The 72,089-nt window shown below is 33.1% G+C and overlaps 2 protein-coding genes across 2 annotated transcripts in view; one reads left to right on the top strand and one right to left on the bottom strand.

The window, feature by feature from the left end:
• LOC140442851 (uncharacterized) overlaps window positions 1–13,164 on the top strand; it is a 22,802-nt gene extending 9,638 nt beyond the window's left edge. The window contains exons 2-3 of the mRNA XM_072533815.1: window positions 10,554–10,802; window positions 12,746–13,164. Coding sequence (XP_072389916.1) covers window positions 10,554–10,802; window positions 12,746–13,002 — 506 coding nt within the window. The 3' untranslated portion in view covers window positions 13,003–13,164. The remainder of the gene's footprint in view (window positions 1–10,553; window positions 10,803–12,745) is intronic.
• Window positions 13,165–21,418: 8,254 nt separating this feature from the next.
• Window positions 21,419–71,539, bottom strand: LOC140443974 (uncharacterized). Its single transcript, XM_072535521.1, has 4 exons — window positions 71,321–71,539; window positions 49,801–50,103; window positions 39,870–40,106; window positions 21,419–21,784 (listed from the first exon to the last, which is right to left on the bottom strand). Exons 1-4 carry the CDS (start codon window positions 71,423–71,425, stop codon window positions 21,554–21,556), a joined length of 876 nt encoding a protein of 291 aa, XP_072391622.1. The 5' UTR covers window positions 71,426–71,539; the 3' UTR covers window positions 21,419–21,553.
• Between the last annotated feature and the right edge of the window lie 550 nt (window positions 71,540–72,089).

Raw genomic sequence — 72,089 nt, 5'->3', positions numbered from 1 at the left:
ATCCTCTTTGAACATAATAAGATCTTGAAGCAGCAGCAAAAGGTAAAATAGGAACAGAAACTTGTGCTCGTATATATCATTTGTTTCCCGACGAATGAAAGAATTCAACAAAAGAAAAATGAATCCTACAGAAAAATGCTTACCTGAGGATCTAGAACAGCCCTAGAGAATTACCCAACAAAGAGAAGAGAAAAAAAGATAGCATACAAAAAAAAACGATACCACTAAGGATCTTAAATATATTAAAAACAATAAAACAGAGAAATAATTCAGATCATTCTAGATCTGAATGATCCGATATTGAATCTATGGGTGAACCAACTTACAAGACTATCCCAAGACTTTATATAGAGGAAGAAGAAGAAAACGTGTATGACGAAAATGATGAGGTAACCGGAACAGATAAGAGGGAAGAAAAACCTAAGACAAACATACTCATAACACATTTATATCCTACCAGGCAGCCTATCTGAACCGTTTAACACAAAAAACGGGCTACGCCAGGAAGGCCATCCCTTCTGTATACTGTTAAATATGATTCTAGGAAAAGTAATACGTATGTCACAAATCACAACCATCGGCTCATTATAAATATAACAAATTAGTGCAAATCCTTGCCTATGCTAATGATATCAATATTGTTAGGAAACCGGAAAACTCTGTACGAGCGGCGTATTTAGTATTTAGCAAAAAATTGGCTTCAAAAATGGTTTTAGTTGGCCCTTGAAATTAGATCGGCAACCACAAATCCTACGGCCACTTGTTATAGACAACGACGTCATCTAAGCAGTAAACGATGTCACTGGTGCATTTTTAGTTCAATTTTCTTCTTAAATCCTCAATTAAATCGAGGAATACAACGGTAAAACTGTACAAAATAATAATACAACATATTGTTCAGAAAATTGAACTCTAACAAAAAGTAAAGAGAACATGTTGGAATGTTTGAAAAGAAAAGTACTGAGGCGAATCAATGAAGAGGATGAATGATAATGAGGTGCGGGGAAGAAGAGGATATAACTTTTAACTTTCTAGAATATACCAGAAATCAGATATCACAAAATATTTCAGGATAGGACATCTGAGATGGAGCATGTAATCCGAATGAAACAAAATGACATGTAAACGCTCGTTGACAGACCCATTGAAAGAAGAGAAAGACCCAGACTTTCTTAAAATTATAAAATTTTGGGATACTAAATGGCATGATATTCTAATTGTTTTACAGATAATTCAAGTCATTCATTCTTTCCAGTATCGTAGCCATCTTGAATTTTTTAAATAGCAACGTAGGTTGAATAATACGTCACAGAAGAGCTTATATAATCCACTTATCAAAAATGATAGTTATTTGACACAATAATAAATAAATTCCCAAATATAATTTTTGAAACTTTGTTAAAAATAAATAATAAAAATAATAATAAAAAACAAATAATTTTATACACATGGTATTTTACAATAATTAAACTAAATTACATTTTTTTCTTTACAGTAAGTGCTCAAAGTGTTGTTTATTTATTTGTTGACAATGATACAATGTATCGTGAAAGCTACGAGTAGAATTGTTCATAATTAATTTTACAGTAATTCACTGCATTTCACGACGTATGCGCTCTTTTAAACATTTGAGGTTAGTTAATTTGTTAATATAAACGCGATGTTTCCAGTAACTTCGCAGAATAAAATCAAATGGTGTCAAATCGGGTGATCCCGCCGGCCTCTCTATCATACCTCTTCGGCCAATCTATCTCTGAGGTAAAATTGTATTTAAATATTGCCTAACTTTGCCTAAACTTTCTTCTAATAAACGAAACCAACGTCAAACAAGTGGACAAATATGCATACCTGGGAACAATGATTAACTCCACAAATGATTACAATCAGGAGATAAAAATAAGAATAGAAAAGGCTAGAGCAAATTTCAACAAAATGAGAAGAGTTCTATGTACCAGGGATTTAAAACTGGAACTAAGAGTTAGGTTGGCGAGGTGCTATGTTTTTTCGACCTTATTTTATGGAATGGAATCTTGGACCTTGAATGCTACATCAACGAAAAAACTGGAATCATTTGAGCTGGGGGTGTACAGAAGAATTCTGAAAATATCATGGACAGAACACGTCACAAACAAAGAGGTTCTGAGAAGGATGAACAAAGAAATGGAAATTTTAAATTCAATAAAAACAAAAAAATTGGAATATCTCGGACATATTACACGTGGAGAGAAATACACCTTGCTCCAACTGATCATGCAGGGAAAGATCCAAGGAAAGAGAAGCATAGGGAGGCGTAGAATGTCATGGCTGCGCAACCTGAGAGAGTGGTACGGATGTACATCAAATGAACTTTTCAGAGCAGCCGTCTCAAAAGTTCGAATAGCTATGATGATTGCCGACCTCCGCCGCGGAGATGGCACTTGAAGAAGAAGAAGAACTTTGCCTAATATTGCATTTTATATTAAGCTCATGTTAAAATTATTGAAATCGAACCAGAGTGAAATTAAAATTGTTTGTATCTTTATGTCTGTGCTATTAACAGAGGCAATGTCAACTATAGGAGGCTCCATGAAGTTATTGCATTTTCGATACCGTAGGAATTTGACCCGGTAGTCCCCCTCATCATCTTTCACCTTGGTGATTTGACCAACGTAGAATTTGGATTAGCTCCTAGTTTTAAATTCAACTAAGACATCGTCATCTAAAGCAGAAAAAAAGGAACAGTTCTGCAAAGTGACAAGGACCAACAGCAAACAAATGGTCATGGACATGGTTGACCATATCGTCGTCCTTTTCTACATATTGAACAACTTTATTGTCATCCTCTGATGAATCAACGTCTCTTGTTTTTGGATTAAAACAACCTCCTTTTTGCTTCCTTCAACATTGAAAGTAAAACCGATTTCTTCTTTTCTGCAATGGCTTTAATTTCTGCAGTGCACATAGCTATCATACTTTTGTTTTTCTTTCTTGACTTTTAATCAGTTTTTCGTTCTCCTGCCTTTGGATAATGACTAAAATCTTCAGGAGACAGGAAAGCTTGACCAGCTTTTGAATCCAGGGCACTCATTTCTACGTGATTTGGAGCGGCCATTTCTTCTACTTGTTGAATAGAACTATTGAGCGACTCACTTGGTAAAGTATGACCGTATGTTTTGGACGGGTAATGATAGACAGTACCACCAGGCTGTCGATTGGTCACATAAATGCATAGGAAGTCTGCTTCGGTAAAAACATGATCATCAAATGGATGTTGGCCACTTTTTTTAATCCTAAAATTATAATGGATGGCTTTATGCTTTTCTAATGAGCTTTATTATAAATTAATATTGTTTTCAGATGGTTTTGCACTATTAAAGAGTCAAGAGCTGCACTATTATAACTCTTAAATGGCCAAAAGATAGCAATAAAGAGGGGGGTTCTCTCTGGAGCTGCAGGTGTAGCAAATGAAATGATTAATAACTTTCAGAAGTAGTTCCTATGTCATCCAACCAGAAAAAATGACTAAGCCTAGTGTGCATGGAAATGGTCCTTGAGTAATATGCTTCTTAAAGTGATTACGTGAAAAAATACCTTACTGATATAATAACGCTACTAGATGCAAAAATCATGGATACCTACTGTGCTAATGTTAGTGCTTTTTCTCCACTTGTGGCCTTGCACATTTGCTTGATATTTTTTTCTGCCACTATTTGTTGGACTTTTGTACAGTTAATGTGGCTGTTTCTTTTAAATTGAACACCCTTCTCCCATCAAAACTTCTGGATGCAGATTGTACAACATTTTCAAATCATTGAAAAACAGATCTGCATTCCCTTTGGTGAAAGAGGTAGCGCGAGATACGCTGCAAGCTTCAGGGGATTATTGGAAGCGCTTGGGGTGCCTCTAAAAAAATTATAAAATCAGTCAATGCCTGCAACTTTCTTTTTTCCCGTGATAAAGGACATGGTATTTGTTTAATACTGCTATTTTATATGCAACTCGTCGGAAATCGTCTATTGGTAGACAGTGGTATATTTTATAGCACATAATTAGAAAGTTTTTTAGTTTCTACTCTTGCTCTGTTGTAACAACCATCCTAACTGAATAATTACGTGCATGTCTTATATTCTCTTCACAACATGCTTTCCTTTTTATTACATATCTTGATAACTTGACATTATTAACGTTCTTTAAAAGAGCACCATCCACCGATGACTATTTCCACTGCTGACTTTATGCTATTTTCAACAAACAGTCCCTTGCTGGTTTTCCGCTGTCGATTGCGCAAAATTCTGAAAAATAACGAAAAAACTGCTTACTGTATAATAAAAAACAAATGTAGCGCAGTGAAACACTCGTGCAGCTACATGTAATGTTTCATTGCGCCCCGAATGCCTCTATTTTAAGAAACCTCATACAAGCCTTTTTGATTTCATTTACTCCCTATGATTAAACTGAAGAGGTAGAACAGCCGTAAGGCAAAATCTTAAGAGATACATGTACAATGAAATGTTATAAGATCCGATTAAATCAAATAATCTGTTACCATTTAACTGTAAAATTTGAATAACAACTTTTGTTTCACCACACGCAACCGCACTTAACCTCGTGGAGTCTGTCATGGAAATAGTGGGTGGAAAGGATGTGATTGCTGGCTGTGTTTAGGGTCGCCCTCAGCGTTATCTATCAGAATTCCATTGCACTAGATCTTTTAGTTCGCTCGGTGCATTGACTGTTTCATTATTCCCCGTGTTTTGTTGTGCCCCTACCTCCCATTTTGCATTTTATGATATGTGGTCGGGTTGAAAAATGGTTACAAGAAAAATGTCAAGAGATAGAAGAGCTAGAACGAAGATACGATAGTTTTAATATGCATAAAAAAATCTAGGAGTTTACTTATACCGTAAATTGAATAACATCAACACTTATACTTACAAGAAAAAATAGTTTGGTAGGCGAGAACAACAAACTTATTGTAAATAAAGAAGAACAGTTGCAGACTTGGGCAAATTACATCAAAGATTTGTTTACGGATTATCGTTATATTTCTACGAACACTCTTGATCTGAATGGACCAAAAATATTGAAAAGTTAGGTGATAAAAGCTATAGATCAAACGAAAGATGGGAAAGCAACAGGATGCGATGAAATACCAGTCAAATTTTTTTTAAAAGTTTTTAACGAGAACAAACTGAATGTAGTATTGGAACTGTTTAATAAGATATACGATACTGGTCAAATTCCATCCGACTGGTTGAAATCTACATTTGTGCCTCTTCCCAAGAAATCGAATTCTAAGACGTGTAGTGAATATCGCCTTATAAGTTTAATGAGTCACACCCTTAAAGTATTCTTGCGTATTATCCATTCCAGAATACGAGCAAAATTAGCGGAGAGCCGCTCTTTGCAATACAAGTCTTGATTCAAAAATGTCTGGATCAACAGAAAGATGTTTACGCCTGTTTTATCGACTATGAGAAAGCATTTGATACTATCAAGCATGACAAACTCATAGAACTATTACATCTTACAGGACTTGACACTAAGGACATCCAGATTATAAAAAATCTATATTGGAATCAAACAGCCCATATGAAGAATGGACATATGGTGAGTGAAAACGTTACCATTTCGAGAGGGATTAGACAGGGCTGTATTCTTTCGCCACTGCTTTTCAACCTGTACACGGAACAAATATTTCTAGAAGCACTGGAAGGGTACAACGAGGGCATCAAGATTAATGGCGTACCAATAAGTAATTTTCGATATGCAGATGATACGTTATACTGGCCGATAACATCGACGATTTTCAGATGAAGCTAAGTAGAGTAAATACAACTGGCAACCAATTTGGACTGAAGATCAATAGAAAGAAAACTAAATTTATGGTGATCAGTAAAAAGAACATTCAACATATCGACCTGAATATTGAAGCCGAACGTATTGAAAGAGTACACCGATTTAAATATCTGGGATATACAGTAAATGATAAGTGGGACCCAAACGTAGAGATTAAGATCTGAATTGAAATAGCAACATCCAAATTCATCAAAATGAGAAAGCTCTTAAGCAACCGCCACCTAAGCGTTAACCTCCGATGGCGCGCCACGAAATGCTACGTACTCTCTACGCTACTTTACGGAGTTGAAGGGTGGACGTTAACAGCAGCAACTATAAAGAAGTTAGCGGCTCTAGAAATGTGGCTGTATCGACGCATACTGAGAATACCTTGGACAGACAGAGTGACCAACACAGAGGTATTAAGACGAATGGGTAAAGAGGTGGAATTGTTAACAACTGTTAAAAGTCTGCTACAGCTTATCGTGGAAGGCAAGATTAAAGGTAGAAGAGGTTTGGTCAGAAAAAAGAAAACCTGGCTGAGAAACTTGAGAGAATTGTTTCAAATACCAGAAGCTGCGAACATAATACATGCGGCACAAAACAGAGAAACCTATCGTTTGATGGTCGCCAACCTTCGGTAGAAGACGGTACATAAAGAAGAAGAAGGTCGGGTTGAACGTTTGTAGAGGAATAATTTGTATGAACAAGAATGTTTTTTATAAATATATTACTAGAAATCACCCAAAATCGAATTATTGTTTGTCACACTATTACACGTATTGGTACTTTTTTTATCTCCCAAGACCGATTCCTTCAAAAATAACTTTATATATATATATATATATATATATATATATATATATATATATATATATATATATATATATATATATATATATATATTTATATATATATTTTTTTATTTAGAAATTACAGCAATATTTTTTTTATATTCCAAATATTATACTACAAATATAGGTTTTTTTAAACTGTAATTATAACTAATATATTACTGCCATAATGTTAATAAAATTCATAAAAATATTTATTATATCTTTAATATCATAAAATTCGGAAAATGTGACTGCAAAATAAAATGTTAAATTCTGCAATATTACAAATCTAAAAGGAATTCTTCTTTTTAAATCATTCACTTTTATCAGTATTTCGCAGAAAAAACATACAGACGTATTGACATCGACGTGAAATCAATTTTAAAAGAAATTCTATAACTGACGGGTGATGCATAAAAAATATCATTTTTCCTCTCACAATAATTTGTAACGTAGAATATCAACGTCCGGAATTTCAATGGCATCATGTTATTTATGATGTTAGTATGTATTTGAAAATAAGCAGTATTAACCTATAGTTTTATCGTTTTTTAGTATGTAAATTATTTGTTGTTTACTTTTCTTTAAAAGTAATACCATAGGACTATATCGGAACATTAGGTAAAGTTTAACTTATGCAATATAGACGTTTTACCACATCCACACTTTTAGTAGATAATAATTCGTATGGTCTCTCGGGCTGTTATCATACTCAAATTTGTAAATTACCTTATATACCTTTTTTAAGCCTGTCAAAGCATTCTCAAATCTTGGATGTAAGAGCACTAACATCAGTTGGAATAGGAAGCGATCATAAATTGGTATTGTGCAAAATCCGAATGAAAACACATATATGTGATAACAAAACACCAGAATACACCACAAAGATAAAAGTCAAAAGCTTGCAGGATGACTCCACAAAATACCTATTCCAAAAAAGAAAAACCGAAAAAATCAGAAATACGTATATCACAGAAAGTGATGTAGTCGAAGGAAGCTGGGCAAAAATTTAGTCTAATATCTTAGCCTCGGCCAAGGAACTTCTTGGTGAAAGAAATATAAAAAAAAATAAAATGTTCCTAAGGCGAAGAACTTAATGGTTTTATACAGAAGTGAAGGAAAAATGTAAAGAAAAGGAAAAATTTTACCTGAAATACATGTCAACCAAAACACAAGAGGCATACCATAATTACAAGACTGTAATTGCAAAAGGAAATAGGACCGAAAACACCAGAAACTACCAAAAATGAAGAACTTAATATAAATGTACAGGAAGTTCGGAAAATACTTTAAAACCTGAAGAACAGAAAAGCAGCAGGTAAAGCCGGGATACCAAACGAGTTATTGAAATATCGTGGAGCAGTAATGATAGAACAACTAACAAGATTAATTAATACAATTATAAAACACAATAAAGTACCGGAAGAATGGAGGACGAGCGAACTAATTATATTATCCAACAGAAGAAGATAAAAACAGCCAAAAAACTACAGAGGTATAAAACTGTTAAATACTACGCTAAAACTTACAACTAAAATTTTACAAGTGCTACTAAATCAGAGGATAAGTTTAGCAAATGAATAACAGGGTTTTCGTAGTGGAAGATCATGTACAGATGCAATATTCGTTATAAAAGCAAATTGCTGAGAAATCACTAGAGTATAATAGACCAGCATTTCTGTGTCTGATTGACCTAAAGAACGCGTTTGGCAGAGTAAGACTTAAAGATGTAGTCCATCTTCTGTATAATAGAGAAGCTCCCCTGCTTCTTCTTCTTCGTCTAGCCATTCACGTCCACATCTGAACATAAGCCTCCTTAAGTCTTCCTTTCCATTGTTTTTTATTGTACGCTACTTGTAGCCAATTTTTCCCGGCAGTCCTTTTCAGATCATCTGTCCATCTAATAGGAGGTCTGCCTCTTGGTCTTTTGTGTTGGTATGGTCTCCAGGTTAAAATTGATCTGTGCCATTTGTTTAGATCGCTCCTAGCTACATGTCCAGCGTATTCCCATTTCAACTTTAATGATTTTTGCACCACATCGGTGACTTTGGTTTTCTGTCTTATCCATGTGTTTGTTTTCTTGTCCTTAAGTGATATACCTAGCATTGCTCTTTTCATCGCGCTCCCCTAAATATTATAAAAACTATCGAAAACACCTACCGAAACAACAAAATAGAAGTCAGAATAGATGGAGAACTTACAGAACCTATAGAAATAGGCAGCGGAATAAGACAAGCGGATTCATTGAGCCCCATGCTCTTTAATTTGATCATGGATAAAATCATCAAAAACATTAACAAAGTAAGAGGATTTAAAATAAGAAACAAAGAAATCAAAGTTACGCAGACGACGCAATATTGATAGCCCAAGGTGAAGATAGTCTGCAAGTTTTTATCCTTCTTAATTTTAAAGCTCGGTGGTATGTCAGCTTTATTCACTTTCGTAGTACCTACAATTGTTAACTAATGTTCTATTAATAACTTTTGGGCCATAGAAATAGAATAAAACCGATTATTAAATGTAGAGCTTCTGTTTGTGCTGTGGATGGGCTTGGTCATTTTAACTGAAGAATATTCGGCAAGGAGTATACCTCTAGGAGTTGAACTTTTTCTGGAGATTTATAATCTTGGCATTTTTTCATATAAAATGTTTCTGCATTACACAACATTACGATTTTAATGCTATATTTATTAGGCTTTGACGGAATGTACATCTTAAAGGACATTTTGCTCTAAATGGAAGTAGCTGCTCGTTTACATTGCAATATTCGGATGGTACATATAAATTATAGCTTCATTAAACTATACGATCAAACAGCTTTAATCGGGGCTCAGCGATCTAATTTCTATCTTTCTTCCCTGATATTGCGCACAGATACTCAAATCGTGCATGAGGCATGGTACAGCTAAAATAGCTTACACCTGAATACTCATTAAATAATTGTTTTACTGTGGCATGATTCATGTTCGGAACTTCTGCCAATATATAAAGCCCAAATAGTGCCTTCAATTCGATTTTGGTAGTATGTTTGGTAAAATTGGGTCTTACGGCATCATTCGTAAACTCTGTTTGGTCTTCGACCCTTTCACTGTTACTTTTATTTATACCCTAACTTGACATATTTTTATTCCTCTGTAAGTGAACTAAAATTATTTTGCAGCAGATCAAGTACAATTGATGGGTCTCACTCTACTTAATTTAAACATGTTTTTACACTTTCGTATCTTACACACTTTCTGAATTATCTTCTAGCTCTTGGTCACTATTTGTTCCAACTCATGTTGTTCTGTTCTATTCGGTCAATTGTTGAAAATTCCTTATTAAAGAAAAAAGTATTTGAAATAACATGAGTTTTATAAATTTTATAAAACTCATGTTATTTCAAATACTTTCGTGGCCACTTCTATTCTTGGCTGCTACGAGTAATGGGCTTTGAAGCGTCCATAATTTGGTCTAAGTAAGTACCTATGTACAATTTTTATTAACATGTAACTATTATTATGAAATAATATAAGTTATCGGAAACACTTATTCAAACGTCCAAATAATAATCACAATTTGTTACATAGCGTATCGGGAGCATCTGAACGAAACATACACTATGCCGAGGATAATAGCATTTTAGGAGGATAGATAGAGGGCCGTCGCTTTAATCTTTAAAATTCCAAGATTATAAGAAATTTAATTTGGCTTGGGGTACTCCAGTACCCCAAGTAAGGTTTAATGGTTAATAGAGGTTTAATTAAATATGCCAAGGACGAACCTGGACTGTGAAATCTCGGAAGGTCCTCTTCTGATGGGTACTAGAAAAAATATTTTGTTATATATTTCTACTTATAATTTCTTCATATACATTATTTACATTCACATATTTTTACTCTAAAATACTTATATTTTTAGGTAGAAGTAAGAAAAATATGGGCACTATGATGATTCCATTTCTCATTGGGGTTGCTAAAGGTACGGCAGTAACTATGGTATTATCGGCTTTAAAATTGTTTGCAATAAAGGCATTACTTCTTGCTAAAACAGCTTTAATACTGTCAGTGATAATAATCGCTTCTAAATATATTAAAAAATCAGAGCCGCAGTACATGGAAGTTGAGCAGCATGCAGCATCTGAAAATGTTCCTGTATTCGAGTATCCAGGTAAGCATTGTATCCAGCTAAGCAAGTATTGATTTGCACTTTTAAAATTAAAAGTTATAATATATATTTAAAATATATATATAGGTACATATATATATATATATATATATATATATATATATATATATATATATATATAAATATATATATATATATATATATATACATATATATATATATATATATATATATATATATATATATACATATATATATAAAATAAATACATATATTCTTGATCATTAGAACGTGTAGTAATTAAAGATATTTGTAAATTCAGAAGATGTGTACTTTATTGAAGAATTCAAAGGGAGTTTCATTATTTTGCTGTAATTCTGACGTTTCTATACTCAGAGTATAAATATCTCTTTTATCAGCGTATGTATTTAGCAAGGCATCTTTAAGATCTTGCCAGATCCTAACTACACATGCTGAAATGTTAATAGCAGCTTCACCTTTTACTTTTGCTAATATTCTAGACATTAGGTATTCATTCTGAACATCATCTGAATCAACTGTACATATTATAAAATGTATTAATCAATTTTTCACAGATTTTCACGAATCTAGGAAGTAATGTATTTTCTCGGTGGAAATCTTGAATCATATCAAGATATTCCTTTTTTAACTGTAAAATTGCCATTATTCTTTTATTTTTTAAGTAAAAATTTAAATTAGAAGTACGATTATTTATTAAGGAGGAACTAGAACAAAAATTATCTTTAATTGGGAGTTTTGAGTCAGAATCTGAGTCTGATGAATCAGAGTTTATTAGACTTTTAGGCTCTCTATACGACATAAGCACTTACCAGAGAAGAATTGTCCACTCCATGTAAGCTGGTTTACTCAGAAGGTTTGGCTAGGCAGGTATCTTCGATATTCACTCGAAAAGTCCATTTAACACGATTTCTTTTATAAAGGGCTGCTTAATCCACCCACAGGAATATAATACTTCCGAATTAAGGTCAATCAATCGTTGAAACGAACCGGAATTTATATTCGTTAAACCGTTTGATCTAGCTACTCACTGTGCCGCTCAGATTTGGGAATGCCGAAAAGTACTTTTTAAAAAAGAATTTATTAGAGCTAAAACAAGTAATTACAATTAGGTCAGGTTCTAAACTGAATAAAATATTAATTAAAATAAGACATATACAATAGCAATTAAACAATTCACAATATTACGAAAATATAGCGTCAGCACTCCTGAGTTCAACGTCTTTGACCATGTCAGCACTCCTAAGTCCAAGGCCTGAATAAACCCATAGGCGTCGCTCTATAACGTGACATTAGAGTTAGAAGACCCTGATAGTTTCCAGAGAAACAAATAACAATAACAATGAAGGAAGCTACAGCTACCTGGGGAAAGGAATGCCAAACTTTGAAATGTTTAAAACAAATGAAAAAGAATAATGCGTGAATAATAAAAGTAAAATGTAATGGCATGTCTCGCAAAACAGAAAACCAAAAAATGTATATCAATGGAAGGCAACCATATATAACTACGTATTTCTGACTATTGGTCGTCTTCAGTACGGTGCACCCAAGTTAGAAATGGTTTCTTTGGAAACCCTCAGGGTCTTCTAACTCTAATGTCACAAAATGGTCTCATTACTCCTGTAGTGATCCTTTCTCATGTTAACATGCTCCTTTTTTAATTTGGCTGCACCGTACTGAAGACGACCAATAGTCAGAAATACGGCTGCCTTCCATCGATATACCTTTTTTGGTTTTCTGTTTTGCGAGACATGCCATTACATTCATTTTACTTCTTTTATTCACTCACATTATCCTTTTCCATTTTCTATATATATATATATATATATATATATATATATATATATATATATATATATATATATATATATATGTAATATTATAAAAAATCTCTAAAAACTGTTGATAAAATATTGAATCTGTTTCACTTTCTCCTACTGTTTTAGCTCCTAGTGCCAGTGACCAAATACCAGCTGTTGCAATCTCCCCGTACCATGCTTATGAGCCATACGCTGCAGCTGAAAGTGCCTTGAACTACGCTACGGTGGTAGAGGCACCTGTCGACAATAAGACTGCACCAGTCAAGCAGTTCTACGTTCAAGCTGCAACTAAGAGGCGTGACCTAGAGAGACGGAAGGTCATACCTGCTCCTGCGGTACTAACTATTCGGCAGTATTCACGGCCAGAAAGTGGACTTCTATAGGGGAGAGAAGAGTCAGAAATATTTATTATTATTTATTTTATTAATTTATTTTTGCGTGCTCTAGTTAAACGATAAATAAATTTTGTACAAAATGTATTACCTTAATTTATTTTTAAATACTATAAAATCCTTTGTGATATTAAAGTTGTGTGTAATTGTAAATTTGTATTTTTTAACAAATAATAATGTCTTTGGAGTCGATGTTTAACCAGCAAGCGAGAAAGATCTGTTTTAGGCACTCATTTATCGTACTAGTTAAATAGTAATTATTGAAGTAAATTTAAAAGTAATTAAGTAAAAAACTAAGTGAAAGTGATTTGTTTACTGATAATTGGAATCGTAAATGAATAAAATATACTTTTTTCATCTATTTGGATTTAGATATTTAAGTAAATCACTGCAATTAGTTATAAGTATTATCCAATTTCCATGAACTGGTATCACAGCGAAATCTGTAAAACAGCACCGGTTTTTGGTCGGATTTTAAATCCATTTAAAAGATCATCTTCCAGTCAGTTACCACAAAATGTATCATACTAAAAGCAGTTAGTCAACAACATAGTATAATAATCCCAAACAGAGATCAAGCTATTCTATTTAACACTAACACTATTTCAATTCATAACTATCTTGATGGATTAAGTCAGCATATAGAACCAAAAATATAATTTTCGCATCTCGTATACCAAACGGTAGAATATTCATATATCTATCATCTAAAAACTTAGTAGATAAATTCATAGCAGAAACAAAGAAGATAATAATGTAATGTAATAATAAGTAAATGGAAATTCTGTCCAATGCATGTCCAAGCATACCTTCTAACTTAATAATGGACGAATAAATAAAACTAGGTTTAAATTTTCTCTCAGACATATCATACCTACGGATAGGAGCAACCAATCCTGCCTCCAGTCATACTCTAAGCTTCCGAAGACAAATTTTCGTTTTATCTTTTCCAAACAACTTTGTACTCCCTGAATATTTTATCATCGAATTGGAGCAAATATCATACCGCATATTTATAGCCTAAAACGAAACATGTTTCAAGCGCAAATTAACTGGACACCAGGCAGCTAATTGTCCAAATATTTCACCTTCTAACCATACTCACAATGACAGTGCAATGCAAACAGAAATGGGACAAAATTCATTAATAAATCATACTCTACAAGCTCAACCTCACTTGAAACAAATCAACACTTACCTTTAAATAAAAATACACATATCAATTCTCACGAACCCCAGATAACTTCGAACAAAGCAACCGAAAAAAGAACCCTAGAAGATGCAATCAAGCCACCCGCCGAAGAAAACTTTTCAAAACCTAAGCTTCAATTAAAGAAAGAACCCAAACCTGATGACAAAAACTTAAGAAATGAGATATCAAATCTCCAAACATTACTAGAACCAGTTAGAGAATATGTAGAAAGGGAAAAGCAATTGTTAAGATTCGATCAAGTAGTGGATCTATTCGAAAATATACAAGGATCAAAAGACATAATCAGCATAACAAAATTGTACTCGTATCAGCGTAACAAAAAATTGGTTTTCATTCTTTTGTAATCGACAAAAGAATGAAAACCAAAAGCCTCAAATTAATACGAAAACTTGGCTAACACATTGGTTTACTCTCTGCAGTGAAAACCTAATTGTCGGAAGAAGATTCCGACTCATCGGTAAATAATTCCTCTAAAGAATAATAATATCACTGTCGACTTCATGTTTGTTCTATTACATTCAGGTATACAAGAAAATGAAGAGGCAGATGAACTAGCCCGCTTAACATCCTTTAGCCAGGACTCCAATCTTATTAATGAGGTTTCTTCTGGTAACTTCAAGTCAGAAATAAAATATAAAGTAATGAGTGCGTTGCAGAATAAGTGGAGTGCATCACAAGGTAAACTCAAGGAAATCGAACAGATAGTGAAACCGTGGCTCCAACCAACAGTGAATAGACACGATCAAGTGAGAATAGCGCGTTTGCGGCTGGGACACAGTGATTTGACACATAAACGCCTCTGCGCGGACTGTGCCGCCAATGTGTGAAAATTGTCAAGTAACACTCTCCGTGGAATATATATTAACTCGTTGCAAAACATATGAAGCAGCAAGAGAAAAGCACACTATTCGAAATAATATAAAGAAAGCCTTAGGAAAAAACATGAATATTAAAAAACAAAATAAGTTATCAAGCTATGAAGACTCAGGACTGTATCAATTATTGTAATTTTTTCTAACTTTATCTGTATTATATTTTTAAAGTCGCTAATATTCCTTGTGGTTGCAGCGTAAATAAATAAAAAAAAATAATATCTTTATCTACATGAATATTCTTTAAAGAATATATCCGAAAGAATGATTTAAGACCGGATTTATACTGGCTGAAATTTTTGAGTTCTACTAAAGCTTAGCACACTAAGTACTAAGTACTAAATATGTATATTGTTTTTAAAGTGGGTTTCTTTATTTATATCCTATTAATGTCTGGATGAAGTATAAATTCCACGTTCTTAAATAGAAGATACTTATATAAGATACCAACTGCTTCATCATTTTATTGAAGACGTTTTGTATATTAATTCATACAGATCATCAGTTTATCTACAAATTAGTAAAATAAGTAAAGATATGCAGCTTATTGAGATGGAAGTAAAGAAATAGCTTAATTTATGAACCATACAAATTACAATACAAAACGGTCAGTTTTATGTAAGAAAAAAAGAACTAAGTCAGTTTTGTAAAAAATATAAAATGTTAAAAAACACTGCGTTTTAAAAACTTTAGTTTTTAAAGAACTAGTAGGAAAACGGAAGAGGAAAATGCATTTCTTTAATACAACAGCAGTGACACAGTTACAAACAATAACCGTCTTTTTGTATTTTTTACAATTAATCATAACACAAAGTAGCTTCTGGACTAGCTCCTTAAGACACCTATCCCTTTTTCAGGTCGATGTATATTGTAACGTAATATTTTGCCTACCACATAGGGTATTGCTATGGGGGTTGAAATATTGGGACAGAAATTATTGGGGGTGGAAATAGGTCAAGCAAAATATACGATACTTATGCGAACGGCACTTAGGGTTTGTTTGGAGAGCTGGGGTAGTAGAAAAGTTGAGTGGCAAGGGGATTGGATTGAGGTAACTACAAAAATGAAACAAAGGGGTACTTAAATGAATCTTCTGGGACAAATGGATAAAAAAACAACAGAAAGGACCTCTAGCTATTTTAAATGGACGCCGCTTCAAGGTGTCAAATTATATCGATTACAACAACTAGTTGTAACTATTGAAATAATTATTAGAAATACAAAAATGGTTATTAGACTTTTCTAAAATAAAAAGACAAAATGGTTCAGAGAAATAAATTAAACATTTATAACATTTATATCTCTAACATATATTGCAAAAACGAAAATATCGAGAAGAATCCAAAAATATAAAAATATACGGGTTGTTAAATTAAACAATATATTCAACTTTGTCAATATGGGTGAACCTGTATATTTTAAAATATTTTGAATGTATGACTCAAACTTTATCTAAATAATTTTTACAGAAGACCTCGTCTCCTTTGGTAATAATGACTACCCTAAACGCTCTTAACGATTATGTCCAATATGAAGAAATACTACTACATATTTTAGAAATATTTTTCTACAATTATTCTACAATGATTATTGATAGGTATAACACTAGATCCATTTACAATAGAAATTAACTGCATGTTTTAACAGTAGTCATTCTAAATAGAAAAAACTAAATTCTTAACTACATCTACGAACTATTTGAGTTATTGGTGAATGATACTTTAGTGAAGTACCAGCTCAAAATTGCTGGATAAATATACATTTGTCTTATTTTAGTTACCCAGAAAATACTTTTTTAATATTATAGTTGGCTATTTTAAAATTAAAAACTTTCGTGACCAGCTTCAAGATGTTGACGTTCCAGATATCACAGACAACTCAGATGAAGATGGAAGTCCATATGTAGGAAAAATGAAAGTAAATGGCTGAAACCTGTACCAAACAAAAACGTTTAAGCAATATCTGAAAACCTTACAACATATCTACCTGGTGTTTAAACGTATGCTAAATCCGCCAGAACTCCTATCGAATGTTTTTAGTTATGTATATTTGAACAAATGATTGTTAATATTGTTGAAAAATGGAAAGATTCAAATCACTTTGGAGAAACAAATCCTTCAGAAATAAAAGCTGCACTTGGCCTCTTATACTTAGCCGGTGCATTTGGAAATAATCATTGTCGTCTGTGTGAGCTATGGAATGTGGATGGCACAGGTTTGATCATAAAAAGAACAGAACAGACAGATTAATACTGGACAAATTGGCACATATTCGAGGAATTGTTGACCGATTCGTGGATAACTACAAGAACGCCTATTCACCGTCTCAATATGTAACAATTGACGAAAAATTGGAGGCGTTTCGTGGCCGCTGCAGTCTTAGACAATATATACCGAACAAACTAGCTAAGTACGGTATAAAAGTAAACGCTTTGGTAGATGCATGTACATACCTTGTAAATATGGAGGTTTATATTGGTCAGCAGCCAGATGGACCTTTTAGACAAAGCAATAGCCCTAAAGATATTGTAGATCGTCTAGTTGCCCCGATATCTGGAATAAAACGGAACGTGACGTTTGACAACTGGTATACCAGCTACAAACTCCTCGCAAACCTACGAAATGCTCACAAACTCACTGCGGTTGGAACAGTTAGAAAAAATTAGCCACACATACCTCCAGAATTTTTAAATGTACGCAATAGAGATTTGTATTCTACACTGTTCGGGTTTCAAGAAAATTGTACACTAATATCCTATCACTCAAAAAAGGAAAAAGTAACATTATTGATGTCATCTCTCCATAATAATAATTCGGTGGATGATACGGAGAAGAAAGTTTCTGAGATAGTATCTTTTTATAATTTTAGTAAGTGTGGTGTTGATATCGTGGATGAAATGTCCGCATCTTACAGTGTTTCACGTCGGAGTCGCCGCTGGCCACTAACAATCTTTTTCTCCCTTTTCAATACCGCAGGAATTAATGCCCAAATAATTTACAGAGTGAACAATAATGACGTGAAAATTGCTAGGAGAATTTTCCTAAAAGAGTTAGGAAAACAATTAATAGAAGACAATCAACGAAATAGAGTAACAAATCCGAGGTTAACTCGAGAACTGCGTAGTTCTATAAGAAATTGGGTGAACAATCAGAGCCAGTACCCAAGAAAAGGAGACCAGGTCAGCAGGAAAGATGTTCTAAGTGTCCTCGGGTTCGTGACAGAAGAACCAAATACGTATGCGAGGCTTGCGAGATTTACCTCTGTCTTGAGCATGCCCAAATCTATTGTAAGGATTGTACATATTTTGAGTAATTATTCAAGTTCGTATTGTTTACTAATTTAGCCATCTTTGTTTTATTAATTATAAATAAAATCATTTTTCTTTTGTCTTAATTTAGTTGTGTTAATTTGGTTATTTTTCTTGGAATACAAATTTATTACAGAGTGCAATATAATTTATTATTATTATTATTACGTATTATACATAAAATCATTTTTCTTTTGTCTTTATTTTAACTTAAACTCATATATTGTTATTGATCACATGTTTTTTACTACAAATTACAATAATAAAAAATAAACGTAAAGATCTTTTTTGGAATTCTTTAACTTTTTCAGTTGCTGGGGCTTGTCACACCCCACCTGTCTGTTAGTGGACAAAAAATTCAAATGTCGGATGCCGTCTTAAAAGATATTTCATATAAATACAATTATTATTGTTAAATATCTTATTTAGTTTATATAATAAATAAATTTACTATCCAATATTATTTACTAACATTTTATTATGAATTTAATATTACGTCTGAATTTGACAGGTCTGTCAGAAGTAAACAACTTAGGTATGCTTTTTTAATACGTTAACAGGTGGCGTTAGGAACAAACATATTATTTCACTAAATTATTTTAATATAATATAATTTGTTTGAAATATACATAATAAATAAATAATAAAATTACTTTATTCAAGTTTAAAAATATTACTTAAATTTTAAAAATACAGAAGACGTAGTATGAAACTTCGCGCTAATCTATATACAAATTTAAATCTAATCTAATTTATATACTGTACCAATTTTTTTAATAAATATTTACTATTGATGAGCAATATATCGCAACCGGCGATTTTATAGCTGCTATTTGAAAATCGTAGTTAGCAACTGTTATGGAAAAATAAAAATAGCCGCGATTCTAAATATAGCTAATTATAACAATATGCGAATCGAATAGCAACGTTCAACAGTTTTGTATTACTACTGACTGTTGGACATCTGTTGGACCATTAGCTATATTGGTGTAACTGCTCATTTTTTAGATAGTAATGTTAAGTTTACTATGTTCTTTTATTTGTCGAAAGAGCTTCAGCGAATTATAGAGGCTTGGGTTATAGAAAACAAAATATTGCTTGCAGTTTCTGATAATGCCAATAATATTAAAAATGCAATAATTTCTTAATTAAACTGGAACCATTTTGGTTGCATGGCACATACACTAAATTTAATTGTCAAAGACGGTTTGAAAAACAAATTAATTAAGGAAATTCTTTGTAAAGTCAAGACGATTGTAACTTATTTCCGAAAGAGTTATACAGCTAATGAGAGGTTATTGTCTTATCAGCGTAACCTGGGAAAAATCCCTTTAAAATTGCTTAATGCTGTTCCAGCTCGTCGGAACTCTACTTTTTACATCTTGGAAGAAGTTCAGTCGCACTCATTGATAAGGAACATCCTATTATAAATGAAACTGATTGGAAAAATATTAAACATTTATGTAGTATTCTAAAACCATTCGAAAATGCTACAAAAATTATTAGTGGAGAATTATACTACACTGCATAATTAGTAATTCCCATGTCTAATGGTTTGATAAGTGTTTACAGAAATTTAATAAAATAGATTTTTCCCAACCGATTAAGATCTAAGAACTTTTTTGACTGGATTAACTGAGCGGCTATGAAATATAGAGAAAAGTAAAACTTTAATTATCTCAACATTTTTAGATTCAAGATTAAAAACGTTTGGATTTTCTGGAATAAATTCAGGTGAGAATGCCAAACGATGTATTATAGCAGCAGTTTCAGCAACAGATTTATGTCCTGAAACAACATCTACTATTTCCACTGATAGTGAAGTCTGTGACAGTAGCTCAACCTCGGCGAACCAGCAAATCTCGTGCCATTATTGAGTTACATGGATTTTTGGAGGATGAAATTTTACCAAGAAAATCCCTTAAACTGGTCGCGCGAACACAAATACCTCTATCCCACTTTATCAATAATAGCAAAAGAAAAATTATGTACTCTGGCTTCCTCAATACAGTGTGACAGGCTGTTTTCAAAAGCTAGGCAAGTACTAAATGAAAGAAGAACTAGACTCAGTGATAAGAAAACAAATATGTTATTATTTCTAAATATGAATTACCAATATTGTGATCATCATCATCATGGCTTATTCACTCCTGGCGGAGTGTTTGTCGCCCTTTTGGGCTCTCTGATTAATTTATTGCGGAGAATCATTCCGCTGTTGTTTTTTTATTATTATAGCAGCGTGTGTGACTTGGCCCTGTCTATTCAATATTGTGATAATATTGAATAATACCTTACTGTTTATGGTACATAATCATGGTACAGAAAAAGCAAATTTTTCTCAAAATTCAAAATGCTGGTTAGATATGTTTTAGTATTGTACCTTAAAACAGTAAATTGAGTGATATAATCGAGGTATAACCTGATAACAATGCTAAAATTAGATAAATTATAACTAATTTGCCCATGCAACTTTCAAATAAAAATATAAAAAATGATAAATACTAACGAATCGCAATAATACCCAAACATAATTGTGCGATCATAAATAAGATGCCTACAATAAGACTGCGATCATTCTTTCTATCCCAATAATGTTTAGCTTCGCTGCTAAGATATATCGCTACCTGCTATTAACCGTTATGTGATATATGGGATCGCAACAAAACTGCGATAGCAATAGTTAGTAAAAATAGCAGCGATTTAAAAATAGCAATCGCAAATAGCAGTGCTATTGAAAAATAGCGACTTAACTCATGATTAATATTCACTAACCACAACATATAAATATAATTTTATCTATTTTAGCTTATTTAAGTACTTCATTGATTATGAGTGAGAGTTTATTAATCCTGTAAAAAAATATGTCTTTTTAGAATTGTTTTCTGAGAATGTAGTTTTAACAAAAGGTCTTATAATTAATTTGTTGTCATCACTGTATACTTATTTAAGTAAAGCCAAAAAAAATATTGCAATTTATATCAAAACAGAGGTTTAGAGGCAAAAAAAATCATCACGATATGTAACAACATTTTTTTATTGCAACAAATTTAACAAAACACAAATAAATAAATATTAAATAAAATAAATTACAGTTAAAACTCCAAAGTACTACACCAATATGGTGTCGGTAAAACCGAGGAAAATCACAATTTAATTAGATGGAACATGGGCACTGTATGCCAAGTTCTGAGCAGCCTGGGCATCGAAGTTCCTTCCCCATCCGCCGCCGCCACCGCCGTGAGCATCAAATCCACCCCCGGAATGGCTGTGTTCGACGTGGTGCTCGTGATGTGGTTGAGCGACTACTTCGTATGTGACATGTTTCTCTCCTCCACTAAGGAGTTTCTTCAAACCAATGATACTGGCCAATACAAGGGCGAGCTAAAAGAGAAAAATATATTAGTAATTGAATTTATTGAGTTTGTACAAAAACATGAATGTTTTGATAGAAAATATATAACAAAAATATAGATGAATTTATATTATTTATAAATATTGTTAATCATTTTGTTTTTTTTTTGCTTTTAAATAAAATACTCCTTTTAAATTCTGGTAATATCTATGTTTTTAGAGATCACTTAGTTTCCAAAATTGCGTCACTTTGAAGTACAGCTGGTTCCTAAAAGAAAACTACGACTCTTAGTAAGATTTGACCATTTTGGGCAGTGTATTTGATTGGTCTGACATTGCATTATATTTATTGACAGAAAAACAGTAAAATAAACAAACAAACAGCAAACAATTAACTGCATATTAATTCATAAATTGTAATAATCATTAGTGTCTAAATTTCGATAATATTTTGACTTCCTGCATTTTATAAAGAGTCTATAACATAGATAGTTTTTACATAAAATAAGGTTGTTGTTATTATTTTTATTATTATTAAGGAATACAACAAACAACTTAACAATATATTAAAGCAAGAATTGTAACCAAATTAGAAGATAACTGAACACTATCAGAGGCAGCAAAACCTTTTATCCTAAGCACTACTAGAGTTTTATGGAGGAAACAAGAAACTCTCGAAAGAAAGGGAGGGTCTGAAAGACCAAAACTATACTAAATTTAGGTTCGTAAAAATAAAATTAATATTGTGTAATATCTTCGTTAGCATTTATAACAGCTTGTAGTCTTCGGTCCATCTGGGTGAAATAAGCTTCAGAGTGCTCTTCTCAAACCTGTTGTATACTGTGACACAGCTCTTCAGCATTTTAAGTATTAAAATTACGCCGATACAACCGTTTTATAATTAGCCTCCTACATCCTCCATTGGTTTTAAATCTGAACTGTAGCTGGGTCATGGTAAGGTTTCGATGTTGTCATTTTGAAGCCAATGGTCTATTAAATTTGCAGTGTGAACAGTATGCAGTGTGCAGTGTTAACGTATTCTAGAATATTCAGATACGTCTGCCCAACAAACCAGCCATCAACACGCCATACCATTTACATACCTCTAGATAAAAACCATCTCCATACATTGGGGCTAAAATGACCAGTTAATTAATATCTGTCAACATATAGAGCATTAAATCTATTATTATCTGGTCTATACACCCCAATTTTACCCTTTTTAGAAGATTGAAAAAATTTCTGTAAATATTACCATGTCCCAGAAATCTTGATTTTATAGCTGATGGTTTAAAGCAAATACAAGTCTTGATTGCTTCTGTTGTGGTATAAGAGCTTGTTTTTTGCTGCAGTTCGGTGCTATTTGATGCCATAAATCTGCGCCAAGTTGTTGTCTTTCTTCCCGGAAACTGTGACATAATTCTTGTTGTTTTTGCATCTTTAAAAAGATTTTTTTCTAATTTCTTTAAATGCGTACGATCTTCATGAGCGATAGATATATTTGGTTTTCCAGAACCTTGCTTACTTTCGAGAGTTTTTTGTTTAATATTAAAAACTGTTGTTTTGAAAACTTTTTGATTTACACTGTAGATTATCAAGGAAGGTAACTGAAATATTTTTATGTTTTTTAATAAAAGATTATTTAATTTTAGCATGTTAAAATGATTTAAATTTTTAGTAATATTTTCGCATATTCTATAAAGACAAATCAAAGTGGTTCAAGCTTCCAAAAAACAAACAAGTGAGAACAAGATCGGACAATCTAATTACATATTTACCTAGTGTAAAAGGAATAGCACGAGAAAAGCAAAGTGTTCTTGATTGTTGGTTGTTATTTTTTGCAGAAGAAATGTTAGATGACATTGTTGACTATACAAATGTAAAATTAGCGACGAAAGCCCTACGGTACGATGCACTACATTAGCATTTAGTCAAAGATACTGACAAAATAGAAATCAAAGCTGTTATAGGCCTGGTCTATTTGACGGGACTTTACAAGTCAAACCAATAAAATATTTCAGATCTTTGGAATATTGATGGCAGCGATCTTATTTGATCTTATTCGAACAATAATGTCACAACAAAGATATTCCATTTTGTTGCAATGTTTGCAATTCGACAATGTGAAAAATAGAGTAGAACGGAAACAGATCGACAAATTGGCAGCAACTAGAGGTATATTTGATTAACTCGTTGTCAACTGTAAGACACACTATATACCAAGTCAACATCTTACAATAGACGAAAAACTGGAATCGTTCTGGGGACTTGTGTCATTTCTTCAAGGATCTTTCCGATAAAGTAACAATACGCAAAATATAGTTGAACGTTTGATTGGGCCAGTTTCTGGTACTAAATGTAATATTATTTTCGATAACTGGTTTACCGCTCGTGATCAATTTACTTTAGACTCATCATCTTAATTCGGTTGGGACAGTTAGGAAGAACAAAAGGCATATTTCAGCAGCACTTCTGAACACACGAGGAAGATAAATTCGCAGTTCAAAATTTGCATTCACAGAAGATATAACGGCTGTCTCATATGTGCCAAAACAGTCAAAAAATGCAATCCTCTTTTCTACATTGCATCATGATGATACTATAATTGAAGATACTGGCGAAAAGAAATTACCCGAAATTATCGACTCTTACAATTCAACCAAAGGCGGTGTAGACACATTGGATGAGCTATCTGCTAATTACAGCGTATCAAGAAATAGTCGTCGTTGGACTTTAACACTATTTTTTTCGTTTTTGAATACAGCTGGAGTGAATGCTAAAGTTATATATACAACAAATACAAAAAACAATAAATTAAAAAGACGAATTTTTTTGAAAGAACTGGGTGTGCAGCTGATTTCTGAGTTTTGAAACCAACGAAGACCACTTTCTTGCATCGACCACTACGTGATAATCAGCAACCAGAGGTACATCAGTTGGGACCTAAGCAATGAAGGACAAGCAGTAGATGTTCTGTTTGTCCAAGAAATAAAGATAGGAAGACTTTTTACATGTATGCGATGTGATACTCCAATTTGTTTGGAACACGCAATAATGACGTGTTCAAATTACGTCAATTTTGAAAAGGCGTAACTTTTTTATTTTTTAATGTATTAATACTAACAGTTTTTTCTTTAGTTTGTAGAATATTAGGTTATAAGTTTATTTAGAGTTGTGTGATCAATAAAATTTTTCATAATATTTGGGTGTATTATTGTTCACTTGTGTTTTTTGACTAGCATAATTGCAATAGGTTGGATAAATGATGTTTACCATTTAAATATAAGATTTTTACAGTACCATATTTAATTTATTTGAATTATAAATAAGTAAAAAACCAAGATTAACCATTTTAAGTGATTAAATTTAAAAATTTTAACTTCCTGTGTTAGTTTAGTTTGGAGTATGACATACCCCGGAAGATCTCCTGTGCTAATTTATCTAGGCACACTAACTCTTGGTTAATATATATACATAAACGGCGAAAAGGTCACAATTCGTCAAAGCTAATTAATTTTTTTTTTTTTTATTAGAAAAAGATGTCGCATCCACCAAAAGGTTATTAGCGACGGAACAAAATATAAATAACAAAGTTAAACACCTACAGATTATACAAAATGTTTATGGATCTAAGATAATTCACTATATTGTCACAGGAACAGTTTTGACCTAAAGCCTGTGGTAGAGCGAGTGGATCTTGTAGCGCTGTCTTTCTTGGTCATATTTACTACAAATTTTTAAAAAGTGTTCGACTGTTAATCGGACGTTACACTGATCACATATAGGTGGATTTTTCTTTGTGAAAAGGTAGGAGTGCGTTAATCTGGTATGTCCTAGACGTAAACGCGCAACCGCAATTTGTTCTCGTCTATTGCGCGACGATGGAAACCACTGAGACACATTATTTTTGATTTTATTTAAATTGGAATTAGTTTGAGACCACTCATTTCGCCACAAACACAACACTTTTTAAAATAAGCTTTTAATTCACTGGAAACACACTTGCTTATCGGCTCCGACAAATCACTTAAAATTGCCTCTCGTGCAATCCTGTCAGCTTCTTCATTTCCTGTTATTCCTGAGAGTTAGATGATACTGAACGATTGTCTACAGAAGAGTCACTATCTAAGTCAGAAATCTCTTTCCCTAAGTGGTTGTGTAGTTTCTTTTGAAGTTTTGTAAACTTGCTTTTTGTAGATCTCTCATTTGCATATTGATAGCTGCTTTGTAAAAGATGGAGTAAACCAGCCATATCAGTTGTAAATTCTTTTACGACGCTAATAGTGTCGAGGGAGCCTTGGACATTATCAATCAGTAAGGACAATTGGTGGAAATTTAAAACGAATGGTGGGGTATGATTATCAATGAAATTTTCAAGAGTTTCCCGTGTAGATTGGACTTTAGATGAGCGTGGTTTTTTTGGTTTAGAGAGTTTGGGTTTTGCAAACAGATTTTCTGATGAAATTGCTGAATCTGAAGGGGGCGTGTCGATCTCACCAATACTGCGTTTTATGGAAGAACTTGCGTTTTCGCAATTGCTATTAGAGTTTTCACTTAGATGATGTGGCTTTATTACATTTGGAAGTACTGGAGCAAACTCATTGGTAGTGACAGAAGTCGAGCTTGTAGTTTTATTTGTAAGATTGGTTGAAATGGTTGTTTCAAAAAATTGTGATGATGTATCAGTTTTATTAGAATTTTCTGCAGTTGTATCTAATGGAAAAGGAGCTGATAGATTGGAAAATATTGCTTCCGAAGTTTGTGAAAACGGTATTGCTGCTGAAGGAGGTTGATTAAAAGTGTTGCCATGAGTAGGAGTATTAGTAGTTTCTTTGTCGTTGAGATTTGTAGGTGTAGGTGATATGCTCGGATTTGATAATGGATAACTTGATGACTGCTGGGTGTTTGGTACCTTGTGTAGTATACTTGTTGAAGCTGTTTGATTTGGTACTTCATTGTTTGACTCAATATGAGTTGATTCCGTTACTAAACTGGTTTTGCATTGGGATGATATGTGTCCTGCATTTTTGCAAATAAAGCAGGTGAGTGTACCTTGTGACAAAAATATGCAGTAAGGTGTTTGGTCGAAATTTATTAGAATAGAATCTGGAATTGGTGATGTTATAGGGCTTATATAAACTTGCCTCCGAAAGCTCAATATGTGACTATATTCGGGAAGAGTCGACCTAATTTTCAGAAATGTTATTGGGGAAATAAGCTTTAAACCGATATTCTGTAATTCTTTAACTAATACTTGATGAGGAATTGACGGGCAGACTCCAGACAAGACTAGTCTTTCTGCTGGAGAGACAAGTCTTCGTGCTGTTACAACTTCGCCGAGTACTTCTATAGAGCCATGTTGTGTCATGAAGTTATCTACTACGGTTTTGTTTGCCAAATACATGCAGATTCTATTATGAGATAATCTAGATGAAAAAATAATATTTTTTGGGTTGATGATTGTACCCAAAGGAATGAGATAATCGTGCAGTTTAGCATTATCGATACAACAAATATTGCTTGGTTCTTACTCGGAAAAGAATGTGAAGCGGCTGAAGCATAACTGTTTGTGATATTCGAACGTTGATTTACTGGACTGGTCAGATCGGAAGGTGTTTACATTGTGTGAAGTCATTTTAAGCTGCGGTGGCGAAGGCCTTACTCCGACTCTGGTAAATGAAAAACCAATCGCATGCTACTATAAGCTACTTATAGCAGCTAACCTCACAAAATGATTGTACGGTAGTGTATATTTATTATTTGACGTTTTCTTTTCACAATAATAAAATAATAATTACGTATAGATGACTTACGTAGTAGTATCTAGTAGATAAACACTTTAATTTTAAAAAACTATTTAATAAAACCACTTGGTTTTATTAAAAACTAGGAGTACGATATCAGTACAACTTAACCGTACCTTGCCAGGGCCGGTCTCCAAAGCTAATTATTATTCTAGGCAAAATTCATCTTGTTCGTATGATTTTTAGAGTAAATTTATATTTAAATGGGAATAAGCCACAATTAAAGGTTAAAATACATTTAAATATAAATTAATTTAAAATGCCACAAGAAAATAGCTTCAGAACAATGATTTTTAGAGGTCAACTCTCTGACGACTGGACTATAAATCAATTTATTTGATTTCTTTATCAATTTTTTTATATTTCTGCAGTAAATATAACCTATGAAAATTTTTTATTTCTTGAAATTGTATCGAACAAGTTTTACTGGCGTCTGTCTACTTTAAAATAATATTCAGAATGTTCTTGCTTCATTCATATTTTTGTTCTTTCGAACTGTAATTTTCTCTATAAAGTAGAAATCCATTTTTAATAGCTATTTTTTATCGTTTTACTTATAGTAGTATATAAATATTCGAATATTTTATTTGTATGTCTGTCATTTTTATTTTTCTTATCTGTGTTTGACAATTTATATTGTAAACTGTGGCAGAATTTTTCATTTTAACAAAATAGCATTGGTGTTGACGTTCGACATCGGGAAGATAAAGTTTTCCTTACTTTTGAGTGACATATACTTTTTAGTTGGTTAGTCGGTTAGATACACACTCATACACGGAAAATCAGCGAATGTGACCTGCTATTTCCACTTCTATAGTAGTTAGCGACAAAAGCACCACCTATTTTGATAGACTTAAAAGAAAACGATTATCGTTGTCTGTCTTTTTGAGCTGTATAAAATTTGTAAAAGATTTACAGATTTCAGCAAGAGCCTTGCTACGGCTTTAGTAAGTTAAATTTAAGAAGGTTTAGGTAATATTCGGCATTTTAGAAACATCAGACAATATACGGACGAGGATTATAACATACCTATTTACAACTTGTATATCGATTTCAAACAGGCGTTTGATGGAGTAGATCGACAAAAGATGTTAAAGCAACTATCTATGTTAGGGATACCCAATAAGTTGGTTAAACTTATACGAATGACTCTGGAGGGTTCCAAAGCTATGGTGAAAATAGATGGAGATATGACGCAGGCCTTTGATATTGAAAATGGAGTTAGACAAGGGGATGCCTTATCAACAACACTTTTTAATCTAACTTTAGAAGCTGTTGTTAGAAAACTGGATATAAACGGCTGTATTAATACAAGATCTATGCAAATATGCGCATATGCGGATGATGTTGCCATAATAAGCCGCAACAAAAGTGTATTAAGCGAAAAAGTTATAGAACTGAAACGAGAAGCTGCTACGTTTGGTCTATATACAAATGAAAGCAAAACAAAATATATGGAGTGCACAAAATCGAATGAACATGAGAATCTAAAGGTAGACAACCATACCTACAAATATGCCTCCACTTTTCCCTACCTAGGCTCAATAATAAATGACAACAACAACATCAGTCAAGAAATACAAGCACGGATTCTTAGCGGTAATAAGTGCTTTTATGCATACAAAGACTTAATGAAAAGTAAGTTACTGAATCGTGAGTCTAAGCTGAGAATCTACAAAACAGTAATTAGACCAGTGGTCACATATGGATGTGAAACGTGGACCCTCTCAACCACTGATGAAAATCAACTGAGAATATTTGAGCGCAAAATACTAAGGAAGATATTTGGACCAACCCAATGCAGCGATGGTTCGTGGAGAATTAAAATGAATCACGAGCTGGATGAACTAATGCAGAGCGCAGATATTGTCAGATTTGTAAAGTCACAAAGACTAAACTGGCTTGGTCACCTAGAAAGAATGCCAGATAATCGAGCTGTAAAAGTAGTCCAGAGATGGAAGCCCCAAGGAAACAGAACAAGAGAAAGGCCCCGTAAAAGATGGATAGATGGATAGACGACGTAGAGAGGGATCTTAAAACCATGAACATCAGGCAGTGGCGAAGGAAAGTATCCGACAGGGCAGAATGGAAGAACATTGTTAAGCAGGCCAAGACTCACAAAGGGTTGTAGCGCCATTAGAAGAAGAAGAAGAAGAAGACGGACGAGGATTAGTCACGTTTGTAGTTTGTGCATGAATAATTTTGTGATAAAATTCGTAAAAAATGACAAAAACTAACTGTGCTCTTAATTAAAGCCATACAAGTCTAAAAATACCATTCTCATTCATTAACAATTGCACGTTTTTTTAAGAAGAATTGGCCAAGTTTTATCATCCAACTAATCTACCTTACGAAAAAATATTACTTTTTTGTCTAATCCTGTTTCAGATAATGTTGATAGGAAAAAAATTACAAACATTTTATACCAAAATGATTCATTAAACATCTTGGCTATTAGTTGGTTTATATTGCATATTATTACAAAAATTATTTTTTTGCGTATTATTGACAAAAGTCGTGCATATTTATGAGCAAATTCATTGCATCTTTAAATGAATATTTTCCTTATTATAAGTCTGCTAATAAGTAGTACGACAAAAGGAAGACATATCTATCTCTATATCTCTCACTCTCCCTTCATCTCCCACGTTTCAGTGACACTCATTTAATTATGCATATCGGAAGTCTCTAGAAAACCGGCACGTGCACACAAAAATCTTCCATATTTTCCAAGTCATTGATATCATGGAATGTTGTATTATTATTGCAAAATATTCAAGTTTTTTTATATAGCTTAATGCATTTATGATTCTTTTTCGCTCACTACCCCTAGACTACACATATTTACGATTTGAAACTGTTGGAAATTAAAGCAATTAAACATAATAAATGCGTATCACTACCGTTAGTTGAAATGAGGCAATTTATATCCATTATAAGTCAGATTTGGGTGTAGCAGGAATGCCGAGAATATATGGATAATAACATGAAAATTTATTGTTCCGGTTAACATTGTTTACAGTGGCTAGAAAATGAGTGGTTGGTAAATACTATTTTTTTGATTTACATTTAACCAAAACACAATTAACATAATTTTGTGTACACTGTTGCAAAGTACCAATAAATAATATCAGAAAAAGAATCTCTAAAATATAAATAATTAGCAAAAAAAAATTATTCGATGTCTTATTCTTCTTGCAGTTCTTTGATTGGACATTAGCGACTACTCTAGCCAGTATAGTTTTAGAAAAACCATTATTTTAACGACGATTTGCCTGCAACATCAGCCTGGCGATTGTTAAATCAGATTCGTTCTGCTTCTTCTAGATGTTAGAAAAGAACTAATATAATTATGTATATTTACTTCTTGCAAATGGTCCTGTATGCGTGCCAGTGGGCCGGGTTATATTCGTCAGTTTGGTTTCTATGTTTTTTTATAGAGTTAGTTTTCATGCACTTAGAAGTTTTTGTACTTCAATTCTTGTATTTAAACTTTTTGAACATTTTTAAATTTCTATTTTTGGTCTAATTTTCAATATAAACTTGCATTGTTATTTTATTCAAGTTTATAATCTATCCTGCTCTTATATTATGTTATGGTACATAATAGATGACGTCTATTTTTCTCATTCGATGGCATTTTAATGTTCTTCTCGTCTTACCTGTATTCTTTAATTGTTCTGTCCGATGTACGATTTGAACTCACAAGATATCTTGTATACTCCTTGATTTTTCAACGGAATTTTTGTTTTTCGGTTGGTATTATTGATGAGGTTTTCTTGTTGTTGTTAAATATAGTCTCCGTTTTGTAACGGAATTTTTCTCCTTTTTCAATTCTAAAGAGGTGACGCCATTTTTTCTGAATGCCATTTTAACTTTTTGCATTTTTTTTTTGTTCTTTTGGTCCACGTCTGTCAGTTTTTCAGATCTTTTTATTAGGGTTTTAATAACCGAATGTAATTGTGCAGGATCTAAAAACACATCTGATAATGAAAGTTGTTAGTTTTTCTTCTGTTCTATATATTGCAATAAAGTGTTTTTTTCCATGTTACTAGATGATAAAGGTATCTTCAACGTATGCAAGCCATAGTTTTGGTTAATACTCTGCTATTAATATTACTTTTTCTATTTTTTGCATATAAAGATTTGCTGTTACCAGTTACAGTGGTGATGCCATAGGTGCCGGTGGTTCTTTGCCTTGTTTGGTCTTTGTACATGAAATAGCTTTTATTCAAGTAGTGCTACGTTAGATTAACTGTATTATGTGGCATTGGCGATTTTTAGCGTATAATTACTAATAATTTTTCTACAAAATATTTGTAAATACTAAGAATACATGTCATGTATAACCCTACCTGGGTCCTAGCCTCCTCAAGAATTTCTCTCCAGTCGTGTCTATCCATCACCTTTCTTTGCCAAACACGTATTTCCATATTTCATATGTCGTAGTGAGACTACATCCAAGCTAATTACCAAGTGTCTTGGGTCGACAATCACATCTTTTATACGTCATTAACGTAAGAGTTCGCGTCCTCTATAGTTGTAGCTGCTCAGCCAGAAATTTCACTCATCAGAAATTATGTGTCATATATTTCGTATGCAACTTTTGTTATTACGATATACATATTATTAGTATTTTAAAATATTTGTTTCTGGTTAATGCCAACGAGCTTCGTTTATTAATAAAGAAAAAAACAATAATAAAGAAAAAAGAAATGGTCACACTAACGGATAAATCAGGAAACAAAAATTTAATAAAGATACGTTGCTATGTAGAATCTTAATTGATGACAAAAAAGTAATACAGTTTATCTACTCCATAGCGCGGTCTACAGTAACCATGGTCCCATAAATCATCAGGTAAATAAAGCTGAAGCTGCATGAAGATGCTTGAGAAAATGATACCGAGAAATAAATATATGACAACAGGAATTGAAGTGTAACCGTACTCGCGTACGGTAAAAAATCTAGAACCGGTACAAATCACTGTAAAGGCAAATTAAGATTGCCTAAGATGAAGACTTTAAGAATGACAGCTGGGAAAGGCTCTTATGAATATAATAAGGAACGAAGAAGTCAAAAAGAGAAAAAGCATCTTTTCTGGTATGACTAATAAAATAAATGGATAAACGTAGATTGGGGAAAGTAGTTTTTGACTACAAATCTACTATTCGTATGTCAGTAGAAAGATGTCCTAAAAGATAAAGAAATAATAAGTGAGCAGTTTGTAGGTCTAAATAACGAAAAAATAGATCTTCTATTAATGACTAAGAACGACTTGAATTAGTCAAAATGTTACTTAACTTCAATTCTTTCAAAGTGTATTTTAGTCTACTTCTTTATAATTTTTATCGTTATCGTCATTATCATGGTGCTATAGCCCTTAAATAGCCTTGAACTTTTCAAAATTTCTTTGCCATTCTGTTCTGTTCCTTGCTTAGATTATCCAATTGGCAACAGCGATCTTCTCAACATTGTGTTACTTCGTCTATCCGCCTCAACTTTGGTCTACCCATCGTCTCATTTCCACATGAGCCCAGTGCAGACGGTTGCGCTTGATTAGTGGATTATAGTGGTAATGTCTTTTTCACAAAAACATATGCTTGTAGATATTCTGCAGTTTAAAGTCCATATGCTATTTTCACAGACGGCTCCAAATATCTTGCGAACCTTTTTTTAAATGTTTAGAGAGGATTTATCTGTTTTGGTTAGGGTTCAGGTCTCTGATCCATATGATAGAACGGGGACTATCAATGTTAAATAGTGTTATACAAGTTTTTTAAACAGACTTTGTTAGCCAAGTACTTTGCTAGACTATGATAACATCTGTTTATAAGTATGATTCGCCTTTATAAGGCTGATGGGATATTATTGCGAATAACTGAGATCACGCAGATCTAATGATCAATGAAAAAAACTCTAAAGCAGTCAAAGAGTTCTTTGTAAGTTTTTCTAATAAAAATATTTACTAAAACTTTTGGAAAACTCAAAGAATAAATATTGGGTGGCAAGAAAATAAAGAAATGAAGAGAATTTAGTCAAATCCCGAAACACTATTAAGAATTTTTAAAGATATTTTAATAAATCTCTAAACCGGTAGTTTTATATTTATTAAAAAAAAGTATGGAACACAAAATCAAATGCACAATGCGATACGATTCTACAAAAGTATATAAGAATGATAATGCGAAGGAAATATTCAAAAGGTTGTAGAGGTATTAAATATTAATTGAATAGATGAAAACATCTGACGTCTAGAACCTAAAACTAATTATGTAAAGGAAAATGTGTTAAAAAGAATAATATAACAAAAACAAGAGACATCACAAGATTTCTCCTTCACACGCACCGAAACCTGCTTATCCATATATAGAAAACAAAAACATTGTAGTAAATACTGCCTTATAAGTTTAGTAATTGCTTTTCACTGCAGGAATTCTGACGGTGCTGTTTTCAGCAAAAATGTGAGATTTATGATGTTTGTTTCCTGAGAAACTTTCTTCGGTTAATAGATAGACAATCATGTTAACAATATCGGTCAATGCAAGTTGCCGACCTAGGTACTCGATAATACTCTTTCGTAAAAGTCGATCTCCTCGGTGAAAGTTAGATTCTGAATAAGTATAAAAGTTGCCTACATAGTAGACGAAGATGGTGATTCAACTTTAAGTGAAATACATGATTAATGTTGGCATTAAGCTGTTTCATTAAACAACATCATTAAAATTTCTGGTACTTACAGAAGTGTTGTTTATTGCTTTTTTTTTATCTAGGATCAGACTTTGATAAGGTTTTTATTTATTTGATTTCACATCTTCGTCTTTTCTCATCTTGCATTTTTTCTGAATGGAAAAAGCGTTATCTATATACTTTTTCATACAGATTTTAAGATTTAAATGACAATTTTTATTGAAAATTTTTATAACGGTTTGCTTAATGAAAATACCCTTACTAATTTAAGACACGCAGTTTTCTTTTGTCATGTCAAATGATACTTTTTATCTATGAATTGTTTGAGTCACATTTTGAAGCATATACTACTCTCCAAATTTAATAATCACCTAAAATGTATCATAAAGAAGCTATTTTTTGTCTGAACTGTTGATTGGATTTTGATGATTTTTTTTCGCATTATAGGCCTATTTTTAAGGAATTACTGGAATTATTGTACCAATGTTTTTTAATAAATGTTAACGTATTGTTCATACAGTGTGTAAAAAATATACAAAACTTTAAATGTAACAAGTCTTTACGGTCATTTAAAGCAAATGACAACAATGAAAAAAAAAGTTTCATAAATTTTATTGACATCTAAAACAAAAAAAACCTGAACAAATATAACCCAACTAATATTTGACAATTATAAACAATGTGTTCTGGGAAAGGCCAGAGGGAAGAAGATCTGTAGGGCGGTCTAGAAATAGGTAAAAAGATGCAGTCAAAGAATGGGAATTACTGGCACAGGACCGACAAACATGGAAGGCAATAGTAAACGCAGCAAAGACTCACGAAGAGTTGTAGCGCCATTGATGATGATGATGAATATTTGACAAGTTCCATTTCTTAAAAATACTTAATCACGAGTATTTTCGTCTTTTACCGATAATTCCCTCCCAAATTTCTCCCACTATAACATCGATGTTGTCAAGAGAGACAGGTGGTGTTTGTCGGCTCTCAAGTTGATGATTGATAAGATTTCACAAATTCTCTATGGTATTCCGATCAAGGCTACAGAGTAACTAGTTCATGGTTTATACACCAACCTCTTCCAAATAATCAAGTACCAGAAGTTTAACAAATGGGCATGCGTTATCATTCATTATGATTAAGATTAAGACCATTGTCTCCTATGTAAGGAGTAATGGAAACTACATGGTTAGACAAAATATCTATAGCATACCTTTTACTTATTTGTAAAGCAACAAGGTCCGTTCGCGCTGTAAGAGATCATCATCATAGTCATTAAAATCTTAGCAAATGTATTGTGGTTCCTCGTTGAGCTTCAGCAGCTTGGATAGTTTGCTTAATGATATTTCTCCTCTGGTCGCAATTATCTGTTACATGTACTCTTTCAATATACTATTGGTTGAGGAGCTATTTTGTAATGTCCGCCCATCGCTGTGGTTCTGCTGGGTTAGCGTTGTCTATGATGCCTTCCTTGGAACACCAATCGCTCCATTTTGTGATCACTTCAATAGATAAGACCCAAGAACTATAAAATTCTAGAGTAAACAGTATTAAAGAGATGATAATTGAGTTTAACTTAATCTGTAACCGAGACATTTGTCCAGCGAGTTGTCCACGGAATTCGAAGCAGTCGTCTTTATGTCCACATTAGATATATAGATGTATATACATACATAAAAGTATATATGCATCGTCTATCTGATTTTTTAGCTGTTTATGTCTCGCATTTATGATATAATATAAAAAAACCAGAGGGGAAATGAGTCTCTTTTGTCTTGTCTTAGTAATGTGACGATTATGCCATACCTCGTTTAGATAAATATTGCTGCTATTGCTGTTGTTTTTTATTAATAACCATGATTTTGGTTTTGTTATATTTAACCATGGCCCCTTTCTACGTCGAGTTTTTTTAATAAGTTAGTTATTTTTTCTGGACTAGAAACTAGAAATATAGTGATGTCTGCAAAACTTAAGTTAGATATCTTAACACCGCCTAGGATTACTACTCCCTTCCAACCATCCAAACCTCTGCGCATTATAAACTTTGAATATTTGTTAGATAATAAGGGAGATACAACGGATTCTTGGCATTCTCCCTTCCCAAAAATACATTTGTCAGATAGGCATCCGATCATTCGAATGTATGCCAAGTTATCTGTAAGAGATATTTTCCCTCAAATCACTACACATCATTTATTGTATAAAGTAAGAGGTCGTACGTTGTTACACTATGCATAGAGTTGTCTTGGTTGTTAAATGACTCTAACATGTCTATCTGGGCTATATTAACCATTGAATCCCTCAATATTTCGAGTTTTAGGAAACAATTGTTGTAACAATGACTTCAAACTTGGTATTTTGTACGTCGAGTTTTTTTTAAAGTTAGTAATTTCTTCTGGAGGAGAGGCTAGATATGTAGTATCGTCGGCAAGTTAAATATCTTGACACCATTTAGGTTTACTCTTTCCTCCCAACCATCCAAGACTCTGCGAATTATGAACTCTGAATAAATGTTAAATAATAATGGAGATAAAACGCATCGTTGGCGTTCAAACCTTCTCCAAAATGCCTTCGTCAGATAGGCATTCGTGCATTTGAATATATGCCAGGTTATCTGTAAGAGATATTCCCCTCAAATCATTGCAGATCATTTATTATATAAAGTAAGAGGTCTTAAGTTGATGCACTATAAAAAGCATTCTCTTAGTAGACGAATAACTCTTACACGTCTTACTGAGCTATATGAACAATACCTCGATTTATCTGTGAACAATATGTGCTAACTGTCATTAACATTTCAGTTAACAACCTCTCTGAAAAATTGTAGTACAACTCTACGATAAGGTAATTTGGCTAATATCCTTACATGCAAATTTTGTTCAGCTAGATGCCTTCCTGTATTGCTTCTACTAACTTAAGTATTATAAAAATCAGTCACTAATATTTGTAAATTTTTCATTGCGACAAAACGTTCTCTTATAGCAAAAAGCTTAACAAAGTTGGCGTGGTGATGTGACTCTTCCTCTTGCTTGTCTAGTCAACAACCCTGTTATTGTTGTTTCTCAAAAACGTTGAACGACTAATGTAGTAAGGGATACGTACTATCTTGCAATAGTAACAAAATGTAGCGTCTGTTTCTAATAGATTCCAGAGGGTGTTACAAAATAAGATCAAGAAACACAAATCTACTTTTACACACCGTAGTTGGGTAAAATGTTGAAATTTCTCAAAAAGACCTTAGTACAGTAATTCCTTACAGGTAAAACTGGAATGAAAAATTGAACCGACGAAAATTTATGTTACATTTAAATATTAGCGTTAATTTTGGAGAGTAGCGTATACATTTTTATCACATAAATTACTCTGCTTCTGCCCAAAAGCCATTTTTTAACAAACATATTTATAACAGTTATGTAATCCCGCTCTTATTGTTTTATTACATGATTTTTTTGTCATTTTTGCTGAAAACTTTTCAAAAAAACTCAGAAAACCATAGGTTTGCAAACATACACGTAACATCTTTCGTTAGATTTTTTTGCAGGTAGGGCTGTTGCGTGAGTAGGCAATCCGAAATATAATATAATGTTCTCATAACTCAGAGGTCTGCCTATACCCGCAAATCTCAAATAACCTTTCCTCGTTCCCTGGATTCGTTTATTCGTCAATACAATCCCTTTCATGCCAAATTAAATAAAAGGTAAAACGTGCAGGAGCTTCATATATACATGTAGTAAAAGCCTTGGGATATTTTTAGAAAATTATAAAGCTAATAAAAATGCATTTTTGCGGATATATAAATTATTATTTGATTGGTAAAAATAGTCATTTAATATATTTTTTTTTTGGTTAAAAAAAATGCAGCGTCGAGAAAAAAAGTTATATCGATTAAGTTCAAGCTGCTGTGCTGCAAACTGAGCACATGAAAATCTCCCAAAGTGTTATTAATTAAGACAGGGACTTCGAGATAGTGGGGGTCTAACTAAGCAACATATAGAACAAAAACTGGTTACAGTTGCAGCTGAAGTCCACTAGAAGGCAATCTAAAATTATCGCATCTAAATTGATTAAAGACTTACAGCAGGCCTATAAAGTAACTATAAGTTGAGATACTGTTAGAAATCGTCTCTACAAAATTACTTTTTATAATTGAAGATTCCAACTGTTTCCACAGATAATAACAATCCAAGATTAGAGTAATATCGAGAATATTAAGACTGAAGTAACGGTGACTGTGCTACAGTTTTTTACAGATGAATATAGATTTGGATTTCATTTAGATTCTCTTATACTTTTTTTTCGTCTTCCTCTTTATAAGCAATTCTGCTTGTTTATTGGCGGACTAATACCTCTATCAAAGGTTGTCACTCCTTTTTTTGCACGGTCTTCCGATCTAATGTCTTCATTTCTTTTTCGATCTCTCAGCGTATTTCATGTAATTCTTCTCAGTACTCTCGTCTCTGAAGTTTTCAGTAGCCTTTGCATTGTGGCTGTCTCGGGTCTTGTTTCTGAGGCATATGTCATTATTGGTCTTACACTGGCTTTATAGTGCAGCGTTAATGTGTCTGTTTCGCCATATAGTGTTATTAAGGCATCCTATCAGTCTATTTGCTTTTTGTACTTAATCTCTCACTTGTTTGTCCACGTATCCATAGCTAGACAGTGTAATTCCCATTTTATTTTCATTACTTGTTTAATACTGATGCCATTAATTTCTATTTTACATCTGGTTGGTTCTTTGCTGAATACTGTTGTTTTAGATTCTCGTCAAATAATAATATAAGGACGATTTGGAAATGTATATCGTTTGGAACATTTTCTGAAAGTCTTTCCATGCAATAATGGAGGAGGTATATTAATGACATGAGGCAAAATAATTATGGGCGGCAGAGACAACTTCGTTTTTAATATCAATCTTTAATTTATTGTTCGTACATCTGTACGTACTGCTGGCGAAAAATTTCACTTTATCATGCTGGTATGTCATACGTATCTTGTCAAATAAACTGTCAGACAAAACAGTCATCAGAACCAATATTAATATACGCTGCAGAAACATGACCTGACACATAGAGAAGAAAAATAATTTTAGAAACAGTAGAGATTAAAACTCCGAAAAATCGATGGTAAGACAGTATGGAACAGAGCTAGAAGTACAGACATGCGATAGAGATGCAAAGTGTAGAAGATGAACGACTGGATAAGAAAATGAAGACTAAACTGTAACGATCATATAAGCAAAATTCCAATAAATAGAGGAGTAAATACGGCGAGAGACGATTTCCTATGCTTCCGAGGAGGTACATTGAAAAACAAACAGATTCTTGTCTACATAAAAAGAAGAAGAGGAAGAACACTTTTTAAAACTTATTTTCTCTGTGTTTACACTTTTTTGCAAATTAATGTTTAATATATTTAATTTCCTAGGTTATTGATTCTTTTACCATATATAAGATACTTTTGTTGCTAGTTTTTTTTAATTATTTCTAGATCTCTAGTTAAGCCTAGACAAATCTGTCAAAAGAATTAACGAACACAACAAAATAAAAAATTTACAATTCGAAAATTAATGTGAAAATTTAGTCTTAAACTTACTAATAAACCCAATAGAACTATGATTGACTTACCTTGCTTACAAGCAGAGCTTTTCCGACTAGCAACACCAAAGCTTTAAAGGCTAAAGCCTTCAACAGACCAATTTTCATCACAGCTGCAGCCATCAGAGCGTTCATTCCACCATCCTTGTTCTTCTTTTTACGACCTTCTTCAATACCGGCAGTGTTGGGCTTTAAAGAAAGTCCGAGATTGAGGCTTCCATCTTTGTCAGATCCTCCGGCCAAAACAAGATCGGCTCCGTCCAACACCTAGATCATTAAAGCGTATTAATTATCTTTTAGATTGATGTTGTAACTATGCTATATATTTTTGAGTATAAAGGTGCGAATAAATTGTCACACTAAAAATATTAAGGATTTATTTTATTATCAATTCTAGAATGTTTATGAAATATGTTTTTAAAGGTTTAGTAAAGAGACAAAAGATATACCACAAGTTTACAAACCAAAATGAAGAATGTTGTGTTATGTGCCAATAGTTTTATTATATATATAGGAACTAATAGGAACTGAGACAGTTTGCTACAGGGAGAACCCATAATGCTAGAAATTGGTCTAAGTGTTATATTGGCTTTATCTATTGTTCTTCTTCATCCACTTTGTATCCACTGCTATACAAAGGCCTCCATTTTATAATTGTATTGCCGTGTAATATATGAAACCGGCTACTTCCACATTTCTTCCGCACACATTTTGATATCATCAAGCCATCTCTTATGTGGTCTTTTGACGCTGCGTTTGTCTGTCTTGGTCGCCAGTGTATCAGTTTAGATGTCCATATGTTTTAATCTTGCCGAGCTACATTTCCTACTCATTGCCATTTCGGTTCTGCAATACGTTCTAAAATACGTGCAACTTTGGGTATTTGACTGATTTCTTTATTTGTCTTTTTGTCTCCAAGACCAATACCGAACATTGTTCGTTTTATTGCTCTTTGCATAACTCTTCATTGAATTGCTGACTTTTTTGTTACAGCCATCGTTTCTAAGCCATGGGTTGCTACTTGTAATATTCAGACATCATAAACTTTCTTCTTCGGATTAATAGGGATTAATAGTATATACTTCATTTTCTTCAATGCTGCCCAAGCTAGTATTATTCTTCGTCTTATCTCTGTTGTCTGATTTTCTCTGCTCATTTTAACACATTTTATTCTTCGTTATTCAATTTTGTGTCATCTATGTATATATGTTCGTCGTCGCTACACAACACTATTGTCTTCGACATTGTCAATTCAATAGTACTTCCTAATGTAATAACTTGAGGACATTTTCTAGCGCAAGGGTAAATAATTTGGGCGACATAATGTCTCCTTGACGTACACCTCCATTTATTTAAACTTTAATTTCGCTTTTCATATCCTCATTGACTTTAACAAGGATTGTGGCATTTTCTTATATATGCTTTAAAACGTTTGTATATCTAAAATCTATTATTATATGGTTCATGGTTTGTATAAAAGCCCACATTTCAAATGAATGGAACGCTTTGTGAAATCACTGATCTTTTTAATAATGTTCTTATAGTCTAATCTGATGATCGATATTGATACCTGCTTTGAACCCTTTTCTGATACCTGCTTACTCTACTGGTTGAAATGCATCGAATTTATTAGGCGAAGTTTGGAAGAGTGAGGAGTTTGTATAAATGACAAAGAAAACTGATTGGTCGATAGTTTTATGTATGATTATTATCCCCTTTCGTTAAAAGCAGACTTATTTCTGCAATTTACCGAGCCTGTGGAATACTGCCTTTCTAAAAAAAATATTACAGAAGTTTACTTGGATATATCGATGACTTATCCTTCCATTTAAGAGCAGCCTGTTTACTACATATAAAATATTGGCTTCGATAATATTAAAAAGATTAGTACTATACGCCGAAGAAATAGTTGGTGACTACCAGTGTGGTTTCAGGCCTGGTAGATCGACTAATGATCAAATATTTACAATAAGACAAATGCTTGAAAAGTATTGGGAATATAATCACGACGTGCATCAGATTTTTATAGACTTCAAAGAGGCTTATGATTCCATTAATCGTGCAATATTATGGAAGGCAATGATCGAGCTCGGCGTACCCAAGAAACTAGCTGCGGTAACACAAATGTGTGTAAGTAACTCTTTTGCACAAGTTAGAATAGGGGGAGAAATATCAAATGCTTTTTGCGTAAATTCTGGACTGAGACACCGAGATCCGTTGTCCCCATTGTTGTTTAACCTGGCCTTAGAATATGTTATGCGAAAAATATATCCAAAAATCAAACCAGACATAACTGCTCGGGAAGCAAACATCATACTCGCCCTTGCTGATGACGTAGACGCAGTAGCACAATCAACACTAGAAATTAAGGATATTTTCTCGAGCTCTGAAGAAGCTGCATTAAACATCGGTCTAAAAATAAATGAAGACAAAACAAAATACATGGTCGTTTCAAACCAAGAATGACGGCGAATACGGCAAAACATTACTATAAATGATCACAACTTCGAAATGGTTAAAGAATTTTAATATTTAGGGGCAACAATCACAAATGACAACAAATTAGAGCGAGAAGTTGAAACGAGAATAATGGCAGGAAACAGATCTTTCTTTGCAATGCAACATCTAATGAAGTCAAAACTTCTTTCACGAAGTACAAAAATCCGGATATACAAGACCATAATACGACCAGCAGTCGCGTATGGAAGCGAAACATGGACGCTAACAAAAAGAGAAATAAATAAATTGCTGGTGTGGGAACGTAAAATATTTCGAATGATATATGGCCCTTGCAGAGACAGCGTGACAAACGAATGGAGTAGCAGATACAATAACGAGCTGGAGTCTCTATTCGGAAAATAAAATCTAGTCAGGGGGAAAGGCCACAGGAAAGAAGGTCTGTAGGGCGGTCTAGAAAAAGGTGGAAAGATGCACTAAAAGAAGATCTAGAGAAAATGGGAGTGCGACAATGGTAATAACTGGCACAGGACCGATAAACATAGAAGGCAATAGTAAACACGGCAAAGACTCACGAAGAGTTATAGCGCCATTAATGATGATGATGATGTTTTCTTCTTTTGATATTTCTTGAGTATCTTCAGAATTTATATATTTTTGGGACTTTGGGACTAAAATTCTGGTGGTTAGCTTGTATATTCGAGTCATATGTTTATTATCTTAGAATAGATAGTGCTTAATTGTTACACATTTCTCAGCCAACACTAAAACTCTTAAAATGAAAGAACATTTCAGATAGACATTAGTAAAATTATATTTGAAAAGATGTAGACAGTCTCCACTGAACTGTGACTTTGTTGGGGGAATGTTCAGCATTTGGCTGAAGGATATTTGAAAAGAAATGAGACAATTTAATAAAAACTATTACAATTTTTTGTTTATTTTACAAATAAAACAACAAACTGTTGTGTATAAGCTACGTAAGTAGTAATTCAATCAAATTAAGTTAGTGCTAACTCAATCAAAGGAAGTAATATGAAAGAAATCCAACGTAAGAAAGTAATAATTTGATACAGGTCTCGCTCTTGGCAAAACGCCGAACAAGGTGTATAGAAATCTTTTATTTCTTTTATTGGAAATTTCTTTGTCTACATTCGTAATTTAACCCAGAACGTAATTTGTTTTTTTTTTTATATTTCTCACAGCTTATATCGATGAACACGTGGGGGATTGAACTAAAACGATACATAGTTAAACAGATCCGTTCCTGAGAAATTTTGATTAAAAGTTTGAAAAAAAAGGTAGTTTAATACAATGTCTATATATAAATATATTTATGTATAGACATTGCAAGTTATTTGCTGACAACGTAAGAAACTGTGCAGTTTTTAACGTTCTAGGAAAAAATTTTAAAAATATGTAAATTTCGCAGTGTGACCAAGGAAAAACCGTTCAATATTTTCAAAAACTTGATGAATTATAAATACTATAAACATTGGTTAAACATTGTTTGTGCAACTTCTCAAACTGTTTTACAACTAGTGATAATTTTAACTTTAATAATATTAGGACACCACTTTCATGCATTTGTTGTTTACCAAAGGGGCTGCAGTAGCCATATAATTACATTTTCTGGATGAATTAGGTCAGAGCTTTCTTTGAAAGTCACTTCGCATCAATTTTAAGTAGACCACTCTCATGCAATCGCATTAAGTTTACAGTCGGTCAAAGTTGAATCACGATCACGGCAATACAATAAATAATTAAAAAGATGAAAGGCCTTTTCAAACATGCTAGAAGCAAAGAACGGAAATAAACGGTTTGTTGTTGAAGGCTAAGTAAGTTTCTTAATAAGATATATTGATGTAATGAAGTATTATAAATTTAAACAAATAAATTAGGAAAGGTATTTTTTGTAGATGTATAAATAGCAAGAAGTTTGATGTTTTGATTATAAATTAGTGAGTACAGATCGGTAATAACAGTAAAAAGCTTTGTAAATATTATGTTCGATTTCTTACATGTAATAATTACTGTATACTTCACGAAAGTAAGCGAATGGATAATATTAAGAAAACTTTGTTGGTTGCTATACATAATAGCTGTGTTGAAATCTTTCTATACCATGCTCTTAGGTTAGCAATCCTGGATATGCTTCTTCGCCCTCTGGCCCTTTTCCCTTCAATTTTACCTTACAGAATACATTGGAGTAGCTCATATTTGCCTTGTTTTCTCATTATATGTCCCAAGGCTTTTGACAAAGTCAAACACGATCAGCTAATAGAATGCTTGCAAAAAAAGAACCTGGATCCAAACGACATTAATACAATACGTGAACTCTACTGGAACCAAAACGCCTCTGTCAGAACTGAAATGGGTGATACTGAAACCATAAACATCCAAAGATGAGTTAGACAAGGTTGTATACTATCACCATTATTATTTAACTTGTACTCAGAGGACATCTTTGCACATGCTCTAAATGAAGCACAAGAAGGAATTAAAGTCAATGGAAAATCGTGAACAATATCAGGTATGCCGATGATACAGTACTTATTGCTGGAAGTGAAGAAGAACTACAAATTCTGTTAACCAAAGTAGTGCGAGAAGGAGAACTATACGGCCTTAAGGTCAATGCAAAAAAGACCAAAACAATGGTAATTTCAAAAAAACACACACCAGTTATAAACATACTAGTCAACAACAATCTAGTTGAACAAGTGAAAAAGTTTAAGTATCTAGGCTGTTGGATACATAAAACCTTAGACCAAGAACAAGAGGGGAAATGTAGAATAGAACAGGCAAGAAACACCTTCTTAAAGATGCGACAGTTACTCACTACCCGCAATCTTGATTTGTCCCTACGATACCGCATGATAAAGTGTTATGTATACAGTGTACTATTACACGGCGTGGAAGCTTGGACGTTAACAGTCAGCTCGTTACGACATTTAGAGAGCTTTGAGATGTGAGTATTTCATCGTATGATGAAAATTCCATGGATCGACCGTGTTAGAAATGAAGAAGTTTTAAGGCGTATGAATAGAGAACGTGAACTCACAGAAATTGTCAAGAAGCGTAAAACGTCTTATCTTGGACACATATTTAGACACGACAGGTATAACTTCCTTTAGCTTTTTATAGAAGGGAAAATAGAAGGCAGACGCGGACCGGGTAGACGACAAATGACCTGGCTGCGCAACATCAAAGATTGGATAGGATTAGACTTTCAAAGTTTAATAAGGAAAGCCCAAAATAGGGAAGACTTTGCAGAGGTCATCGCCAACCTTCGCTAAGAAGACGGCACCTAAAGAAGATGTCCCAAGTACTGCAGCTTACTGCCCTTCACGATGTTAACCAAATCCGAGGCTGTGTTCATCTTAAGAAGTACTTCTTCATTGGTGACTTTGTCTGTTAATGGTATCTTGAGGATCCTTCTGTATAATCATAGCTGAAAAGCCTGAAGTTTTGATAGAGTTTCCGCCTTCGATGTCTACGTTTCTACTCCGAACAGAAGCACTGAGTATACGTAACATTTAAGAAGCCTTATTTTTGTTTCTAGGATGAGGTCATTACTCTTGAACACAGAGCTCATAGTCAGGAATGCACGTTTTGTCTTTCCAATGTGACAGAAAGAGGAGAGGCGTTTAATCTCTTGGGTATTGACCCGCGACTCATTGATTATAGTTCCCACGTAGTTGTATTGTCAGACACGTTCAATTCTCATTTTATTCACATACAGATTTGCTCCAGTTATGTTTTCCTTGCTGATGATCATTAGCTTGGTTTTGCTTGTACTTATATCCAGTCCATATATTCTACTTGTTTCTGTTATTTTGTTGAGAATAATATACTTAAAACTTGACATAGTCCTATTAGAACAAAAACCGTGGCCCTAGTTAAGACTCATGGCATATACTTTACATTAAAAAATCATTGAGAGCGCAAGTTTGCATAAAAAATAATGAAACCGCGAAAATGTTGAATAGTTTTCTAATTATTTGTTACGTGAAAGTCGAAAATAAATAAAATTTTGCAAAGAAAATTGTAAAAGCGAACAAAAAACAGAAAATAAATTTTCAAATAGATGAAAACTCCAGAAATCGAAAAAAAGCAAGAAGTGTTTTATGTAAAAATTAATTTAAATATTGTTTTAATATTTTCGCAGTTCCTATAGTTTCCAACCACTTTCTGATTTCCCTTTGTAATTTCCAAACATTTTCCAACTTAAAAGATACCGTTTTGGATGAGTGTCCCTCAATACCACAAGATAAGTAGTTTAATGTTGAATGACAATGATTGATGAGACACGAATTAGATAAATCATTTTGCACGATTTCCCGATCAGCACCAGTTCATTTTATGCGACAATTAATTTTGGCCGTCTTCGTCAATTAATATGTTCCTTTGTGTTCATGTTAATTGACACGCATCATCCTTATTATCAAGTCGTCGTCTAAGCTGAATAACTAACTACAAGTGAAAGGGGGAAACACTGCGGAAGAATCTTTAGTATATGCGAAAAGTGTACTTAACAAGACAAATTTAAATAAAGTAGTGTTTTTAAGTCACAATACAATAAACAATGAATATACAATTGAAAATTACAACTAATTTACAACTGATTGATTTACAATTTAATCTTTTATTCGTAACTCCAAAACGCTATTATTTTTTACAATTATCTTTAGAAAATTTGTATTTAGTAACATGTTTTATTACAATGAAGTTGGTCATTGGTATCATGCCTCTAGACATACATGTCAAAGAGGTTGCGCTGGTGACAATGATGCGACTGAGCTCAACTGGTGCAAATCTTGATGTAGGAATGGGACAACTGAGAACTTGTTTCTGGCGGGGAGAGCTGGATGCACTACCCCTACTACAGACAGGCTGCGACACAATTAAACCAAAGTTTGTCTTTGACAACCCCTACAAAACCGAAACAAGACAATGTAGGGAGGCAAACGTGCCAAATGCGTATTGCATATACACCGATGGCTCCAAAATGGAAGAAGACTCAGGATGCGGAATATATTCCAGATCACTGAACCTAAGAATAAAGTGAAGTATGGTCAAAAATGCAGCTTAGTTCAGATAGAACTGGCGGGTATCTCCATAGCTGCACAAGATATAACCCAAAAAGGTATAGCCGGGAAACTATAATATTTTGCACAGATAGCAGACAGGCGCTACTAACCTTGAATAGACCACGTGTCACATCAGAGTTAGTAGCGGAGTGTCACGAGTCACTAACTTAAGCTTCAGATGTGGGTTAAAGGGCACAATAGGAATAAAGGCAACCGCATTGCTGAACAATTGGCTAGGAAGGCGGCAGGCCTAAGACTCTTAGGATCTGGGAATCTTTTTGGTTGGTCAACTACAACAATCACGGAAATTATCAAATGTCACTTCCGTTCGCAAACAATCAAAAGATAGGAAGAAGGGCAAGGATGTAGAATTGCCAGGGTAATACTAAGTAACCTTGAAAAGTTAGCATCAAAGAAGTACTTGGGAATGACCAGGAAAAAACTACGCTTGATAGTTGGTTTTTTAACTGGTCATTGTCAACTAAACACCTCCACATACTGGGGCTAGTAGACAAACCTCTATGCAGGAAGTATGAACGAGAAGAGAAACTGTAGAGCATATCCTATGTAAATGCCTGAAGTTATAATTAATAGGAGAGAACGCGTTCGGTGAGTCCTGGCCCACACATGCCCATATAAGAGAGATGTCCCTTAGTGACTAGTCCACCTTCCTAGAAATGACAGGATGCGCAATGAGCTAAGGATGACAGCTTCCTTTGAGGATGCACAATGGGTCAATTGTGGCATAGGTGCTGTGGAACTTAACTCACCCTCCCTACTCTACAGATGCAGATATTTTATTAATTTCTTGGATATAGGGATTTGGGTTCAAAAATTCTATAAAACGGGGTTTTTTTTCTTTTGCAATAAATTTTTGCATTTTCTACTTTGTGTGTTTAATCATGTGATATATTCAGTGTCAAATATTTTCATATCGTTGTCAAGAATGAAAATGTAAGTTTTTATAACATTTTTATTTATGAGTATTCCTATGTTTTAATATTTCTTCTTCTAAAACATTAGTACTTACACGAAATAGGTCATAAATAAAAATTGTCAGAAGACAAAAAAGCTAGCATTATATGTGAAATAGATTCACAATTGAGCAGTCCAGAGCAGATTTCAGAAGGATGTTTAGAATGCATTATGTAGCAAAGGTATAAAATTTTTATTGTATATCTGCCTACACCGCTGCTATGTGTTCTTGGTCTTAGTTTATGCTGTCGATCTTGGACTGGCTGTGGCCTGTGGTTGTGGCTTTTGAAATGTAGTACTATAGAAGGATTATAAAGTTTCTTACGTGGAGAAGATTCGAAACTCCACAATAGTAGAACGTCTCAGCAAGACCATCAAGATTATAAAAAGCATCAAGATGAAAAAGCTGGAGTATTTCGAATATGTAATGAAAGGCACCAAATATAGGTTTCTTCAAATATTGTACAAGGGGAAAAAGCTGAATAACGAGGTCCAGGACGAAGAAAGTCTTAATGGTTGAAGAACTTGAGAGATTAGTATAGCATTGATCTTCTTCTTAGGGTGCCTGTCCGTTCCAAACTTTGGCGATCATTTTGGCTATGATGACTTTGTTGGTTCGATACGAAAATATACGAAATAGCTGTGTTGAGGTCTTTCTATACCATGCTCTTAGGCTAGCAAGCCAGAATATTCTTCTTCGTCCTGGGGCCCTTTATCCTTTAATTTTAGCTTGAAAATGCTTTGAAATAGCTCATATCTGCCTTGATTACTCATTATATGTCCCAAGCTTATGGCCCTTTACGATGTTGACCAAATTCGCGGTTGTGTTCATCCTCCGTAGTAGTTCTTCATTGGTGACTTTGTCTGTCCATGGTATCTTCAGGATCCTTCTGTATAACCATAGCTCAAACTTCTACTCCGTACAGAAGCACTGAGTACACATAACATTTAAAAAGCCTTATTTTTGTTTCTAGGGTGAGGCCATAGCTCTTAAACACAGAGTTTATACTCTTTTTGCCTTTCCGATGCGAAATTTAATCTTTTGGGTATTGTCCCATGACTAATTGATTATAATTCCCAAGTAATTCTACTGTATTGTGTGTTGTCCTTGCTGATGATCATTAGCTTGGTTTTGCTAGTGTTTATATCCAGTCCATATATTCTACTTGTTTCCATGTACAAAAATGTGCTTTGAGTACAGTTTGAATATCAGTGGTGAAAATATGCACCCCTGTCTCACTCCTCTTAATATTGATACAAGCATACTATTTGGGGTGGCAGTAAATAAGATTAAAATATCTATGATAATAACCAACGTTATAAAACGACATGATACATGAAGAAGAAGACATATTATTTAAGTTAGAATAAACAAGACTTTTTTTATGATCATTAAAAAATTAATGATAACAACGACGTTTTATTTAAAGAAAACTTACCTTCCATTTCAGGGATCTTGTCTTAATAAAGTTAAAAGCTTTGTTCATCAAAACTTCATACAATTGTTCTTCTTCGCCCATTTTCTCAACTTCATTTAAACCTCTGGAAGATTCCACGTTGACAGTTTCAGTGGACGTCTGTGTGATTTCAATATCACCTAGTTCAATATACGATTTCTTTAGTAGCCTGTTGAAATAGTTTACCAACTTCAGCATCATGCAGGAACTGATATCTTGATTGGAACATTTCACGTTGAGTTTCTTGAAAAGTGATTCTTCAATTGTTGATTTTTCTGGATGAACCTGTAACAATATTGTTTAATTAAAAAAAGTCTTTACTAAAATTATCTGTCTACAGTAATACGGTATTTACCGAAGCGCTCTCAGATTCATTAGAAGGTATATCTATCAATGGAGAAATTTTGAATAACTTGCGTTTTGCAGACAAACATCCAATTGATTATTGAGGATACTGTTATTGAGAGTATTGGTACGTACCAATACTCAAGAACATGGATAACATCAAATGTAGACCAAACCAAAGAAATTAAGACAAGTATTGAAATAGCACGTGCGTCATTCGTTAACCTTAAAGAGGTTCTTTGTTTTCGGGATATAAGGTTAGGACTACGCCTAAAAATGCTTCGGTGTTACGTATTCACTACTCTTCTTTATGGCTTGGAAGCATGGACATTGAAACAAGTGCATCTGAATAAGTTGACTACCTTTGAATTTTAGTGTTACAGAAGAATCCTACGAATATCATGGACTCAAATATTATCAAACACAGAAGTTACTAGAAAAATAGAAAATGAAGCTAAACTATTGACTATCAAAAGGAAAAAACTTGAGTACTTGGGCCATGTTATTAGAGGGCAAAGATACTCATTATTGTAGCTTATTATGCGAGGTTAAATTCAAGGAAAGCGAAATATGGGAAGAATATCGTGGAGAATCTAACTGAAAAAATTGAATACAAGAAACACATAGGAACAAATTAGTACATATACACCAGAACTCAAAAATTAAGTTTTTAGTAGAAATGTCACATCCAAAGCAAGGACGCACAATGTATAGCACAAACCTCTGAATATAGAAAAAAAATTTAAACAAATCTTTGATTACCCCTATTCATTATACCAATGATGACCAATATGGTTCCCAGCGAAGAGATACAGATCAATAACAACAAGGTAGAATTAATCGATAAATACACATACTTGGGTCATGAAATCAGAATAACCAGAGACAACCAAACCTGCGAGCTAAATAGACGAATCACGTTGGGATGGGCGGCATATGGAAGGATGAGAGACATTTTTAAAACAAATACTCCAATTCACCTGAAAAGGAAGGCATTTAACCAATGCATCCTACCAGTCTTGACCTACGGAGCAGAGACCCTAACTTTAACGAAAGCTACTGCCGAAAAACTGAGGGTAACACAAAGGCGAATGGAGAGATCAATGCTGGGTCTGACCTTGAAAGATCGCGTGAGAAATGAGAAGATACGCCGACGAACTGGCGTTGACGATATTATACTGCGAATCAATAAACAAAAGTGGAGGTGGGCTGGACATGTTGCTAGAATGGAAGACGGAAGATGGACGAAGAGATTATTGGAGTGGAGACCAAGAGCCGACAAGCGAAGTCGAGGCAGACCACCCACCCGATGGACCGACGACCTAAGGAGAATAGAAACAAACTGGATTGCAGCAGCTAGAGATAGAGAGAACTGGAGACGTTTGGAGGAGGCCTATATCCAACAATGGATGTGAAAACGGGGCTGGATGATGATGATGATGAATCATTATACAACACGAAAGCTACTCACCATTCATGGCTAAATCCATGACAAGTTTTCTGCTCTGTATGCCACTCTATCGGCCAAAAAACTGCCCTACACAATATTAAAAGGAGAGATCCGCATGTATTAGTCTCGACTAAAACTTTGCAGGACATTAAACTATATAAGAAATAGCGTAGCTCTAGTAAAGATAAAAAAAATAAGGTGTAACCTCGAAACGACTGAAAGTGACCTGTGGGAGTTCAAAAACAATGGATCACCTTCTGTCGTATCCCAGGTGCCTTCCAGTTGGCACCATCGACGATATATTGTTGGTAAGCGATTATGCAATACACAAGGCTCGTGACTGAGTCAAGAAACAAGAACTAACCTAACCTCAGACAAGACCTAAACATTAGACAAGAGTCCGAAGTCGAAAAAGTAAAGTAAGTAGTGGACAAAAACCCCATGAGATATTTAAAAGGGATCATTTGAACCTAGCATGCATCACATATAAATCAATACTACAATAATGTAATAAAAACTTTATAAACTCTGCTGTCAATTTTTATCGGTTGAGATGGCTACACAGATAGGGTAAACTCACCAAGTGGGGGAGGGGGTTGGATTTTTGTACGGCGTTTATAACATGTAGGTAATAATACAAAAATAATAACCTGTGACCAAATGCCGTACAAAAATATTAGTACCCAGTAGCAAGGACTTTAATTAGGTATGCGTTATTTAAGATTATTTTTTGCCGTGCCATAGATATCGGCTGGTACAGGGGTAAGAAATCTAAGGCGCAACCCTTGATTTTAACACCCATTCATTGAAAAATGTACGGCATTAATTCCAAATACTTAATTGATGCGTAAAAGAATTTTTGGCAACTATGCCGTCTAAAAGTTGTGGTTCTTGCAAATGTTTATTAACAGTTATCTGTACTTGGGAATATAATAATTGATTTTTCGGTAAGATAATTATTTCTTGTACAGTAGTCACTTTTTGGACAAAATATACCTAAAAACTATCAAACTAATTTATAGCCGGTTATAATAAATGGTAAAAACTAAAAATTTGAAAAATAAAACAAAAAACAAAAATTCGAAAATCGAACATATTTTTAAAGTACCCTGTGGTGTATATTATATTATATTTTAAATACTATGGCTGCTATTAGCTATGTAAAAGTACACAAATGAAAAAAAACAACGCGGGACATTTTTAACTAATTGATTTTGCACAACTGATACAGTCTATTGAAATGTTATATTTTTTAGGGCTTAGTGTGCATTTCTTAGAGCACGCAATTCGATTTTTTTGAGGTATTGGGAAAAATAGTATGCTGAGCTTTTGGTATGGGGCTATATACTACTTTGGTACATTAATAATCGAGGTTAGTGCTTGAAAAACAGATATCCGGGTTTTATCCTCTTTTCCATACTGTGCTCTGAAGAAATGGTGGTAGTTTATGATCATGGATTAATGTGAGACAACTCGCTTCAGCTCATGCTTCTACTGCGTCTCCGTTTAGATCTGTGAATCTGTTTATCCCCAAAGTATACTGTGAGTGTTGAAGTCTCCCAATATAAGCTGATCGATGGTTATAATCTCTAGACTCTAGACTGTTTACGTTCGTCGTTTTTACTAAAAAAAGTGAATTCTATTGCTTAACCATATTTACTTTTGGCCAACAAGAAGTGAAAATTTTAATTCAAAATAAAGTAGTTATTTCGATTAATAAACTTTTATTTAAAGTAATATTTTGGTCTTGTTTAGTTCTAGAATCCTTATTTACAATAGATCACAATAGATCTGAAAAAGTCACAGTGAAATATGCCAAAAGCCACCTCATTAATTAAATCTATATATCTATCAATTCATCTATCTATCTACCTATTCATGTATCTATCTATTTACAATAACATAAAAAGATAAAATGAGCTGATAGTTATACTATCTTTGAGTCAGAGTTTATAAAAACTATATCGAAAACAAGATTCGATCTATATCATGAAATAAGTTATAATCTCGAGACGATAATAATAATGTTCACAGCTCTTTTTTAGTTTTAATAACCGACTTCTAACAAAATAATAATGATCGTTGTTACTCGTAGGATGGGACGAGAAGAATTCGGAAACATAATTCAAGAAAATTTTATTAAGGAGTGGTGCTAAGTAGGTAACCATTACGAATAGCACTCGATACAATTCAGTTTAATAACATCATTTCTATTTACCGCCTGATCCGATTAGTTCATTTTCACACGATTGTAATTGTGCTTGATAAAAGAGAAATTATAAATCAGATAAGATGGGCATGTAGTATATGAACTGTTAGCTCTGCCGACATGTGGTACTTCCCTTTATTTTCGAACACAAGTATACTTTCTAAATAGATACTGATGGATAAACTAACTTGGCTGTGTACTACTGTTACTTTTACATACATGTAAAAAGCAGAAAAAGAAATTATAAGCTTGACTAGATATAGTAAAGATATTTTAGTTTTTATTGGATGGAGTAGATGCTTGTAAATAGGCATTATCAAATATGCGGTATATGATGTTAAAACAAGTAACAGTATCCTTGCAGAACTCAGACTGAAATATTTAATTACACATTGTTAGAATTGTGTTTTAGATGATTTTTTTTATATTCGCACTGTCTCTCTATTGTGGTCGGTGTTTTGTTTCTATTTTTTACTTGATAATATATTCTGCTTCTATTTTCCGCCTTTAAATACCTTTCCTAAGACTATTTTCTAACTTTTCCATCCAGCTTCTCGTTAATTGGCATATTTTTCTTCGTTTAATGGTGTCTTTAAATAAAATCATTTGAGTTAAATTTATTTTATTTGTTCCAATCATCTATTTTTTGCACAAAGACACAGATTGTGATTGTGATTTTTATGCTGATTTTAGGCTTAATAAACTTTTTTTTTATCCTCTCCACAATAATTATAGCATATTTTGTTCGCCTATTTTCTCCATTCTTCTTCGGTTTCATTGAGCTCTTATGTTCCACTTGCAAGCCGTATGGTTCATCTTATTCTTGTATCACCATCCAACCTTAAAAGTCTTGTGCTTTCGAGCTAATCTATGTAGCACCGCTCTCATCCAGTTTTCATTTAGCCTTCTTAAATCGTCAGTCCATCGTGTATGCGGTCAACTGACGCATCTCTTGTCTTCCCTTGGTTTTCATTTCAATAATCTCTTTGGTTATCGCCCAATCGTCATTCTAGGTATGTGTCTTGTCCATCTCCATTATAGCCTGGCTATCCTTTCGGTGACGTCAGTCACCCTGGTTCTTCTCCTCACCTCTTCGTTTTTATTTTGTCTCGCAGAGTTATTCCTTTCATGTATTGCTTTATTTTTCTCTATGTGACTCTCAGTTTGGTAGTAGAGAGTTTTGTTAAAGTATTATTCAAATAATTTTCCCTTCAGGCGGGTGAGCAGCTCACTTTTGAATGTTTCTCTCAGTTTTCCATATGATTCTCATGTAATACTCAAGACCGATTCTTCCCGTTAGTTCATAGTTCTCATTATCCACGCCAATTATTTAAGTCTTTGTTTTTCTGACGATATGGTTATTTTCGCTCTCAATAACCTATGATCAATAGTTGTACTAAACTTGTCTTTAAATAATTCTTTTTTGCTTGTTAAGAAATAGTCGATTTCGTTCATTTTATTTTCATCAGGGCTTTCCCATGTCGATATTTTGTGGCTTTTCTTTTTAAAAAAGCTGTACATTCAATAGGGATTGTTTTACAGAAAGAAAGAACCGTTGTGTTCCTCTATAATTTGTGCCTTTGCTTTTAAAATTTCCCAATGTTATTTGAGAGGGATCTTCCTTAATGCCTATTTTAGCATTGAAATCACCACCTGTTATTAAGAAGTGGCTCAAGATTTCGCTCAGTGCACAGATGCCCATTTAGCAACAAACTTTATTTTTTAAATATTTCTTATTATTTTTTTAGTCTACCATTTGATTGCTCCTATTAATGTACACTTAAAGTACAAAACACAATATAGCAAGTGTTCTTGATAATATTAATTCCCAAAAGCAGACCAACACCATGGTTACCTAACAATAAAATTTGAAATCATTTAGCGAAAGAAAAAAAAAGCTGGCATACTTGAAATACAAAAGTCCATTGAACCTGGAAAGCGCTTGGCATGTATTGACTTAAAAATCGAAGTAACAAGAGTTTAAACATTAAGAAGAATATTTGTAATGTTTTACGTATATTATGCGTGTAAACTTGGACAGTGAGTGTGCTACGTTATCTTCACGTTATGTTTGTTTATTTTTGACCTCTTCCCATAGTCAAATATTTTTAATTTTTACTATTTATTTTCAATCCGTAAGTACTTCTTGAATTTTATAGTTCACTAAAAATTCTATATTTTTCATTAATTTTTAAGTTTATAGTTTAAATATACCTTTAAAAGTAAAGCATTGAAAATGCTTAATGGCTCTGATAAACATCTGATGGCAAAGATAAATAGCTCTAAATTAAAGTAAGGTAATTAAGTATTAACAGAAAGCAAAAGTTTCTTATCAACCTCGCGAAATTGTTAACTTTTTACATCGTTATTCTAATGATATAATGTAATGTTATTACTAAAATAATTCAAAAGAAATTATATGCAGAAAGAATCCAAGATCTCCATGTGTTCAATCCAATGTTTCAGATTGGGTTTCTTTATGGATTCTTGTTTAAACAAATCCGAAGAGTGCTGTGCGAAGTTTTTGGGCAGAAATTGTTTAAACAATTTTTTTAAATAAATTCCCAAAAACACATTTTTTTGTTCCCGAAAATATTTTTTTGTTTTTTGTGCTATTTTTAACAAAAACGGTATCCTGTTATTTTGTCTTTAGTTGACAGTTCCTGAGTTTTAAGCGATTCAAAATCCGAAAAATACAAAAATATGCATTTTCAAGGCTTGCAAACTCATACGTAAATTGTTATATTTGAGTTTAGCAAGTGCCTAAATTAAAGTTTAAACATTTATTTTCAAAATTCTGAAGAGCAAAATTGTACATACAGTTTGTGTAGAAATCCTATATCTTTTTAACTCTAAAGAATGTAAAATTGTTTTTGTTGTCGGAAAACAATGGTAACAATCAAAAATTATTGCCCACAAATCTTAATTGGGACATAATATGTGTACGATATTGAAGATGTATTAATAATAAAATTCTTTGTTTTCGGTATGACCGTTTCAACTAAAGTTCTAGATGTTTGATCTATCCTAGGACATGATTTAACAACTATCAAGTTTCTAGTGGGTATGATGATTTTTTAAGCACAACATGTTAACCTATTAAATTATTAAGTAATATTGACTTCTTCTTCTTCTTCTTCGTGCGACTAGGATTACTCCTGTTTGTCTGCCTCTTGTTCTGTTTCAGTCGTTGTTGACTGTACATTAACTTTCCACCTTTTTGGTGGCCTTCCAAAGGGGCTTCGGCCATACATATTGCCATATTGTTGTTTTTACAGATGTTCGCTAATCTATCTGGTCCTATTCTGTTTACATGTTTGTTCCAGCTTTTTTTCTTGTTTTTATTTACCTGTTAATATTTTGAATTTTGCATTGTTCGCGTATACTTCTGTTGGGTTGCATGTCTTTTAATGATATGCCTTAATATATTGATTTGTTGTTTCGTCTTTCTTGTATCGGTCCTTGTATCCGCTGCATACGTTAATATCGGTCCTACTGTTGTCTTGTATACTTTCATTTTACTTTCCGAGGTCAGATATTTGTTTCTCCATATGGTTTATCGGAGGCAACCACTTACTCTTGCCGCTTTTGATGCTTGCCTTGTGGTCTCTGTTCTTATATCCCTGTCAGTAGTGATCTCTACTCCTAGGTAATTGAATTTCATTACTTGTTCTACAAGTTGGCCGTCTATTTCTAGTTTGCATCTACGTGACTCTTTACTGATCACTATACATTTAGTTTTTTCTCCTGATATTCTCATATTAAGTTTGTTTACTGTGATATTGAAGGTGTGGAGCTGCTTTTGTAGGCATCTGAGCAAGTCTCCTTGGCGGATTCCTCCTTTTAGTTCTATGCAATCTGTTTCCCCTTTTGACATTATAACTATGGTCTTGTTGTTGTTGTTAATTTCATTAATTGTCCTTATTATCTAATGGTCTATTTGTTCAGCTTGTAATAAATTTAAGATGTCATTTCGCTTCACCCTGTCAAAAGCACTTTTTAAATCTACAAAGTACATGTATGCTCGTTTTCCATATTCAATAGACTTCTCTATTATTTGTCTGATAATAAAAATTGCGTCTATTGTGCTGCGGTTCTTCCGGAAGCCTTGTTGTTCATCTGTCATGTTCGCTTTTTCCTCGATTTTATCTTTTATGACTGCCATTAACAATTTTAATGTACTATTCATCAGACTAATGCCTCTATAATTTTCAGAATTTATCGAGTCTCCCTTTTTAAGTATCGGTAGCAGGAGACTTTTCTTCATTCCGCTGGTATTACTCCGGTATTTATTATATCGACGAATAATGTTAGGAGCCACTTGCGTAGTATTGTTCATCCATATTTTAGCAGTTCATTGTTTATCTTATCAGGACCAGGTGCTTGTCTGTTTTTTAATTTTTACATTCGTTCTTGTAGCTCTTCTTCTGATTTTAGTACTCTATTGTGAGTTTTGTTAATGAAATGCTCTCTCCATTGTTCCTCCGTAATGTTATCTATGCGTACAAATTCATTCATTTCTGTTTTTTGTCTCCTTATCATCTTCCACACCTTTTTCTGGGATCCATAGAGGTCGTATTCCATATCTTTGGTAAATTTCTCCCAGTGTTCTTTTTTGATGTTATTTATTTCTCGGTTTACCCTATTCCTGATTCTCACGTAGTCTTCTCGTGCCTTCGGTGTCTTCACTCCTTTGTATATTAGGAAAGCTTGTTTCTTTTCATTTGCTAGTGCTTTTACCCTTTCGTCATACCATGGTGTTTTGTATTCTCGTTTATTTTTGTTAACTTTTCTTTTACCTAAAGCTTCTTCCGCTGCTTGTAGGATACATTTTTTAATAATTTTCCAGGTTTCTTCTATATTCTTTTTAGTCTCTAGGTTATGGCTGTTTAGCTTTTCTGTTAGTCTGTTTCTATAAAAGTTTTGTGTCCCTTCTTCAGTAAAATATATGAACAATAACAGGTTTTAACAGTTTTAATTAATTTGATTGAAATTTTCCTACTCACTACTTTTCAGCAAATAAAAATATGTTGATCTTTAAACACATTTAATAATTGCCATATTAATGATCACAGGAAATATGTATTGGCCACAAAAAAAGTTAACAACTTGATATTTATGTATCTCCCTATCAAGACAATTAATACTCTAACGAATTTAAAAAGAGTCAATATAAAAATTCTAATTCGAAGGTTTGTTCATCCCCGCAATTAAATTCTATGGTTTTCGTTTTTAATTTGATATTGAATAACATTTTGCGTCCTCGATTAACCCTTAAAATGATTTCACGCTGCCTAGGAATAATCTAAAAACAACTTTTAAGGTTTTATAAAGCTTTTAATTATACTTACATACGTCAATATACAAAAAAATATTTTAACATTATTCTGTTATTCTAATGCAATCTTAAAGATATCCAATATTCTCTTTAACACAATATATTGGTTTCTCTCTTTTATTTTCCGAAAAAAAAAACTGGTACAATCTTAACCGTCAATAAATAAACTATTACATCAACACTTTTTTTCATTATTTTTTTTTTCACGTGCTACTAACAAGTAATAGATACGTGCGACGTCTAGATTGCTTTTTTGCGACAGTTTTTTCTCGTTTTCAATAAAGCGAAAGGATGATTTGCAGAATTACGGCTCATAGTACATCGTGCATTAAGATTGCTTTTTTATTTACTTGCGTTTTCTATGTTCTGCTCTTGTTTGTAACAATATTATAGGTATACATTACTGATTACTAGGCGGGTATTTTCGTGCATTACATATATATGTTTGCGGTTTACTGCTTACAAGAATTTGTTTAAATATAAATCAATATTTTGATAAATTTAATTCTGCTTTCTTATATATTAGCGTAAATTTTTTCTTATACTTTTCGTGATTTGTTCGTTATTCGTTTTTTTTTTTCATCATGGGATATTTTTGCTGTTAACAAGTTCTTCTTATTTTTCTCAGCTATAAGCAATTTGGCTTGTTCATTAAAGGGTTATTAACTATACTAGGTAGTCCAATAAGTACTTAGCTTAACTGCTTGATAGCGCCACTCTCGAGAAATCTGCTATCGTGTAACACATTTTCGTAGACCATAATATCAAAATTTTAGCCGAAACGGACTCATAGTTTTGTTTTGACTGTGTGTTAAAGCGGGCCTGTCTTCAGATTTTAGAAAAATGGAGCAATATAAATAATTCGACTCTTATAATGGAAGGAAAAGTGGAAGGAAGAAGAGGTCCAGGAAGAAGAAAATGCTCCTGGTTGAAGAATGTAAGAGACTGGACAGGCATGGACACACATTCGATACTAAGAACAGCTCAAGATAGAGAGCAATTTGCTGTAGTTATAGCCAACCTTCAGTAATGGAGAAGGCACCTTAAGAAGAAGAATTCGACTCTTGTTTTTGAAAGGGCAATCGCGCTGCAAAATCAATGAGCGCTTGGATGCTGTGTATAGGAATCTTCTTCTACGATATCAACCGTCAAAAATTGCTTTAACGAGTTTTAACATCGGTTTTTGATGAGCCATGCCTACGAGCCTGAAAATGGCTACCACGAAGGATAGTGTGACTAAAATTCATGATCTCGTATTGGCGGATTACCAACTGAAGTTGCGCAAGATATCTGAGAGAGTAGGCATCTCAAAATGATTTCATATATTCTGGATAAAATTTTGAGCACGAGAAAGCTGTTATCGCGATGGGTGCCGAGTTTACTCACTCCAGACAACAAGCGCAACCGTGGGACCACTTTAGAGCAGTATTTGATGCTGTTTAAGCATAATACTACGTCATTTCGTAACCGTCGATGAAATAAAGATCCTCTAGTACACATTATAGACTAATGAGCAGTCAAAACAAAGGACGGCACCCGCCAAACATATTCCAAAAAAGGTAAAGACTGTCCTCAGACGGAAAGTTAGTGACTACTATTTTCTGGGATTCACAAGAGGTGGTCTACTTCGAACACTGGAGAAGGCCAAAACCATCTACATACCTATATTGCAAAAACTAGGTCGTATCTAATTTTAATTTAAAACTATACTCGTATAAGTAAAAATGAATTTTCGACCAGAAGATTATCTTACTTAAACCAATCTCACAAAATTTCATATAATTGTTCCCAGAGACAAGTGAAATTTCAAACAATATTAACATATTTTGCCTCCTTATTTGTGTCTACCCAGCGGACAACACGCGTACTATACTTTAACAAATCGGCTTAACTTATTTTTCCCCAGTTCTACATTTTATTTTTACTACATTTATGAAGTACCTATGCCTATATTTTGAGTGCTGTAAATTGATTATTATATAAATGCTGCTAAGTTACATAAAAAATAGAAAATTCATTTTCCATCAAATTCATTATTTGTTTCACCTATTCCTATTGTACATACAATAAATACCATCAGCTTCATACAAGTGTTTTGTAAATATCCCAAATGTTTAAACCGCTTAACTTGTTTTGATGGTAGTGGTTGTCATTGCACAGTTGATCAATAAATGAGGAACATATATTAGCTCGCAATACAATTAAAATAATGTCTTCAATATAAATTAAATGATACCTTACAAGCAATATTAAGTGACGGAACTGATATAAAACATTTTTGTATTCCATGTACTAAATAAATTGTAAAACTTTAAATTGTATTGCCCCAATGACCTTTCGAGGTTGATGCATGAATACATAAAAAAATTATGTCAAAAAGAATATCAATAGTTGTACTAAGTACTAATAAATACCAAATATTACATATCAGGTGTGTGTCAGTGCCAACCAGGCGAAACAAATAAAAGAAAAATTGTTCCTATATAATATTCGGAGAGGTTAAGTAAAGAAAAAAATTAGAATATCAGGATTTAATGATAATTATTTTTAATTATTATATTACCTATTATATTAAAAAAAAAATAAAAAATAAGTTAAAATTAAGACTAATTTTGGGGGGAAAGTAATTAACAGATTAATAAAAACTATCGAAAATATAAGAACTAGAAAAAACTGGTGAAAGATCTTTTATCCCAATTAAAAGGGAAAAACATGAAAGCAATTTGATGAAACAAATTTGTGCGGATTAATGGGAACAAACAGAACTAATTTGTAAATATGATTTATTTAGGCCAAAGGTAAATTTAGGTACACTTATATGAGATTTTTTCATTAATTAGTATTTAATATGTCCCCCTTTCACTTTTATGACTTCCTGCAATTATTTGTCATTGCTTCATCTCTAAACCACACCTTAATCACTGCTTCGACCATTTTTGTTTTTGTTGTACAGCCAAATTTTTGCATCTTAGCCTTACATATTGCCCACAAATTTTCAATAAGATTAAAGCCAGGGGTAATATTATTATCCTTGAAGTATTTTATTATAACCTTCGATATCGAATCTTGTTGAAAAATTGCAGTCCCTTTGGCCTGTACTTTGTCAAGTTCTATTATTTTTCACTGTTCATCATACCTTTAATAGAAATTAGAGTGCCAATTCCTGAGTATGAAAAACAGCCCAGAACATTCTTTTGGTGGGATGTTTAACTGTTTGGTTAATATGGCTAGCTGAAAGTGACTCATTGGCTGCCTTTAGTACGAATCTTGATCGCTGGCCCTACACTAGGAAGTGGGTCTCATCAGAAAATAACATTTTTCTCCAATCTTCTTCACTGCAATGAGCATATTTTTTTGCCCAATTTAGTCTTTTTTTCATCATAGGCGCTGTCACAAGTTGTTTCTTCTGCGGTCTCACGGTTCTTCTCCCTACTTCTAAGAGACGTCTGCGTACCGTTGAGTCGTGAATTTTCATTCCAGCCTTTTCTAAATCTTACTGGAGGTCATTACTTTTTTTTTGGGATGAAGTTTGCTATCGTGCAAAAGAAAGGCTTCATCTCGAGGTGTAGTCTTCCGTTTTCTCTCACATTTTCCTTTCCGCTGGACTTTAAGTGACCCTGTTTCCTTTTTTTGTTTAATTATTTTGTTTACTGCACCCAAACTTACACAACACTCCTTTGGAATGTCCCTCTAAGTCATTGGTGTACTCACTAAGTGTTATGATCCTTTCTCTTTTCCTAGAAGTGATATCCATATTAAAAAGTTAAACCTGATTGCACAGTTAAATCAATGAAAATAACACCAACTTGCACATAACTTGAGATACAACAAAATATAATAATGATATAAAACACAGAGCACGTGTTTTGAACAATATACTAATAAGGTTTTGAGGTTATGTTGTTTTTTTGACAAAACAGTTGAAAGAATAGGCACAGCAGGTGTGCCAACTTATGAAAACTGAATTTCGATCTCTGTTCACATTAATTCGCACAATACTGTAAGATACGAAAAAGAAAAATACATGCAATAAAATTGGATAGAAAATCGGTATCATATTAGAAGTGACTTACCAGTTAAAAGATGGAAAGCATACTTGCAGAACTTGCAATAAAAATAAATTTGAAGAGAAGAGAATGAAGAGAAACTACAAATTTAATAAAAATGAAGACCAAGATATCAAAGGCATCAGTAACAGCAAAAAAGATAAAAATAAACAGAATAAAAGAAAAACTCAACAGGAAAAGCAGCGGGAATAATATATAAAAAGAAAAAGCTCCCGTTCATGGCATTACTGGTGAAATAATAAAATAAATGTTAAAAAGAATAGAAATTTTCTTAAGTATATATAAAAATGTGAACAAAAAGACGTAAGAATTATACAGCAATATTAGTAAAGAAAAAGGCAGACTAAAGGAAGGCATTTGATTGTTTTTGACATTTTATTTATCCATAGCACTTACTTCCTCCAATTAGTCAGTCCATTTGGGCAATTTTCTCTCTCCTGCTATCATCTACAATGAAGCTTCTTAAATTTTAAAACTGTTTGTTGTTTGTCTAGTGTTGTATAAATGTATTATTTATTATTTATAAATGCTCCTGAAGATGCTATGAGAGAGAAAGTACTTGGACAACATTTAATAAAAAACTCAATATCTGCCTTTTATTTGATTAAAGTTTATTTTTATTCGAGCATTTAACCATATATTACACAAATTCGGCTACATGATTTTTAAGCCACTGTGGTGTAGTTTTGGCATTACGCGCAGGTGCAGAGTCTTGATCGAATATTCATACTCCATTTTGGAACATGTGTGATTTAGGGGCTCTACTACATTTATTAAAATGTACCGCTGATAATTTCTCGACGATATTTTAACGACTTTTTCACAAAAATGTAAAAAAGTGACGCCGCCATAGGACACTCCACACCAAACCAGAACAGAAGCAGAAAAATGACCTCGTTCGATCCAAGGAACCAGTTCACGGACTTCCTTCGATAACCGTGCATAAATTCTATAGTTTTGCTTATTGAAAGTTTCCTTCAATTTTTTTTCTATCTGTCAAGGGGATTTCTTTTCAACGAGCTTCACCACACAACGACAACAAGAGTGAGTCTTGATTTTGTGCTATTTTGATTTAATGCAATGATAACACGTTGTCTTTTTGGTCGTTTGAATCTATCAAGTCTTGTTTATTAATGTTACTTGTAGCTTTTGGCGCAGTATTCATTTCCCGAGCAATGATTTTTTGTTTTCCAGCAGGATTTTTGTTAATTCTTGACCTAACAGGTAACATATCCTGTGGTGCATGAGCCATCCAAGACCGGCCGGATCTTTAACGTTCATATACTTTTCCCGTAGCCAAAAATAACTTAACTGTACAATACATAAAAGTACCTGTAATATTTAGCAGATTTAGTAATTCAAAAATACGAGCTTTTTCTATTCCGCTCTTATAAATAGCAATGACAGCAATCAGGTTCCCTTTGCTTGTCAACTCTATTGTAACTAGAATAAAATACCAAACTAGACTGAAATTTGTTGGAGCGTTTATAGTGTAGACGTCAACAGTCAGTAATGTCAACATAAGTCTAAGGTGCGTTTATTTTGTCAGCCGTACAAGCCGAATTTAGGCCTGTCGCATATTGAACCCAGCCGAAGCCCAACACATGCCGAGGCCACGTGCGATCCGTGCATTTATTTTTCTAGCGCAGCGCATATTGAACCCATCCGTGGACTATCGTCATGGCCAGTTGAATCGGAAGATAAATACCTATTTTCTCCCATACTTCATCTTTCAATTTCGTCCTCATAGTCCTCGTGTTTGGTATTATATACTACGTGATGAACCCGAACGAGTTTAATTAGCTTTTTTATGACCATCTCGGGAACAAAAACAAGTAAAAGTAAACAACAGAAACTAGTGGGAGTAAAACACGCATGCTACGATCCACGATAACTGTACGCTAATGACAAAACTTTCCTCGTGTGACTAGCGTATGCATGAGCTGATCGTAGGGTAGGTTTAATTTGCGGTACCTCGCTCTAACCGTGTTTCACAAAACTGTCCACGCATTTTGCCGGCGTGTGCTGGGCCTCAGTTGGGTTCAATATGTATACGCCGGGCCTTACACTTGTATCAATATTATTTATTATGGTAGGTCTATGTATCCAGACGCGAAAACGCCTGCAGTAGGCAGGATAGACGAGGCCACGGAACCGTATACGATAAAATGATTCTAACGCTAAGCAAGGGGTGGAGAAGAATGGCGCAGAAAGCTTGAGAAGATCGAGGAACTTTAAGGGCTGCAGCACGATGATGATAATGCTGATAAAAGGATATATATGTCGTGTATTTGCTTCTTATAAGAAGATGCGATATCCTTTATTAGTAAATTTCAGGCCATGCCACGCTACTATAAATTTTAGTGTAAAAAAATGTTTTTTATATCGTACCTTATCTTGTAATCTCATTTATAAAAAATGCCGCTAACGGAGCGTTTAGATTATTTTGTTTAACGAGTAGATTCGGTATATAACTCGGTATCTTACTTCTAAAACTATATAAAAACTATGTAAATAATAATTTCATGGGTATTTATGTACCGTAATATGTATTAATTATTTCTAAATTAAATAAAAGTAATTGACCGAAAAAGCGTTGAAAGTCAAGGTGAACGATCATGCTGGAAACAAAAATATCATTTAATTTTGCATGGTATATAAGTCGAAATGAGAATAGCAGTTATGGGTTTAAATAACCAATAAATTGACTTTATTTTGAAAGATTTGAAATGTATCTTTAATTATTTTTAAAATTTATTCACGGTAGTCACAAAAATTTGTGTTTAAAACGGTTTAAAAATAAATAATTCATATCTTAATCGCTGTAAAACCGGTAGTTTTTTCGATATAGCACAGAATAGATAAATAACATGTCAAAAGTAACAACTAAAGGACAGGTGATAGTTAGATGACAAATTACAAAAACAAGTAGATATTTAATCATTCTTTAAGGTGCATATTAGCAGAGCCACAATTTTGCAAATAAAGAAAATACTTACAAGTATTTGTAAAATGTTTGATTACACCAGATTTCAACACTAAAATCCTAAAGATTTTAAGATAAGGTTTATGTCCAAAATAATTCTTTAATAATCAAAAGTGGTTAAACCTTATTCTCCACATACCATTGTCGGTGATCGGTCCCAAGATCCTTCTCAATATCTTTCTTTTAAAAGAATTAGTAAGGTTTATTGTTTTTTCTGTCATGATCCATGTTATTGCGGCATATTTTGCTATTGGTATTATAATAGTTTTATTATATTTTGATCTTTATTTCCCTATAGATATGTTTGGATCCAAACACTTGCTTCTTCTTCAGTGCCTTATCCGGTCCGGATGTTGGCGATCATCAAGGCTATGATGGTTTTTTGATCAAATAAAAGGCATATATCGAGCACAGTTTAATTTAATCTTGCCCAAGTACTTTCGATCACTAGATCATCTTCAGGGGCATTTCTGTCTCCGGCTTCTGCACGCAATGTAGCTATTCTTCAATAATTTTAAAGTGTTTGTTTGTCCTTTTGTAGTGTAGTGTGATGTACAATTATATGTTTATGACATTTTGTTCTTGTCGGATAGGCCGCAATTGACGAAATGCCCCTGAAGATGATCTAGGGATCGAAAGTACTTGGGCAAGATTAAATTAAACTGTGCTCGATATATGCCTTTTATTTGATCAAAGTTTATCATGGTTTTGTTGACTGCTCTGCAAAACTGCTCCGCTGAGGTCATCCCAAACCATTGTCGGAGATTTTTCAACCACGAGATACGACGGCGTCCCGGTCCTGCCACTTGCTACAGAGAGAATTATTCTTTATTAGCAAGCATTGTTCTTTTCCGTATTTCCTCCTTCTCGCTGTCGTCCTCAGCTATCTATACGCCCAGTTATGTATGCTATCTATAATGTTGGCGTCGTCTATTGTCAAATGTTGCAAGTTTCGTTATTTCCTTGCTTGTATAAGGGCTTGAGTTTTATCTATGTTGACGGTTAGCCATACTTCTTTCGAATTTTCTTCAAGCTCCACATAAAGTTCTGTAATGTCTCTTACAGTTCGGCCCATTACGTATACATCGACTGTGTACATCACAATCTGTGTAGACTTGTTAAACAATATAAGGTAATAGGTTAAGCCAAGGTTTTATTTACCTTTTCTCATGACCATTTCTTTTGTAGCTTATTGTGGGGAAAATGGTACAAAAATAAAAAGCAACGAGATTAAGCTTAATAAAGAACTAAAAGAGACCAGCCAGTGAGCATAAACGACACAGCAAATAAAAAGTGGCGACTACCCAAAAACTTACATCGGTCAAACTGGTAGAACTTTTATCAAACGTATAGCAGAACATAAAAGGACTTTTAATAATAGAAAAATAGATTCTACATATGCACTTCACCTTCTAGATCATAATCATTCTTTTAATGACGAATTTCAAATACTTTTACTAAATTCTATGGAAATTAACAAATTAAAATATACAGACATAATTGTGAATGACCAACTTGAGACAAACAGTTCTCTTCTTCTCATCATATTTAGTTAAAGGCTATAAAGTGTAAACACATACCAAAAACAGATCACTTGAGAAAGACACTTTGCCGAAACAGCTCCAGTGATAGGATAATTTTATGGAAGTATTAAAAACCAAGTTTTTAGTGTTTATTGTTATATAAAATAAATTTTCATCAATTAATCATCGAGTCCATCGCAATTAAAAATTTTACGTAATTGAAACACCAAATCATATAAATATATCAATAACAATTATAAGTTAATAGTTATCAAAATTACCTCATTAGAAAGACAAGAGGTGAATTCATGTGGGTCAGTAAAATAGAAATGTTCCTAAAGTTTTGAATGGGGCATTTTCCGATGAATTACACATTGAGCCAGATGTATTATCCTGAGCCTTGAAGTATGCTCCAACTACACTTCTCGATGTAGAACTTTCATTTTTAATGTATAAGTTCATTTAAAATATTAAAAATCATTTAGTTGTAGCTATTAATAATAAAATTTTAAGTGAATACAATGTTTAATTATTAATTAACAATTATTTATTTTATAACTCACTATGTGACTAACGTTATATTGTGTAAATATGTTTGTAGAAAATTAATTCACTTATGATAAATGACTGGTTAATTACCTAAATTCCCTATATGTTGCTTATATGTTAGATTTTAGATTTTAATAAAAATGTTTGCCATTATATGCGCCTTTTTCACCAATTTTTGTTGCCTATAAATCTGAGCTCTAGCTACATAGCTACACTGTTTTTGTATGTAGGGTTTGTATTAAGAAATATAATTCCTGCTGTACATGCACAGCCCAAGAAATAGAGAGCTGACGTACAAAATTAAAAAAAAAAGTCAAAATTTTTATACCAAAAAACGTGTTATTGATAACCGACACACCTAAAAATTGATAGGTTTAATATAAAACACTTACAGTTATTTATTGTGTTCCAACGATGACAATTGTTAAATTAAAAATAAAAAATGCGTTGACCGGTTTCATAAATACAAGAATAATATTCAATGAACTTGAACCATCGATTGCTTCCAAGGTTAAGAAGAAAGTTATTACTCACAGTGGAGTCAAGGATATGTGGTTACCATTACAAATGGTATATTATATTTAATAAATTATTAATGTGTACTTGTAAAATACTTATTGTGTTAGAAGAAGATCTACAATAGAAGTCTCAGTAGTTAAAGGTAGACAATCGAGCACAATATGAAATTTAACAAGATAAAATAGCTTTATTTAAATTCGAAACAAGAGTTGATGTTAATTATTACAAAATAAACGGTAAAATTTTGAAAATGGTAGTTTGTTGAAAGCCAAAATAAAATTTCTATTTTTATTGGGAACAAACCACAATTTAGTTTTAAAATAAATTTATTTTTAAGGTTTTAATTTCCACTTCTGAAATCGTTCTTAAAATACAAAACATTCAGTAATTAAACAAATTTTGTTTTTTGTTACTTGCTAAATAATTCTTCTAATAATTTAATTTTATCTGACTTATTCATGTTAATAATTCAAAATATGTTATACATTTTCAACTAGATGAATTTCAAATAATATTGCTAATATTGCTGAGTTGCCTTCCTGGGACGAATTTATTGTAAGATAGTTCATTCTATTACATGAAATCAACTTTAATCTAAGAATATCCGGCAGAAAAATCATAGCATGTCATTCGTTTTTAAAAAGAAAACCGCAGGCAATATTCTCCTCTTACTGATTCCATAGTAAATCATGAGGAAAACCCAGCAAAAAAACCTCATAATACTATCCCGTCAGGGCAAGTATTTGGTCTTACATTTAGCTGCATTCTGCCCAGGAATTTGCGACGCAATTGGTTTCAGGTAGCATCATTAGAGCCGCTTCTTTTATTTTTCTCTTTTTGTTATCTGTTTCCTTCAGGACTATATTTGAATCGATTCATTGAACACCATTTCACCTAAATAAAAATGATCGCGTTCACAATGTATTTAATAGACACAATTTTTTGTCCTTTTTTGTTTATTGTCAGTTTTAGTTTTAGATAAAATAGATTTCTATATGTTTGTTGTTTTAAAATTTATTGAAAGGTTGAATTTATTTAACATTTTTCTAAGCTTTTCTAATAATCCTTTTATGTTCTGTGTTTTCCTGGTTTTTTCCTCACGATATACTAAGGAATCACTAACAGGAGAATTTTACTGTTATTTGGTTTTCTTTTGGAAAACTAATCATATGCTTTAAATTTTTGATAGGTATTCTCAAGTTAAATTTTATTTCATGTAATCAAATGAACTATCTTACAATAAAGTCGTCCCAGGAACGCATCCCAGCAATATTGGGAACATCGTTTTAAAATCATCTACTTAAAAATGTATAATATATGTCTGAATTGTCAATATGAATGAGTCCTATATAATTAAATTTTTATAATAATTTTTCACCAAGTAACAAAAAAAAATGTTTTTTCCATGGCTAATATTAAAGTGTTGCTATAACAACTGTTTTGAGTAGATACAGTATCACTTTAACCCCAAGGGTAGATAAAGTGACACTTTAACAGCAAGAGTAGATAAAATGTTTTAACTTTTTTTTATTCAATAAAACTTACAAATTCAAACACATTAAGGATTAAAAACAACTGAAATTTTACAATTAACATTATTAGAAATATCTATTTTTGGAGCATCACAACTTGTACTCGTTTGCTTAAACACTTGATTCGAGATACTGGATTCATTTTCTGGTCCGACAAGTATACACTTGGATACAGCAATCTTATTGCTTATTGGCTCTTCAATGTAAGATGTTTATTCACTTTGTACACAAAACGCAACAATATTCTCCACAAAAACCAAAACGTAACATTTGTTTGACATTTGTGGACAGAGTAATTCATATCCCTAGCAACGGAGCAACACAATTGCGATTTTTGTGCTAAAATTTACAATTTTCTTTGAAATTCTATTTTTCACCCGAACTTAAAGTCTTGCTATAGAAACAATATTGTATTGCACACGACGATAAAATCGCATTATCTTCTCGAGCATAATTAGCGTCTCTACTGACGTCTCGACACTAAAAAACGCTCTCGAAGATAAAGTACAATTTTATCGTCTTATACAATAAATAACTATTAATTTACTAATGTTTTGTATTTTGAGAACGATTTCCGAAGTGAAAATTGAGACGTCAAAAATAAATTAATTTTTAACTTAAATTGTGGCTTATTCCCAATTAAATAGTAATTCTGTTAAGATGCCACAAGAAAAGAACAGAACTTTATTAGCTAGCTGAACTAGCTTCAGAACAATATTAAAAATAAAATCAATCAGTAATTAAAAAATAAACTAAAAATTTTGATGGGGTTTTACAACCAAAAGTTTGTCAAAATAAAAAAGTTAAATCAACTTTTGCCAGTAATTTTTTTATCAAAGTTTAGTTTTGATATGGGTTTAGAAAAGTATATATATTGAATAAGTCTAAAAATTTCAGTTTGTTTAAAAACAAAACTTCTAGAAATATTTAAAATAAAAAACTTTTTTAGATATTACTGTGTTTGTAAAACATTTTATTTCTTACCGAATTAATATGATTATCTTTAGAATCATCGACAACCGGACCAGCAAGGGCGACTTCAAACAGAAACAATCCGCTAAGCACCACACAAATCACTTTACAGTTCATTTTCACGGTATTATTTGAAACAAATCGCTCAAAATCAAATCTGATATATAAAATTTTTAGTTTTAAGGACCAAGCATGTCCAAAGTTACAAACGAAATGGGAACTTCCGAAGAAGAGGAAGTTTTTATATGACCAGAACACGCTACTCGTACAGCAAGTATGTCATATGGACCAGTTGGTGAATGCCGGCAGCATGGGAAATAGGGTCTCCTGCAGAAATCTTGCGAAGAATATTGTTTTGTTTGGTCTTCTGTAACAGAGGCGGATATGGCAAACTTTCAGTGGGGCAGTGAAAACTTCTTTAAAAATTTAATTGGAGTAAAATCGATAAAAAAAATCGTTGGAACAAATATAACAATTATAAATACATTATGATATCGATATAAACTGTAATTATATTCACAACGTGTGCTATTTTGATAACTATACCGTGTCTATCTATATCTTTTGATTTTAGATAGTTTATGCTTTCGGGCGTTTTATAATAAAAAACGTAAGAAACGATCAGTACATATAATATTTTCACACGGTTTTAGTTAAAGACTATAAACAATTTAAATGTGAATTGGACAGGCTCGTAAATTAAAAGTGCTACAAAAAAGTAAGATTAAAAACATTAATCAGGAAGCTTTGTGTAGGAATTAATATATAATATAAGCAGGGT

The sequence above is a fragment of the Diabrotica undecimpunctata genome, chromosome 6 (assembly GCF_040954645.1).
Source record: "Diabrotica undecimpunctata isolate CICGRU chromosome 6, icDiaUnde3, whole genome shotgun sequence".
Taxonomy (NCBI): Eukaryota; Metazoa; Arthropoda; class Insecta; order Coleoptera; family Chrysomelidae; genus Diabrotica; species Diabrotica undecimpunctata.
This window is presented reverse-complemented; position numbering and strand designations above follow the sequence as displayed.

Bases quoted from the DNA above. Each gene is read 5' to 3' on its own strand.
- LOC140443974 (XM_072535521.1), bottom strand. From the start codon at position 71,425: ATGAACTGTAAAGTGATTTGTGTGGTGCTTAGCGGATTGTTTCTGTTT. The intron at 40,107-49,800 runs GTAAGTTTTCTT...TTAATGATCTAG, and splicing joins CAAGATCCCTGAAATGGAAG to GTGTTGGACGGAGCCGATCT. The intron at 21,785-39,869 runs GTAAGTCAATCA...TTTCTCTTTTAG, and splicing joins AAGCTCTGCTTGTAAGCAAG to CTCGCCCTTGTATTGGCCAG.